We start from the raw sequence: 72089 nt of genomic DNA on the forward strand, positions 1-72089 counted from the left end.
AAATTTGTAAAAACAAAACTGTTTTTAGCTTGGATAAGCCATGAGAAAGTTAGTCCTATGTTGAAGTACCCTGTCAGCTGGCCCAAGATGGACCACTTCCTGTGTCATTGGGCTGTTCTTTAAAAAATGCTGATTGTTGCAAAATATTTCACTGCCTCAGCTATTCCTACAAGGTAATGGGTCACAGGATTAAACAGGGTAGCTGCCAAGTTCTGCTTTTGTACGTAATGTTTGTTTGCTTGGATGGTTAAGGCACCTGCTGGACACGTGTTTCAAAATCAAGTCATACCCAGACAACATATGAGTTAATTTGGTTCCCCCAAATTATAACTTTGTGGTTTTGCTTTTATAATCTGTGGGCTAACAATAGCCGGGGCCTTATCTAGAGAACTCTTTACAGTTTGGTCTTGGCCTGTCTCTTCCCAATAAAAAGCCTGTAATTTACTAAAACCAAAACTTGAGTCAGACAGGTGAAACTTTGAATGACACCCAGACCCAGAGTAGCACCACTATGTCTATTTTGTTATGTAGGTGCTAAGTATCCAAATTCAGGCAAGCACTTGACTGAGATATCTCCCAGTCACTTGCCCCTTCTTAGCTCGGGCCTGACCAGCAATTAAGAAAGAGATGACTAGATCATTCTAGAGCTTAGATTTTTCTGCTTATGGCTAGCTTTTGGAATGTACATGCACTAGAGGCAAGAAGCAATTCTTGAGTGGCCCTAGCAATTGGTTAGCAAATACTCAACTGCAGGGTCTTTATCTCATAGCTTATCTAACCTCAAGTATACTTATGGAGTCCTTGGTCTTGCTTCACTCTATGCCCAAGGTCACAATGATTTAAGGATGCCCCCTGAACTTCTAACTGCTGGCATTACATCTCTTAGGGCACTTCTCTGTTCTGGAAGGCAGATAATTTCAAAATGGTCGTAGTTGGCTACCTTCCACAGAATCTAGTTGTCCTGCAGAGAAATGTACCACTCTTGTTCCCAACAGCTGTCAGGAGGTGGCTCTGACTTCACCAAAGTATAGTGTAACACGAGGGCTTGCGCTTCTCAGAAGTCATTGATTGCTTTCAGGTCTCCCCAAGAACCCTGTTGCATCTACTCTGATGTCACAGGGCAATCCTGTGGGTATGTCAAGTCTAGCAAGCTTCAGTTGCTGAGTGAAATGCCCTTTTTAGGGCAATGTCATCTGTCTTTCCCAAGGATTTGTGGTTTGCTCCTTGAGTTGCATGAGGGAAAAGAAAATGTTCACACAAGGAAGAAATAAAAACCCCCCAGAATGCTCTAACTTCTTCTCATTTTGAGAAATCTTCTGTCTTCTCATTTTTTTCTAATAAGTCTTCCTGGGGTTTCTCTTAAACATGCTAGAGGTAGATGGTGGTCACCAAACCAGTTTGTCTGCCTCTCGCAAAATCTGCACCTGCATGACTAGACATTTGATGCCTGATGGCTTCATCTCTGGGAGCTTAACAGACCTTCCCAGACACTAGGGAAAGCCTCCTATGAATTAGTTGCAGAATAATCAACTGCTTAAATAATTGGGTTATATAAGTCACAAACTGTATGAAATGTTTTGTCTTATGCTGTTAGGTTCTCTGACATGGTATATGTCACAATTATTTGTCAGCTGTATGACTGAGGGCACATTTGGAAGTTAGAGGGCAGAATTTTCTGACCACATATTTTCAAATATAATTAAAACATGAAATTAGATAGACCTTTCCCCAATTAATTGCCTTTTACCAAGCTTCTCCCATCAGCATGTGTCTCCACTTTTCATATAATTTTATCTCCTTCTCACAAAGATTTTCTGTAATTGAGACACAACCTGTTAGTGAAACATGGCATATGAGGATTTCAACTAAGTTGATTGGGCAGCTTATACTTAACTAAAATAATATTTTAGTCATCATAAGCATTACAGAATATTCAGGATCAAAGGTGCTTATGGCAAAACTGTCTTAACTTTCTGTAGCTTTTATCATCATAGCAATAAGAGAAGGTTGTGACAAACTAAACTCAATATGACAATACTGTGAAGACAATAATATATTAGGTCATGTGTGTACATATAGATATTGAAATCCTTAATATTTGGTTTGAAAAATGTTCAGATTCTCAATTCTTTTGACTTGACATTTTTGTGAAATTCCTTTTAAAAAAGAGATTACACAGTCGAGAAGAGGATGCAAACAAAAAGCATTTTTATGACAATTTAAATTTGGGGCTATTTTAGATTGCTTCAGAAGAGTTGCAAAACTTACAGAGATTCTGTACAGATGCCTGTGACTCGTGTTAACTATGGAGGTGACAAATTCTGAATTGTGTTTGGAAAGAGCATGGATTGGAGTGGAGCAATACCAAGCAGGCAGCATTGGGAAGCTGCAGCAATACAGGTGAAACAAGTGAGTGGCAAGACATACTAATGGAATTAAGAAATGTTTTGACATCTAAAATGGCAGAACTGTATGAAGGTTTGTGTAATATGTGGCTTGTAAAGCTGGTTGTCTCAGCTCACACCAGTATTCCAGCAACTGGAAGGATGATGCAGGTGAACTGCTGCAAGTTGGAGGCCATCCTGGGCTGTATTGTGAGTTCTAGACTGCCTTTGCCACCAAGTGAGACCCTTGTTCAAAACAAAGCACAGGTTGCCCTTTAAGGAAGATAATGAATAATACAATATGCCTATAGAGTGTTTTCAAGTTGTAGATTTATATCATTTGCCCATTTAGCAGGATTATTTGCTTATTTTTATTTGTATATATTCTAAATACTGGCTCCTTGACAAAAGAACAGTTGGCAAATATTTTCTTTCATACTGTACGTTGTCTATTCACTCCTGAGTTTTTGTTTTGCTGGGCTGAAACTTCTTAGGTTAGATATAATCCCATCTCTCTAGAGTTGCCTGTGCTTCTAGAGTCATATTTAGAAAATACTTGCCTGTCTTAATATCTTTAATTGTTTCCCCTCCATGTTTTGCCCAGTGATATCACAGTGTTGTATGTCACATTTAGGTCCGTAATCCTTGAGCTGATTTTTGAATGTGATAAGAGGCAGGGACCTAGTTTCATAAATCTGCCTATATTTATCTGGTTTTCTTCAGTATCATTTATAGAAAAGACTTATTTCAAAGTATGTTATTGACATGTTTGCTGAAAATCAGTTAGATGTTATTCATGGATTAATTTCTGGATTTTTGTTGTGTCATATTGGTATATGAATGTAGTTTTATACCAGTATTATACCATTTTGATTACTATGGCTTTGTAGCATGCTTTGAGATCAACAATTACGATGCCACCAACTCTCTTCCATGGCATTTCTTTTTGGCTATTTTGAGAACTTTTATGGTCACATTTAAATATTGCATTTGTTTCTTTCTAGTTCTGGGTAGAATGTCATTGATACTTTGGGAAACATTGCATGAATTGATATATCACTTTGGGTAGAATGCAACTTTTAGAAATATTAATGCTAATTCAAGGGCATGATTATGTGTTTTCATTTTGTATCTTATAATTTTTTCATCAATGTCTTAAATTTTCATTATAAGTAATCTTTCACCTCCTTGGTTAATTTTATTCCTAGGCATTTGATTTTTGAGTGGCTATTGTGAATAGTATTCATTTTCAATTTCTTTTGCAACCAGTTTGTCATTGATATGTAAGAATGCTGTTGCCTTTTTATTTTTCTTTCATGTTCTAAGACTTTCCTAGATTTGACAGTCAGTTCAAAGTGTCAGTAGGGGTCCTTAGATTTTTTCTAAATATATAATATATAAAAATATAACTGCAAACAGGCTTCCTCTTTTCACAGCTGAGAAGTTTTTTTTCTTTTGTCTATTTCTTCTGGCTAAGAATTCTCGTAATATTATGTTGACTAATAGTGATAGAAGTGGACATATCTGTCCTGTTACAGACAATTTAACATGATGTCAACTATAGGTTTGTTATATATAGCCTTAATCGAAGTATATTCTTTCATTATCTAATTTTCAGGGTTTTTGTTTAACCTGAAGCCATGTTAAAATATATTGGATGACTTACTGCATCAGTTGCATCTTTTATTCATTTGATGTGTTGTAATGCATTACTGATTTGCATTTGTTAAACTATCTTTGGAATACATCCCACTTAGCATGGTGCATAATAATTTTGATATGTTGTGGTCCTTGGCTTATGCTAGTGTTTTGTGGAGAATTTTTGCAACTGTAAAGGTATGTAGTGATCTTAAGTTACCAATAAGTCAGAGAAATCCACAGGAACAGTTGGCCTGACCAAGGGAGAGCACATCGTCCCCAGATGCTGTCTGGGAGGCCAGTACAAGACTGATCCAGACCCCTGAACATGGATGTCAATAAGGAGGCCTTTGCACTCCAGGGAGCCTCTGGTAGTGGATTAGTATTTTTCCCTGGTGCAAGAAGAGACTTTGAGAGCCCATCCAGAGTGAAGGGATACACTCTGGCCCTGGACACATGGGGAAGGGCCCAGGCCCAGTACAGGAAGATTTAGAGGACACTGCAGAGCCCCCGTTGAGGGCCCTAACCTGCCTGGGGAGTGGTGGGTGGATGGGGTGGGGGGTAGGTTGGGAGTGGGGGTGAGGGGAGGGAGAGGGAGAAGGGACTTACATGTGAAACAAGCTTGTTCCCTAACTTGAACTAATCAATAAAAAAATAAGAGATATTACAACTAATATCAAATGAATACAACAATTCACTAAAGACTATTATGATCAACTATATACAAACATATACAAAATCATAGAAGAAATAGATAAGTATCTGGGTACATAATAACACCAAAAATAAACATGAGGAACAAAATCACAGGATCTAAAGAGACCAATAATGACCTATGATGTTGAATTGATAATAAAAGAAAAATCTCTATAACAAAAAGCCCAGACCCCAGTTTGGCTGCCCTGCTCAGAGACATCTGACACCAGGGATCTGCTCACCGGATCCAAACTCAGCAGCAGGATCCAACACACCAGAGCACTGCTGAGGCCCCAGTAACAATGCCACCTCCATCCATGAGAAGAGGACAGATATCAGAGTATTGGATCTGTTTGCATCCACCAGAAGGGAACCTTGGTCCCATACCCACCAGGAGAGGAAGAGACTCCTGCTACACCCACCAGAAGAAAGAATGTGAAGAGGACAATGTAAAAGCACATCCAACAACAGAAAACCCAATATGACACCACCGGAGATTAGGAACCATACACCAGCAAGCCCTGAACATAACAATGCAGAGGAACCAGAAGAGAATGACCTTAGAAACATCTTCATGAAATTGATAGATCTCAAAGAGGACATGAGAAAATCCCTTAAAGAAGTGGAAGAAAAAACAAACCAAAAATACAAGATATCAACAAATCTCTCAAGGAAACAGTTCAAGACCAAAAAACTGAAATAGAGACAATGAAGAAAGCACAATCTGAGGGAATGCTGGAAATATAAAAGCTGGGTAAACGATCAGGAACTACAGATGTAAGCATAACCAACAGAATACAAGAGATGAAAGAAAGAATCTCAGGAGTTGAAGACACACTAGCAGAAAAAGACTCATCAACAAAAGAAAATCTTAAGTCCAACAAATCCCTGACACAAAATATTCAGGAAATATGGGATACCACGAAAAGACCAAACCTAAGAATAATAGGTCTAGAAGAAGGTGAAGAAATCCAACTCAAAGGCACAGAAAACATATTCAACAAAATCATAGAAGAAAACTTTCCCAACCAAAAGAAAGATATGCCAATGAAAATACAAGAAGCCTACAGAACACCAAATAGACTGAACCAAAAAAAGGGTCTCAGCCCATCCCTTGTGAAGGGATGTGCTCTTGACCTGGACACATGGGGTAGGGCCTAGGCCTGGCCCAAGATGATGTAGTAGACTTTGGGGAGCCCCTTTTGAGGGCCTTACCCTGCCAGGGGAGTAGAGGGAGGATGGCTAGGGGCAGGTGGGATGTTGGGGGGGAGGGGAGGGAGAGGGAGAAGGGATTGACATCTGAAGCAAGCTTGTTCCTAATTTGAACTAATAAAATAATATAAGAAAAAAGAGTCTCCTTGCCACATAATAATCAAAACACCAAACAAACAGAATGCAGAGAAAATACTAAGAGCAGCAAAGGAAAAAGAACAAGTAACTTATAAAGGCAAACCTATCAGAATAAAACCTGACTTCATGGAAACTCTGAAAGCCAGAAGGTCCTGGATAGATATTCTACCTACACTAAGAGACTATGGATGCCAGCCCAGACTACTATACCCAGCAAACTTTCAATCAATATAGATGGAGAAAACAAGATATTCCATGATAAAACCAGATTCAAACAATACATATCCACCAATCCAGCCCTACAGAAATTTCTGGAAGGAAAACTGCAACCCAAGGAAGTTAACTACAACCAGAAAAATATAGGCAATAGATAATCCCACTTAACCAACAGCCAAAGGGAAAAGGGGATAGAATCCCACACATAATTTCGCCACCATTACCAAATCAAAAACAAACAAGAATGAACAATAATCAATGGTCATTAATATCCATCAACATTAATTGTCTTAACTCCCCTATAAAAAGACACAGATTAGCAGATTAGATAAGAAGACAGAATCCTTCCTTCTGCTGCATACAAGAAACACACCTCCACTTCAAAGACAGTTGGTACCTAAGAATTAAAGGTTGGGGAAAGATTTTCCAATCAAATGGGCCCAAGAAACAAGCGGGGGTAGCAATCCTAATATCCAACAAATTGGACTTTAAACTAAAATTGATCAAAAGAGATGAAGGAGGTCACTTCCTACTCATCACAGGAGAAATCCATCAGGTTGAAGTCTCAATTCTGAACACTTATGCCCCAAATACAAAGGCATCCACGTTTGTAAAAGAATAATTACTAAAACACAAATCATACATAAAACCACACACACGTATAGTGGGAGACTTCCCACTCTCAAAACTGGACAGGAACGCCAGACAGAAACTTAACAATGAAAGAAAGTAAGTAATTGAAATTATGGCGAAATTGGACTTAACAGATATCTATAGAACATTCCATCCAAACGCGAAACAATTTACCACCTTCTCAGCACCACATGGAACCTTCTCTAAAAGTGACCACATACTTGGTAACATAGAAAATCTCAACAGGTACAAAAAATTGAAATAACCCTCTGTATCTTATCAGACCATATTTGAAGTTAGAATTCAACAACAACACGAATTACAGAAAATTTACAAACTCATGGAAATTAAGTAACACCCAATTGCACAATTCATGGTCCAGGAAGAAATAAAAAAAAGAAATTAAAGATTTCCTAGCATTCAATGAGAATGCAGACATAGCATAACCATATGGGACACTTTGAAACAGTGCTAAGAGGAAAGTTCATAGCGCTAAATGCCCACATGAAGAAAGAGGAGAATAATCACACTAGAGAATTAACAGCACAACTGAAAGCTTTAGAAAACAAAGAAGCCAAAACACTTTGGAGGAGCAGACACCAGGAAATAATCAAATTGAGGGCTGAAATCAATAAAATGGAAACTAGGAGAACAATACAAAGAGTCAATATAACGAAGAGTTGGTTATTCAAGAAAATCAACAAGATAGACAAACCTTTATCCAAACTTACCAAACAACAAAGAGTAAACATGCAAATTAATGAAATCAGGAATGAAAAGGGAGACATAGCAACAGGCACCAAGGAAATCCAGAGATTCATTAGGTCATACTTCGAAAACCTATATTCTTCAAAATTCAAAAATCTAAAGGAAATGGACATTTTTCTCGACAGATTTAACTTACCAAAATTAAATCAAGAACAGATAAGCAATTTAAATAGACCTATAACCTCTAATGAAATAGAAGCAGTCAACAGAAGTCTCCCAACCAAAAAAAGCCCAGGGTCAGAGGGCTTCCATACAGAATTCCACCAGAAATTCAAGGTACAGCTAATATCAATTCTCCTCAAAGTATTCCACACAATAGAAGCAGAAGGGTCATTACCAAACTCTTTTTTATGAGGCCACAATAACCTTGATTCCCAAGCCACACAAAGACACAACCAAGAAAGAGAACTACAGACCAATATCCCTCATGAACATTGATGCAAAAATTTTCAATAAAATATCTGCAAATCGATTCCAAGAACACATCAGAGAAATCATCCACCATGATCAAGTAGGGTTCATCCCAGGGATACAAGGATGGTTCAACATATGAAACTCCATCAATATAATCCACCATATAAACAGACTGAGGGAAAAAAAACACATGATAATCTCACTAGATGCCAAAAAATCCTTTGACAAAATCCAACACCCCTTCATGATAAAGGTCCTGGAGAAATCAGGGATAACAAGAACATACCTCAACATAATAAAAGCAATATACAGCAAGCCGACAGCCAACATCAAATTAAATGGAGAGAAACTCAATGCAATTCCTCTAAAATCAGGAACAAGACAAGGCTGTCCACTCTCTCCATACCTCTTCAATATTGTCCTTGAAGCTCTAGCTAGAGCAGTAAGACAACAAAAGGAGACCAAGGGAATACAAATCAGAAAGGAAAAAGTCAAACTCTCACTATTTGCAGATGATATGATAGCATACATAAGTGACCCGAAAAACCCTACCAGGGAAATCCTACGGCTGATAAACACCTTCAGCAAAGTGACAGGATACAAGCTTAACTAAAAAAAAAAATCTATAGCCCTACTATATACTCATTGGTGGAGAAAGAAATCAGAGAAACATCACCCTTTACAATTGCCACAAACAACATAAAATACCTTGAAGTAACACTAACCAAAAAAATGAAAGACATGTACAGTAAGAATTTTGCTTCTCTAAAGAAAGAAATTTAAAAAGATACTAGAAAATGGAAAGATCTCCCATGTTCTTGGATAGGTAGGATCAACATAGTAAAAGTGGCAATCTTGCCAAAAGCAATCTTCAGATTCAATGCAATCCTCATCAAAATCCCAACACAATTCTTCACAGACCTTGAAAGAACAATTCTCTACTTTATATGGAGAATCAAAATACACAGGATAGCCAAAACAACCCTGTATAATAAACTTCTGGCGGCATCACCATCCCTGACTTGAAGCTCTATTACAGAGCTATAGTCCTAAAAACAGCTTGTTATTGGCACAAAAATAGACATGTAGACCAATGGAATAGAGTTTAAAACCCTGATATTAACCCACACACCTATGAACAACTGATTATTGACAAACAATCCTAATTTATATGATGGAACAAAGAGAACATCTTCAACAAATGGTGCTGGCATAAATGGATGAGGACATGTAGAAGATTACAGATAGACCCAAGCCTATCGCCATGCACAAAACTTAAGTCAAAATGCATCAAAGACCTCAACCTAAACCCAGCCACACTAACCCTATTAGAAAACAAAGTGGGAAATACCCTTGAATTAATTGGTACAGGAGACTGCTTCCAGAACATTACACCAGTGGCACAGACACTGAGGTCAACAATTGATAAATGGGACCTCCTGAAACTGAGAAGCTTCTGTAAACAAAGGACACAGTCAGCAAGACAAAATGGCAGCCCACAGACTGGGAAAAGATATTCACCAACCCCACATCTGACAAAGGGTTGATCTCCAAAATCAACTCAAGGAACTCAAGAAGCTAGTCTCCAAAACACCAAACAATCCAATAAATGAGAACTAAATAGACAATTCTCAATAGAGGAATCTAAAATGGCTGAAAGACACATAAGAAAGTGTTCAACATCCTTAGCCATCAGGGAAATGCAAATCAAAACAACTCTGATATCCCATCTAACTCCTGTCAGAATGGCTAAAATCAAAAAAGCCAATGACAGTTTATGCTGGAGAGGATGTGGAGAAAGGGGAACACTCCTCCACTGCTTGTGGGAGTGCCAACTTGTGCAACCACTTTGAAAATCAGTATGGTGACTACACAAGAAAATGGGAATCAGTCTACCACAAGATCCAGCCATTACACTCTTAGGCATATACCCAAAAGAAGCACATTCATACAAGGACATCTGTTCAGCGATGTTCATAGAAGCACTATTTGTAATAGCCAGAAACTGGAAGCAGCCTAGATGGCCCTCAACCAAAGAATGGATAGAGAAAATGTGGTACATTTACACCCAGTGGAAAAAACAATGGCATCTTGAAATTTGCAGGAAAATGGATGGAACTAGAAGAAACCATTCTGAGCGAGGTAACCCAATCACAAAAAGACAAACATGATATGTACTCACTCATATGTGGATTTTAGACATAGAGTAAAGGATTACCAGCCTACAATCCACACTGCCAGAGAAGCTAGTAAACAAGGAGGACCCTAAGAGAGACCTACATGGTCCCCTGGAGAAGGGGAAGGGGTCAAGATCCCTTGAGCAAATTGAGAGCATGGGAAGTAGGGGGAGGGAGCTAAGAGAATGAGAAGGGAAGAAGAGGAGAGATGCAGAGGACATGAGGGAGCAGAAAGTTTGAGTCAGGGGAGGAATAGAAGATAACAAGAATGGAGAAATCTTAATAGACAGAGATATTTTAGGTTTACAGAGAAATCAGGCACTAGGAAAATGTATGGAGAGCTACAAAGATGACACCAGCTAACAATCTAAACGGCAGTGGAGAGTCTACATTAAATGCCCTCCCCTGATAATGAGATTGATTACTGACTTCTATGCCACCCGATAGTCCTCATCTAGTAGCTGGTGGAAGTAGAAGCTGACACCCACAACTTATCACTGAACTGAACTAGAATCCAGATATAGAGAAGGACGAGTGAAGAGCAAAGGGTTCCAGACCAGGCTGGTGAAACCCACAGAAACAACTGACCTGAACATTCTTGTTCCTCAGAGTGATAGCTAGGATACCAGCATGGGACTGATCCAGACCCCAGGAACATGAATTTCATTGAGGAAACCTCCAAAATCTACAGGACCTCCTGTAGTAGTTCAGTACTTATCCCTGGCATAGGTGTGGTCTTTGGGAGCCCATTACACATAAAGGAATACTCCTTGAGCCAAGACACACGGGGATGGACCTAGGCCCTATCCCAAAGATATGATAGACTCTGATAACACCCTATGGAAGGCCTCACCATCCAGGGGTGCAGAAAGGATATGTGATAGGGTAGGTTTTTAATTGCTGGGGGTGGTAGGGGAGGATGGGGGGGAGAAGGGATCTGGGATTGTCATGTAAAACAATCTTGTTTCTAATTCAAATAAAAAAATCTGGAAAAAAACAAAAACAAAAAGTTCAGATGAAGCTGTATCTTAATGTGTTAAGTTGGTAGGCTCTATTGATTTTGTTTCCAACTGGGTACCATATATACTATAGCTTTCTCAGTTATAATTGATGAGTTTTTTCTGAGTGCATGTGACAGAGGCATAGGACAGTCCATCTATCTCTGAGAGCAATTTGAACGTGAGACCGTTTTAGTGGTGAGGCAGGTATAATAGTTAATTTAGACCTACCCAGACACCTTACAAGAGTGAACACCAGTGTTGGCAGCAGCTTTTGGCAATGGAAGTGGTGTCCCAAAGTGGTGGGCCAGATGAAATTTTTCCTTGTTTTCATGGGACTACTGGAAAGTAGCTAATATATCTAATATGCATTTTATTTCTGCAAGAGAATGGTGTTTTACAGTAGTTGTACAATTTGCATTGTTCTTATATCCTTTAATTTTATCATTTTCCATGGAAGGCTCAAATCTTAATGTTTATACTACTCAAATTTTTTTGAATAATATTTTTAAAGAATTTGCTTGATTATATAGTTTGTAAAATCTTATCCTAAGTTTTGTCCTACCCTAGTTTTTGTTTTTCCTTTTACTAATACCAGTGATTAAACCAAGAGCTTCAGGCCTCAGTCATGATAAACAAATACTTTACATCTAAGCCATTACCCCAGTCTTCATCTCATGTATTGTAATGTGGTTCTTTGTATCTGGAGCCTCTGAGTTTTCTTTTACAAAGCCTACAGAAACATTTGAATCTATTTTAGTGGAGCTTCCCTTTCCAAGTGCTTATGTCTGACATGCTCTGGTTCCCTCTTGCTGTTCCCTCTCTTTATATTCCTAGAGCACCTAGTGTGAGATGCTGTGCATGCTGCCTTAAAACTTTGTGCCATTCTGACTTCTTACATGAAAAATTTCCCCTCTCTTCTCAAAATTTAAGTCAGTTGAGGCAAGGACATTTTTATTTCTTTGACACATCTATCAGATCTACTGTTTTTCTTTGAGCAACACACAGACTCAGTAAGGGCCAGTTGATAATAAGACAGTGAGGAAAAATGCTAAACAGTTGGAATATACTCCTCTTACATTGATAACTGTTAAATTTGTCAGTCCTAATACATTCAGATTACATATTTATATCTGGGAAGATGAACAGTAGTAGAAAAATGGCATCTAAGTCAGCAAATGAAGGCATTTATTTTCGTTGTGCCTGACCTTGGGTAAGTGGATTTCCCCTTTCCTTAACTGACTTTCTTCATCCAGAAAACAGACTAGATAATCCCTAAGGTACATTACAAATCACATGTTTTAGAAGTCTACAATGTAAATCTTGCTTGAATCCCTTATAATACCACCCCATTCTTTAAAAAAAATTAGAACACACTGAACAGAAATTAACATTTAAAAATGTCACAGTCATTATTAGGAATGTCAATTATTTGCTGACACTATAATGCAACTAAGGGAGGCTATTGTGACATGGATAGCTGCTTCCTCTTCAAAGCATGTGGCTTTTATTTCTAATTAAAGCTTGCCTTTTAATTTCCTCTTTTAATGTCAGACTGTTACTTGTCACTGTCACTTCTTACGACTGATACCAGTTTTGTCCATATCAATACATTCCTCCTGCCAAGCTCATCGGATTCGGGACATCTAACCTAAGGTATATGGAGCAATGGAAAAATGATAAATCTGATTTACATCAAAAATCAATCATTTAATTACTAGTCAAGAATCATTAATTGGTTGCCTTTGGTGTTTTACCATACACAGGATGGTGTAACGAATGGAAAAACAATAGTTTGAAACAGTTTTAATTCTTTTGGAGAGCTTTGCCCTGACCACTGTGTTTGAACTTAAGTGCAGTAATTTTGCAGTTCTTGACTTTTCAGTTTTTAGCCAAGTCTGTTCTGACTGCTTTTTTCAGACAAATCACCTATGGACAATAAATGAATTAATAATGATAATAATGATGGCTAAGCACTTGCAAAGTATATGCAAAGAGATAGTAAAACAGAACAGACATTCCACAGGTTAACTCCCATATGTGTAGGAACTGCAGTTACTAATAGCAGTAGTTTTTAAAAACAAAGAGAAAAAAAAAAAAAACTAGTGTCTCATTTGATTCTTCCAACAAGACCAGAACAATAGAAATGTCAACAGCCCTGCTTACATGGGGGGTAGAGGGAATTACAGCCACACCTCAAGACAAAGAACTACAGTTAACCAATGACCAAAAGGAAGAGGATAATTTGACTCTCGCAGTGATCAGTGAACAGTTTCCCCACACAGCAGGGACTTCCTCTGGGCCCTGAATTAAGCACAAAGCACACCCAAACACCTGTTTTCACGGATCCTCTATTAAGCGGGAAAGAAAAGTTAAAGTGACTACTTTGTAGAAGAACATTCTTTTAAGGTGTGTGACTTTTGTTTCTGCTGCATTTGTTTAACTTTGTGAAGCTGTGAATCTTTGTCTGCCTAAAATACCTGATGGTCTAATAAAGAGCTGAATGGCCAATTGTGAGGCAGGAGCAAGGATAGGCGAAACTGGCAGTCAGAAAGTATAAGTGGAAGGAGAAAGAAGGAAGATGAGGAGCAACAAGAGAACAAGGAGAGGAGGATGTCACAGGCCAGACACCCAGACACCCAGACACACATACACCCAGACACTGAGCCAGCCATAGAGAAAAAGGAAAGTAAGATATACAGAAGTAAGAAAGATAAAAGATAAAAGTGTTTATCATGGGTAGAGGTGCTTCTAACATATCTTAATAATACACCAAACAGGCTTTGTGAATGTTCTATTCAAATTGTCAGTAATACTGACATTAAAAAGTCCTATGTAGCTGAAAATAAAAAACTCTAGGCTCTTCAACTGGTAATACAGGTGAGGTTATTATAAATAATATATTTAACGGGTTTTTTTGAAGCTTTTATTACATTTATACATTTATCTCATTATTCTCTCTCTCTCTCTCTCTCTCTCTCTCTCTCTCTCTCTCTCTCTCTCTGTGTGTGTGTGTGTGTGTGTGTGTGTGTGTGTGTGTGTGTATACACCATGGTGAGTATGTGTACAGGTCATAGGACAACCCAGTAGTTGAACTCAGGTCATTATGCTTGGCAGTAAGTGGCTTTACCTCCTGAGCCATACCACCAGCTCTTGAAGGATGTTACTTCATTCATTTTTTCCTTATTTAGACCAGACTAAAGGTGGGTGATAACTTTTGACGTCTGAAAATACTTAGAAATATTTCTCATTCCAACCACTAAAATGAGTCAACGGTCTGAGTAGATTTGCACTATCAGTGTGGTTATGCAACATTCAATTAACAGAGTGGAGTGGACCTGGATGGAAAAGAACAAACAGAAAATAGGGCTCTCTCTTACTTCTGGAGAAGGTTTCAATTCTTCTGCTGTTATTCCTGGACATCAGACTATAGATTTTGAGACTGACACTAGGGGCCCTCTCAGGGTTCGAAGTCCTTGGTTCACACTTTAGGGAATTTACTGTCTGTCTCTAGTTCTGAGGCATCAGGCTTCTTAGATAAGTCAATACTGCCAAATTCTGTCACATTTGCTATAGATGTCTGTAGTTCTCCAATTTTCAGATGGCCCCTCATGGGACCTTCCAGCCTTTGTGATCTTGTGAGGTAGTCCCCTAATATTCTGTTGTTTTTCCCTTGAGAATCTTGACCATTATTCTCAGTCTTAAAAAGCAATTTTGAAATGTACACTATGCAAAGGTGCCAGGAACACACTATAGGGAAAGTACTATTTATTAAAAAGAAAATGGGTTCAGGAAACTGGATACAGCCAGGCAGAAAAATGAAATTTGACCCTTGTCTCACTCCATGTAGAAACATCCACTGACAATGAATCTTATCCAGTATACATGGCATTCTGAAGTCAGATATATTCATTTACTCTCAATATGTGTTGCATATGGTTGAATTTAAAAGCTAGTTTCTGGGGCTAGAGAGAGATGACACAGCAGTTACAGAGTGCTTGCTGCTCTTGAAGAAGACCTGAATTAAGATCCCAGCAGCCACATTAAACAACTTACAACCTCTGTAAATCCAGCTCACATGGATCCCACATCCTTTTCTAGCCTGTGTGGGCACCTACACTCACATATGCATGCACAAAAACACACACATACGTATAAATAAATAACAATAAATAAAAGCTAGCTTTTGATTTGGGAAGTCTATATTTTTAATGCTTTAATTAGCATATAATGATTGTACCCATTTGGTTTTATTATGATATTTTCATACATTTGTAAAATAAAATTTGATCATACCCACTCCCCCATTCATACATACCTTGTGTCCTTGCTACCCCATCACATTGGTCCCCTTCTTTTTCTCAAATAGTCCTCTTCTGTTTTCATATCTTTTAAATCTATATTCCACATATGGACAAGAACCTGGCATTTCTTTTATTATTTTTTTTAGTATGACATTTCACTAAACATGAAGATCTTCAGTTTTTTCTATTCTTCTTGCAAACAATATGGCTTTGTTCTTGATCACACACACACACACACACACAGACACACAGACACACAGACACACAGACACACACACACACACACACACACACACACACAAACATTCCTCTTCTCTTCATGCATAGACTGATTTCATAAGTTGGCTATTGTAAATAATACTATGATAGACATTGAGATGCAGGTATCTCCATTGCATATTAACTTTGATTTTTTTGATATATACTTACTGCCTTAGTTATTTTCCTATTGCTGTGAACAAATGCCATAACCAAGACAACTTATAAAAGAAAACATTTAATCTGGGGGCTCATGTTTCAGAAAGGTTAGAGTAAATGACTATCATGGTGGCAAGCATGGCAGCAGGCAGGCAAGTATGTGTTGTATGACAGGACTTTTACTGGGGTGATTCAACAAACACATCTACTCATTCCACATAGTGAGCCCACGACAGACAAATGTATGGATACCCAATGAGTTTTATTAGGGTTACTTACAGGAATATGAGCGAAGGGAACCAGAAATGACTTAAAGACAGCTATGTCACCAAAGCCTACCCCAGCATGGGTGACAGTTCAAAAATCTGGACCCTGGAGCACACTGCACAGCTTGAAGGCAGATCGACAGGTTGGACAGTGTCCTTTCCACATGACTCTGTTTGTCTAAAACTCTACCAGGCTGCTCTGCTGGCTTCTGTTTCTTTCCAAGCTAGTCTCAGCTTTAGTTTTGCAGCGTGGCTTGTCTGAGAGTGATTCATAGTAGCATTGATTGTTTACTCTTCTGGTGTGTGTGTGTGTTTGTGTAAGGGGACTTGGTGAATCTGGTTTGTTTCAGGAATTGCCTGAAGCTGTTTTGCGTTGTTCACTTTCTGTCTTAAGCAGCTTCCTAGGTGGTTGAATGTTTCAGTTTCAGAAGAAATTGCTGTATGGCAGCATGGTGCTGGGGCAGTAACTGAGATCCATCTGATCAACCAGGACAAGGCAGAGCCAACCAGGAATGGGTGGGCCTTTGAAAACTCAGTACCTAACCTAGTCATATACTGACTCCAACAAGGCCACACCTCCTCCAACAAGGCCACATCTCCTAATCCTTCCCCTCCTAATCCTTCTACCAACTGGGGATCATTCAAAAAGTTGAACCTATATAGGCCACTTTCAATCAAACCACCACACCCAGGAAAGGTATAGCTGGATCATATGTCCAGTGTAAGTATAGATTGTGAGGAAATTCCCACGGTATTTGTACTAATTTACATTTTCATTGACATTAACTAATAATCTTTTCCATATCCATAATCTTGCCAACATTTGTTATTGTTTGTTGGTGATAATCATTCTAACTAGTGTGATGGAATCTCCATGTGGTTTTGATTTAAATTTCTGTAGTCTCCAAACATATTGTACATATTTTATTGACCAGTTACACTTCTTTTGATAATTATCTATTCAGTTCATCTGCCAATTTACTGAATTGATTATGTGTTCTCTTAGTGTTTAGCATTTTAGTCTTCTTTATGTATTTTGTATATTAATAACCTGTTAAGAGAATAGTTAGGGCAGTTCTTCTGATTTCTAAATTGTCTCATACTCTAGTAATTGTTTCATTTGCTGTGCAAATGTTTATTTTTATAATTTTATACAATCTCATTCGTCCATTTGTCAGTAATAACTTCCTTAGCCATATGAATCTTTTTAAAAGTTACTTCCTCTGCCTATGTCTTGAAATATTTTCTTTAATAATTTCTAAATCTCAGCTCTCAGGCAAGGTATTTGATTCCATTTGAATTGGAATTTTTGTAGATTGTAAGAAATAGGGATCTACAAATTGATTGATTGCTCAATGAACAAAACTTAAACTCCTTAATCTCATATAAATTATACAGTTGATCATATTTGTTGTAAGATACCATCATTCTTAACTGAAATTACACTTGGCTTTTTTATGTCCATTTTAACAACTTAAGTGGAATTTTAATTTAATTTTATTCTTTGTCTGATTTGCAATGAAAATTTCCCTAATCTTATGAAATAAGAACATTTTCAATTTTTCTAATGTAACAGTTTGAACAAAATAAATATTCTTGAAGGTCGCCCCCCCCAAAAAAAAGAAATCTAGTTTCATTCTTCTACTTATGGACATCTGATTCTTACAGAGCCATTTGTTGGAGAGTCTGTTTTCCCCTACTGTCCATTTTTAAAAACACTGTCAAGGATCATATGCCTGTGACAGCAGGGATTTATTTCATGGACCTCTATTCTATTCCATTGATCCCATATGCCTGTTTCCTGCCAATATCACGCTGGTTTTGTTGTTGCTGTGTAGTATAATTTAAAATTAGATATTGTGATACTTGCACCATTACTCTTTTTGTTCAGGATTGCTAAGAGTCTTCCAGCTATTTTCAGTTTCCAGGTATGTGGTAGTGCAATACGATGAAAATATCTATTACATTCTAGGAGACTGGAACTTTTGAACCTCACAACCAAACTTAATACACCCTGAGGTCATTTGTCTTAGGATGGTTAGCTTACTATGTTCTCAGCCTTTTTGTTTAACTTGCCTTTAAGAAAACTAATGTAACAACAAGCCTTACTTGCCTTGGATTTCCCATGTAATCAACTTTTACAAGCTAAGCTAATGCATAGCTACAGTCTGCAGTTATGTATTCTTCCATGCCCCTGATCCAGATAATGCATATGTATCATTTGCTGAAAGCAGCAAATACAGAAGTTGAAAACAACTTCCTAAAATTTACCATAAAGGTTAAAGGCATCCACTTATGGGTATTAGATGATGATAAACAATGATGTTTGTTGTCTGGCTTAGTTGGGATCAGTTGGAGACAGTGATGTAAGCCCTTGTAAAATTAAAAATTTCTGTGAAGTATCCCATCTTTTCCTTGTGTGATGTTTTCTATGATGTTCAATAAACACAGAGTGAATTTCTTTGTTAGGGACACAGACAGATACCACTCACACAGCAGTCACACACAAGATAGCCTTCAGGCAGGCACAGATTTAGATTCATACAACAGATAGAAGATGAAGACACAGGGAGCATAAAGTAGAGAATTCAAATCTGGACTCACTCTTCATTAACTGATTCCAAGCAGAAGTGCTTTTATTATTTCTTCCCTCAAGTGCTTTTATTTCATTATTGTGACACTGATGCATTATTGGTGACTTGGGGTTGCTCACTAATATGTATATTCCTTGAATATGTGAATTCTGAGATTTTTTTTAGATTTTTAAATGTAGTATACACAATGTAATTTTTTCAGCCTTAACAAAAAATGATGTCATGACATTTCTCTGAAAATTAATAGAACTGCAAATTCTAATGTTAAGTGTAAAAGGTAAGTGTTACTTGTTTTCTTTCATAGGCAGACCCAAGATTTTAATTTTTATATATGCATGTGTGGGCTATTTTATTGTATAGGTTAAAAAACTAGAGAAGGACCATGAGGCAAGGAAAAGAAGTCTTCAGGAAAAGGAGTAGGAGAAAAGAGGGTAGCAGAATTCTTATAATATAAAGCTAGAATTAGGGGTTACTTTAGCTAAGAAGTGGGGAGGAATTAGGTGAAGAGAATACAGTGAAGTCAGTCAATAAAAATTGGCTATGTATGATAATGTTATAATTTATCTACTTGTATGCAAATTTAAAAATAGTAAAAGAATTTCACTAGAATTGTGATGGAGATTGTGTTAACACTGTAGTTGACTGTAATATAACACTTTCCAAAATATTATTATTGCTATCACTGAATATTGGAAGGCATTTCCATATTTTACTTTTTCAATTCTTTTCCTTACCATGTTTGTTATTAGTACATATACAACTACTTATTTTGTTGTTGTTTTTTGTTTTTGTTTTGGATTGTTTTGAGGCAGGTTCTCACCACACTAGGCTGACCTTGACCTTTCAGAGATCTGCCTGTCCTGCTCCAGTGCTGGAATTAAAGGTGTGCACTACCACACCCACACTCATAACTACTATTTTTTTGTTGCTTTTGTATTCTGGCACTTTGTTGAAAGTTTTCTGGTGAAGTCTTTTGTCTTTAAACATAGAATCATGCTATCCACAAACAGAAAATGAGAATTTTCCTGTTCTATTTGGATTCCTTTTATTTCATTCTCTTGCCTTGTTACTGTGGCTGATAACTCATTCGTTGTATTGAATAAGAGAGACGAGATCAAACACCCTTGTCTCATGCCTGATTTTAGAAGAAGTACTTTTTATTTTTGGTCATTTTGTGTAATGTTGGATATAGGTTTGTCATATAAAGCTTTTATTGTATTTGTATGTGATGCTTCTATTCTTTGTGGCTTTAGGGATTTTATTATGAAGGAACATAAAATAAATCAAAGGCTTTTCTTGCATGTTTTAAAACTTTATGTAATTTTTTGTCTTTGATTTTATAAATGTGCTATAGTACATTTATATACACATGTGTGTACATATAAATAATGTGTATGTATGTACACATGCACACATACATGTAAATTTTTGCATCCATGTTCATCAAGGATGAACCAATGTCTTCAGCTGTCTCTTTGTTGTATATTTATTAATTCATTAACATTGGCTCTTTAGAATGAGTTTATATAGGTTTTATAACTTAGTAGTCAGAATTTCTAGTAGTGAGCTTTTCTTTGTTGAGCAAATCATTATTGCTTAAATTACATAGCTCATTATAGATATAAACTTAGTGTTTATATTCTTTTGATTCAGTTTTATTAAATGACATTTGTCTACAAATGTATTCAGTTTTTCAGATTTTCCAACTTTGAATATAGTTTTTCAAAATACTATTTGATTATTTGGATTTCAGCAGTGTCTGTTATAATACTCTTTAACCCATACCTAGTTCTATCAATTTGGGACTTTTACTTATTTATTTTTGGTTAATTTGGAAATTGAAATGCTACATTATGCTGCTTACTTGAGATCTTCATTATTTTTTCGTGTAAGTACTAATACCTACAATATCCTTCTCAGATCTACTTTGCTATATACCAAAGGGCCTGATAAGTTGTATTTTTATTCCCATTTGATTCTAGTAATTAAAAAATTCCAACCTGATTTTTAGATAACCTGCTGGTCATTCAAAAGCATATTGTTTAATCTTCCTAAATTTTAAATGTAGTTCCTCTTGTTGGAACTCTGAACTATTTTTTAATTTTCTTTGTAGCACTTCCATTACTCAATGCTTTCCATCTGCCTTCTAATATCCATATTCCTGATTCTCTTCTATTTCTTTAGTCAAAATATCACTTCTCTCTGTTGCTCTGCCTCTCCTTATTTACATATTTGCTAGGAACATATACTGATATGGATAAATAAGGATGCTGAAGTGACATGCAAAACTGTGTCTACTTAGAGAACAGTGGCACTAACCTGTTCTCCAAGGTCTGCTGGAGACTTTATATGAGTAAGAAGTATAATCTTGCATTATATTACTGACAATATTGAATTTATTACTGTGCAGTTTAAATTATCTTGATGAATATATCAAAGTTCATTAGCAATTACTCTACAATCCGTGACCTGCCTCAAATTTCTAGGATGTTGCTTTTGCTTTGGAAATCAGCATGTATTATTTTATATACATATTATTTCATACTGCTCTCTCAATTTCTAATTAACCTAAAGGTCCTAGAGAGATAATAGTCTCCATTAAATCCTTTTGTCCTTGCAAGTAAGTACTAAATTTATATACATCTGTGTGCCTACTTTGTGCCTCAAATGATTTCTTTTGGAATAGAAATTTGTTCTGAGCTGTGACATCTCAAACTTGAGGAATTTTGTCTATTATATAAATCCTATTATGCAAAATATAATGGAAATTTGATTTAGCTTCTTGGATTTCTAGATTAGAAATTGGAAAAATTCTAGGACAATTATAATCAATTCTGTCTTCACTTCTACATACTTCTCTTATTCACTTTGAATCAAAATTATATAATTATTCCTCTGACCCATTGGAAACACAATATTTTTGTAAATTAAGGACCCATGGAATAAAGAACATTGCTTCCTTTTGAAATTATCATGAGGGATCTTATATAGTTGTTTCATATCTCTAATGTACTATAATTTATTATCCTTTTCATAGAAGTATAGTTACTTTATTTCTATTTTACATAGTTATTATAGTCATCTATTCAGAAGTAGCTAGTTCCAAGACAGGCTCCAAAGCTACACAGGGAAACCCTGTCTTAAAAAAACAAAACAAAATTTTATTTAAGACAAGAATAGGGGAACATACTTGTAGTTGCAGGACTCATAGGCTGAAACAGAATTGCTACTAGTTCAAGTCTAACCTGGGCTACATATTGAATATCAGATATCTAGAGCTATGTAGCAAGATCCTGCCTCAAAAACTCTATACTCCCCACAATGTTTTTACTCAAGTCTCAGAAACATTTAGGTTCAGAAATACCAGCATTTATACCTCATTTTTAAAAGAATTTCTTATATTTGCTGCATATTGGCATTTTTCTCCTTGCAAAATAGGTTTGAAAGATACATGGTAGAAATTACTGCCTCATACTATCAAGCAAAAAGGTGGATTGACCAAGGCTTGTATAATTCCTGCATTGTTTGTACCTTGGCTTCAGAGACAGAAGAGTTGAAAAACCAATTGTCTAGCATTCTAATTTACCTGAATTTCCTATATCCATATTAATTCAGTTTTTCACAAACCATACTTACCTTTTCTCCATATTTGTATCAATTCCCTACCAAGACACTTCATCAAATAGTCTAGATATCATCCAACATTTCTGCTTCTTTTCCAATTTCCGTGTGATCTTGACTGTATCTCTTAAAATTTGTTTCTATTGCTTCCTTTAACTTTCCATCATTTTAATTAGGTCCTCCCTGTGCCTCCTCTTCAAACCATGTATTGACCATGTAGCTGACTTGATTGTGCTTGAAAAATGACAGTTTTGAGCTGAAAATTTGGTTACTTTAAGACCTTCTCAGTGGTTACTCAAGACTGCAAGGTGATGTCTAAACTCTTTTGTGGGGTTGGGAACCAATTTTAGGGTCTTCCAAATGTTATGCAAACGCTTTGCCATTGGACTATATTATCCATCTGAATTGTTAGTGTAACCTTTAAGGCTTTCCCCCTATGATCTGGCCTTTTCTGTCCTTCCATTCTACTCTGTCCACTGATGTTTCAGCGATATCACATGATAGCATGCTATCCTATAACATACAAAATTCCATATAAAATGAACTTGCTGTTCCTTTCATGTAGCCTGCCTAGACCCTTCCTTTTGTCTGGAATGACTTTCATCCCCCTTGTTAGACTAGCAATCTCTTAGTTATATTTTAAGAACATTTTATCTTTGATAGTAGCCTACATTATTTTGCTAACTCCAATCTCACCAAAGCACTTACACCATTACCTTGAAAGATAATTTTAAAAATCTTTGTTATCAGACTAGGAGCCCGTGAAGTGAAATACTTGATCTAATAACTTCTAACTCTAGCATCTAAAGTTAACTATAAGGAAGGGAGAAAACTGTGTGGTTCCAGTCCCAAGCTCTCAAGGAATTCATTAGGTTATTCGAAGAGCTAAACCCACAGAGCTCTTATTATTATTGTACATTTTATTTTTTCTTTGTGTTTTCTGCAGATTGAAGTCTTTGAAATCCATGTTTCTCAGAGGGATTGATTCTGTTTGCCTGGGACGTTTAAAAGTAGAAGGTGGCTTGGCCACATTTACTGTTCAACAGGCCATTGCCTATTTTTAAACTGAAGATGTTTTTAAATCATGATAATGCCCTAGAGAGCTATATTGTTCAGAATTTTTATAACATAACACCCAAAAGGATATGCGACACACAGGTGTCATCACACAATGTGTGTGTGTGTGTGTGTGTGTGTGTGTGTGTGTGTGTGTATGTGTGTGTGTGTGTCTGTGTCTGTGTGTGTGTGTGTGTGTGTGTACATGCATGCTAAAGTTAGGCCTTATTTGCAGAGACCCAACAAGCAACAACTATTTGTGGAGGGGAACGATGGGAATCACTAGGATCAATATCAAGCTAATGAATGTCATTCCCTGTATTTTAAAAGCTAAAAGAAGTCTGCAGTTCAATCCAATTCTGACTTTTCTAAGAGCTGAAAGAATCAATAGAGCATGAAGTCAGAAAGTAGACTCTCATTCCATCCCAGCTACTTAGATCACTGAGATTTGGAGGCCTATGTTATACCTCCATCATTTGTGACTTCCAAGCAGTGACACTGGTCGACAGTCTCATCAAGGTAGTGTTTCTGATTTACTGTGTATATCAAAATGACTGACAATTAGTGGCTCAGTGCATAAACAGAGCCCATCCAGAATTTAAATCCCTTACTAATGAACAGTGGAGCTTGCCAAAATAATGTTTGCTTTATTTAATTGGATTTAGCATGAAAAAATTCTGTCTGAGACTTCACAATCGTACGAAAGGAGAAGTAAAGACCTCAGAGATCAGAGAAGGTGAAAATAGGAAAAAATGATAAATATTGGAATTTTCAAGTGTATCCAAAGCCAGTTTTTAAAAACTTAATTATTAGTTAAATTGTTTAATTAATTTAGTGCAATCAGAGAGTTTATCATGGCTAACTAGGCTGGTGTAGAATATTTGTGTAAGTGCAACACAAGAGGAAATTTCAGCTGGTGTATATTTTTGATACTGTATTACTTTCTGGACTGACATGACAGTACTACAACCTGAATGCCTTAAAAACTAGAAATGTGACAATGATCTGTGCGCCGGATCCTAGCTCGCCAGCAGGATCCAACATGCCGAGGCCCAGGGGCATTTTGCATCTGTCCACTGGCCCAGGTAGGCCAGGGGCTGTTTCCGGTTCCATTCTTCATCACTGCTTAGAGTCATCTGACACCAGTGATCTGTGCACTGGATCCGAGTTCAGCAGCGGGCTCCAACACGAGGAAGACCAGTAGCAGTTCTGTGTCCATCCACAGCCCATCCCAGAGGGATCCAACACACCCGAGCACTGCCGGGGCCCTGGTAACAGTAACACCTCCACCTAAGAGAAGAGGACAGATATCAGAGTATTGGATCCGTTTGCATCTACCAGAAGAGAACCTTGATCCCATACCCACCAGGAGAGCAAGAAACTCCTGCTACATCCACCAGAAGAAAGGATGAGAAGAGGGCAAGGTAAAAGCACATTCAACAACAGAAAATTTATTATGACACCACCGGAGACAGGAACCATACAACAGCAAGACCTGAACTTCACAATGCTGATGAACCAGAAGAGAATGACCTTAAAAACATCTTCATGAAAATGATAGAAGACTGATGGGGAATGTACTGTGTATATTTATCTTATTGATTGTTAAATAAAATACGGTTTTGCCAATGAGACAGCAAGTAGACAGGACTAGGAGTCAAAGAGGATTCTAGGAAATGTAGTAGAGAAGTGCTGATCCAGGCAGGAAGTGACATAACAAGGAGACTCATATTTACGCATAGGAGAAACAGGAAGGGCCCTCTTTTCCCCTCTATTCCTGCTCCAGCGGCACAATGTGATCCACCAGCAAGGAGGGATGCCAATAAGGCGTCCGATAAGATAAGTCTTATAAAATATATAGATTTATGATAATTAAGACTGAGCTAGCAGATGAGAATCCTAGTCATTGGCCAAGCAGTATTATACCTAATACAAGTTTTTGTGTACTCATTTGGGTCTAACTCGGGTGGGTGGCTGGTGTAAAGCTCCCACGTGGCGGTAGGGCTCGGTGGCTTTTGGCAGAAAGATTTATCGTAACAGAGGACCTCAAAAAGGACATGAGAAAATCCCTTAGATGCCGAAAAAGCCTTTGACAAAATCCAACACCCCTTCATGATAAAGGTCCTGGAGAAATCAGGGATAACAAGAACATACCTCAACATAATAAAAGCAATATACAGCAAGCCGACAGCCAACATCAAATTAAATGGAGAGAAACTCAATGCAATTCCTCTAAAATCAGGAACAAGACAAGGCTGTCCATTCTCTCCATACCTCTTCAATATTGTCCTTCAAGTTCTAGGTAGACTAATAAGACAACAAAAGGAGATCAAGGAAATACAAATCAGAAAGGAAGAAGACAAACTCTCACTATTTGCAGATGATATGATAGTGTACATAAGTGACCCGAAAAACTCTACCAGGGAACTCCTACAGCTTATAAACACCTTCAGCAAAGTGGTAGGATACAAAATTAACTCAAAAAAATCTGTAGCCCTACTATATATGGATGACACCTTGGTGGAGAAAGAAATCAAAGAAACATCACCCTTTACAATTGCTACAAACAACATAAAATACCTTGGAGTAACACTAAACAAAAAATGAAAGACATGTACAGTAAGAATTTTGCATCTCTAAAGAAAGAAATAAAAGAAGATACCAGAAAATGGAAAGATCTCCCATGCTCTTGAGTAGGCAGGATCAACATATAAAAATGGCAATCTTGCCAAAAGCAATCTACAGATTCAATGCAATCCCCACCAAAATCCTAACACAATTCTTCACTGACCATGAAAGAACAGTCCTCAACTTTATATGGAGAAACAAAAGACCCAGGATAGCCAAAATGACCCTGTACAATAGAGGAACTTCTGGAGGCATCACCATCCCTGACTTCAACTCTATTACAGAGCAATAGTCCTGAAAACAGCTTGGTATTGGCACAAAAATAGACAGGTAGACTAATGGAATAGAGTTGAAAACTCTGATATTACCCCACACACCTAAGAACACCTGATTTTTGACAAACAATCCAAATTTATATGATGGAACAAAGAGAACATCTTCAACAAATGGTGCTGGCATAACTGGTTGAAGACATGTAGAAGACTGCAGTTAGACCCAAGCCTATCACCTTGCACAAAACTTAAGTCAAAATGGATCAAAGACCTCAATATAAACCCAGACACACTGAACCTATTACAAGATAAAGTGGGAAATACCCTTGAATTAATTGGTACAGGAGACCGCTTCCTGAACATAACACCAATAGCTCAGACACTGAGATCAACAATTAATAAATGGGACTTCCTGAAACTGAGAAGCTTCTGTAAGGCAAAGGACACAGTCATCAAGACAAAATGGCAGCCCACAGACTGGGAAAAGATATTCACCAACCCCACATCTGACAGAGGGCTGATCTCCAAAATATACAAAGAACTCAAGAAGCTAGTCTCCAAAACACCAAACAATCCTATTAAAAATTGGGGTACAGAACTAAATAGTCAATTCTCAATAGAGGAATCTAAAATGGCTGAAAGACACATAAGAAAGTATTCAACATCCTTAGTCATCAGGGAAATGCAAATCAAAACAACTCTGAAATACCATCTTACTCCTGTCAGAATGGCTAAAATCAAAAACACCAATGACATTTTATGCTGGAGAGGTTGTGGAGAAAGGGGAACACTCCTCCACTGCTGGTGGGAGTCCCAACTTGTACAACCACTTTGGAACTCGGTATGGCGACTCCTCAAGAAAATGGGAATGAGTCTACCACAAGATCCAGCAATTCCACGCCTAGGCATATACCCAAAAGAAGCACATTCATTTAACAAGGACATATGTTCAACCATGTTCATAGCAGCACTATTTGTAATAGCCAGAAACTGGAAGCAGCCTAGATGCTCCTCAACTGAAGAATGGATGGAGAAAATGTGGTACATTTACACAATGGAATATTACTCAGCAGAAAAAAAAAAAACAATGGAATCTTGAAATTTGCAAGAAAATGGATGGAACTTGAAGAAACCATTCTGAGTGAGGTAACCCAATCACAAAAACACAAACATAATATGTACTTACTCATATGTGGATTTTAAACCTAGAGTAAGGGATTCCCAGCCTATAATACACACTGCCAGAGAAACTACTAAACAAGGAGGATCCTAAAAGGGCCAAACTTTGTCCCCTGGAAAAGGGGAAAGGGACACAATCCCCTGAGCAAATTGAGATCATGGGAAGAGGGCAGACGGAGCTGCGAGAATGAGAAGGGAAGAAGAGGAATGATGCAGAGGTCATGAGGGAGTAGAAAGTTTGAGTCAGGTATAGATTAGAAGAAAGAATATTTGATAGGCAGGGTTTTAGTTGGGGGGTTGTAGGAGAGGAGGGGAGGGAGAAGGGAGCTGGGATTGTCATGTAATTCAATTGTGTTTGTAACTCAAACAAAAAAAAGGAAAAAAAGAAAAATAAATGAAAAAAAAAACTAGAAATGTATTCTCCTATGTTTGATATCTGGATGTCTGAAATCAAAGTACTGACCAGGCCATGGTACTTGTGAAATCTTAAGGTTAGGATTTCTTTCTTCCTGACATTGGGTAGTATGGACAAGCTTTCACTTTGTTCATCTTGTAAATATGTCAGTCTGCCTCCACGTGGGATTCATTCTCTCTGTGAGTCTTTCTAGAGAACGTTTCAATTTTCCTTTCAGGCCAAGTTGACTGTGTCTCTTCGAGTATGAGATTCTCAAAAGTGTACACATTTCCATGAAATCCATGAACATTCCGGTCTGCTGCTGAGATGGCTCACTAAACCCGTGTTACATTTTCAGTCTCTTTACCAGTCACATAGTTACACAACTGCTATTTGTTTCGTGCTTTCTCCTTTTCCTGCATTTAAGTAGGTGGAGAAGTTCCCAAGACATTGATTGCTATCTCATTTTAGAAAACAATTCTTTATTCAGTTTACTTCTGTCCTCTTGCATGTTACTGTAAGTAGTGAAGAAAAATCAGTTCATAGTGTCTCACATTTTGCGTGGAAATCACCTGAGATCAAAGTTGATTAAAGTTCTTCCCACAAAATACTAGTACACAATTCAGCCAAGTTCTCTGCCACTCTATAACCAATATGGCCTTTCCTCTTGTGTCCAGAGACTTTCCTAGAAGCACCTTTACCTTTCATAGTTCTGCTAGTATTCTGTTCTAGTAGTTCCTTCTGAGATGTTAGAAAATTTATCTGCTGTGTACACCATTTCTGTCTGCACTCTCACCAAAGTTTCCTTTAATATCCATGTGAAGAGTAGAATCAGCCACATCTTAAGACAGTCTGGGCTTTCTCCTTGAGCCAATGACATTAATGAAATACAAATTACTCTTTGAGTATTTACCCAAATGTTTGTAATCCATTTTGTTGAAAAATGGAAAGGAAGATTAAGGTTGGAGTCTTCATTTGTGATATACCAGCAGAAGAAAACAAATGTATTAGAACTAAAATAGAGACATGTCAGGATTATAATCTGCTAATAATTTGAGCATGAAATGCCTGCTTAAGAACCACTTAAAGCATCATATTGAAATTGAGAAGCTAGAGATTCAAGAGACCTTTCCCCTATTTGCTAGTCAAATATCACTTTGTAAAGCCAGAAAGGCACATTCATTCATAGAGCTTAATAAAATCTTCCATTGGGAGCCAAGTAACAACATCAGGTAACAAGATCATTGCCCTCAAGTGGCTCCTACCCCTCTAAATTGCATCCTTTATTATGTTCTCCTTTCAGAATGTGAACTACAAATAAACTACACTGCATTTCTCTACCATCTCCTTCTACAGCTGTGGTTCTCAATCTGTGTATCTTGACCCACTTTGCATATCAGATACCCTGCATATTGGATATTTACATTACTATTCATAACAGGAGCAAATTTACAGTTATGAAATAGCAATGAAAATAATCTTATGGATGGGGGTTACTACAACATTAGAAACTATATTTAAAGGTTTGCAGCATTAGGGATGTTGAGAACCACTGCTCTACAAGCATTTCCTGGATAAGCTCATCCACAACCATGATGGGATGATTTAGTGAGTAAGAAACAGAAAAATGCATAGGCTTAGCTTTTAGTGAGAAGTAACTGAATCTTGGCTCTGTTTCTTACTAGCTCTGTGGCTTTCCAGAAATACTTGATCTTCTAGTGTCCTCATCAATGTAAATATGTACAGCCATGGACATTAGGTAAGAACTTAGGAAAATGAATTTTATGGTGGCAGTTTCCTTGCCTTCAATATTCACAAGTGACTGCCAAACACACACACACACACACACACACACACACACACACACACACACACACACACACACACACACACACACACTTTCCTGCTTAGAATCAAACCTATCCGAATCATCTGATTTTCAGATACAATTCCACTGTCTTTCCCTTACATCTTTTCTCCTATGGTGCTCACTAGACTTGATTTTACCTATCACTCCAAGGCATCCAATAATCTACTTTCTATTTCTGAACATATTCCTGTCCTCTGCATTTTTGTAAATAGAGTCATATAATATCTACCTTTTTGACTGGCTTTTTTGCTTAGTGTCTTATTTTCAAGTTTCACTCATGTTTAGCAAGAATAAATTCTTTGCTTCTTTTTAATATTGCAACATGTTTTGGACTTTTAATCCAACATCTTAGGGCCTTCTTAAAAAATCTATGAGACACTGTATACACACACACACACACACACACACACACACACACACACACACACACTGAGAGCCAGTGAAATGGATCGTTAGGCAAAGGCACTTGCCATAAGCCTGACAACCTGAGTTCAGTCCCAAGGATGGACATGGTGGAAGGAGAGTACTAATGGATATACATTGTCTTCTGAGGTCTATGGCCATACCTACACACATATATGCACAATACACAAATAATCTAATTTTAAAAGCATGTATGGATTACTCATTTTGAGGATTCAATTACCTAGCATATTAAAACACAAAGTGTTTTACATAATATTAACTGATTCAGTCATATTTCACTGTAACATGATTAGGATTTATAATTGAGTAGTTCAATGGGAAGTGTACATTTAGCTACAAATGTCGATAATTTTCTTTTATGTGTTGCTAATTTGACATGAAGCATTTTAAAAAGTACAAATTCAAAACATGATAAGAACAACATCTCTCCCATTAAATAAAATTCATGTCTTCAATTGCTCTTTTTGCTTTGGAAATGCTATAGGGAGGAAGAAAAAAAGTCTTACAATGTATTTTAGATTATATTTAGTAATGACAGTTATGTGTTGGAAAAAAGATAACACTTTTCATTCCTTATTCAACAACATAAAACCCAAATGCCACATTTTCTTCTTAAATTCACAGCATTATACGTGGAAATACTATTTATGACAAAATTGCAAGGTTACTTCCAACATGTGCTTTGTATTTTTATGTCTTGAAAAATTACCGCTCCTTTAAAATGAAACAATGTATTGAATTCTTGAATTCAACATACCAGATTTTTAAAAATGCAGCATTGATTTTGAAACCTGGCCCCTGCTTTCAGTTCATCAGCAGGGTTCAAAGTCTTTATTCATTCCAGAAAATTGCTTCACTTTGGGGAGGGGCAAGTCAGGGAGGTGTGGAAAAGAGGGTCAGCTTCTTAATCAAAGGAGGCCACGAGAAAGTCTTGCATGTAGAAACTTGCTCTTTCTTCCTATCATACTTATTCAGGATCTTGAAACATAAAATCTGCTCACTAATTTGTGAATGTGCTTCTTTTGAGATTGATGTGCTTGGAGGGAAAGTACAAATTGACAGTGTCTGGGAGCTGTGCTTTTAGCAAGATATTCCTGACCCAGTCAGAGAATTTTAAATTTCAGGCAAAAAAAAAAAAATCCCAGGTTCCCCATTTCCCTGGAAGTTCTAGGATACATTTTTAGTGAGTTCCTTATACCTTTTTAAAGGTTTTACAATATAAAAGATTATGAACATAAATGGAGGACTTTATATTTAAAACAGTTATTATACTTCTTTTTGTTTCTGTAATTTTCACCACACGAAGAAATCAGGCTGTTAAAATGTCCTTGATTTCAAATGTGCTAGCAAATGTAATTGGTTCATATAAAAGAGGAAATGGAATCTTGATGCTTCTCTAGAATTAAATAGTATATTCACAATAGATGAGAATAGGGTGCTTTAACATTGCTCCAAATAAAATGAACAAGCCCTGTGATGGTTCAGGTTATAATTCTAGCTCTTTCTGGTCATACCTGTCCTGTCTTTTTGAGGGACTGCTGAGAAACATTTGGCTGATGGCTCAGCCTAAGTATTTCTACCATCCTTGACCTTTGTGGTAGATGATTTTCAGTGCCCATGTCACCTCCTTTGCAACTTGGAAATTTAGTCACAGCTGTGTTGCATAGTTCCTCCCATGCTCAGATTCCCCACAGCCATGTCTCTATTTTGCCAAGGCTTTTGCAACAAAATTCCACAAACCAAGTGACTCACTCAGCAAAGAAGTATTTTGACTTAAGGTTCTAGAAACTAGAAATATGACATCAAGTTGCTGTACATCTTTGATCCTTCAGGAGATACTGGGAAAAGGTCTATTCCAGGGCTCTTGCATGACTTCTGCTAGCCCCTTAGTGTGAGGTGGTAGCTTCAATCATTAAGTGATATGTTTCCTCTCTTATTTTATAAGATGGGGTCTTGCTATATAGGCTGGGCTGGCTTGAAACTTGCTGTCATCTAGCTCCTACCTCCTGAATGCTGGAACTGTATGAGAGTATCACCCTGTCTGAGCTTCTCTGCTTTTTATAAGGATACCAGTCATAGTTGATTAGGTCTCAGTTTAACTTGATTACTCCCATAAAGACTCCATTCTCAAATAAAGGTACATTATACAGTACTGGGGTTAGCATTTCAACATATGAAATCCAATGGGACACAATTCAAGCCATGAATTCACATCTTACTTTTGCTTTATGGCCTTATCCGAGATGACTGTAGGAAGCCAATGGGTAAAGAGAATAGAATTGTTGCTATCTGTGGAATAATCTCTGATCAGCAATGGAACCCTAATGGGAAAGTGTGCTGGCTTCCTTGCTCTTGGTGGGTGATTCTGAGAGGTATTCTAGTGTGGAGAAGTCCAGGTGTTACTGGGTTCTGTAGCAATAACTGTTACTGTTGCTATAACACCAACTGTTACTGCTGTAAGTGTCACTGGTTGCTATAACAGTAACCCAGTGACTACCAACTGTTAGCTTTCTCCATCTCACTAAGCTTTTATTTCAGTACACCTTTAAGGGTTCTTTGTCAAAGAAATAGCCAACATTCTGTTGATCTTAGTTGCCATTTAAAAAACAATACAGTTTATTTTTGTTATTTTCAAAAGAAAAATTATGTTGACTCCCTAGTAGCCTCCATCTCGAGTTACAATGATAGTACTTTTGGTTATGATAGTAATAGAAAATATTCTCTGTCTTCATAAACTTAGCCTATCTTGTCAGTATGATCACAATTAGCTAATAACATACTACTTTATTGCTGAGAAGCCCCTTGAGATCCTCCTTCTATTTTACAGGTTAAGAAAGCAAATTCAGAGAGTGTAGTTGATAATGCAAGAGGTGAAGTCCAAATAGTGCTACTCTCTCAATTCTCTGGAATTGAAGTTAGGATTTTCCCCTATACATTTTATTTTTATTATTATGAATGCTTCATTTGTTGGTAAATATGGCTCCTTTCAGAGGGCATTTGAAAGTTTTTAAGGTAAAGAGATATCCATATTTTAAGGATAGGAATGATTTCTTCTCTGAAAAATGGGTAGCTGGGCAGTGGTGGCACATGCCTTTAATCCCAGCAATTTGGAGGCAGAGGCAGGCAGATCTCTGTGAGTTTGAGGCCAGCCTGGTCTATAGAGTGAGTTGCAGGACAACCTTCAAGGCAACACAGAGAAACCTTCTGTTGAAAAACCAAAAAAAGAAAAAGAAAAAAAAAGAAAAATGGTGTGATGTCTTTGATATAATGGATGCCGTTAGCTCTGTAATGTCATGGCGTTTTGTCTGGTGTTTTCACTGATATATTCACAAGAATATACTAGAGTGTCTGGTATCTAGTATACACCCAATTAACATTTGCCAAGTGTACAAATTAGTTTATCAGATAAGAAATGATAATTGTTTCTGTACTGGAAAAATCCACATGATAAAAAAGGTTTTAGCTTGTTTATATGTATTCATAACCTCATTTAATCTTCAAAATATCCTTTAAGGGTAAGGAAACTGAAGCTTAAATGATTTAGTAACTAAGACAATTTCAGAGCTAATGACTGGCCTTGCAATGTCTCCATCATGTTGCTTCTGATTAGCATAGCAGAGATAACGTCAGGGTCAGTATTAGAGAGAACAAGAGCACAAGGCACTCCTCTCACTACTGCTGTAATAAGCAAGCATCTTGTAAACATCACAGACTGACAGGTGAAGGATTCATTCCGAGCTATTTCTAAACCCTGAGTGTGATGGGGGGTGGTGACTCATCATCAAGCCAGAAAAACAAGCTTTATTCTTCCCCGAGGTCTGTTGTGAATGTATTTTATGAAATGAAATTACTTTTACTGTCATAATACCTTATGTGATTATGTTCCATTATTAACTTTTGGATTCCTGGGTCCAGTTTATTCTTTCTTAACACTTAATATCCTGCTGAACAATTGCAAGCAAAGAAAATCTTCATGTCAAAGTGTGAGCTCCCTTTGATAGCCTGTGACACTTCCAGAGTTTTAGTCAACAGCTCTGGAATCAGCTGTGTAGCTCTGACAAGTTGTTTTTAGTTGCTTATAGGTCTTTTCTTTATTACAATTTGACAGCTAAATTACAAATTCCAGAAGCATATAGACATGTTCAGGGTCAGACATGCTAAGGGTCTCAGCTCTGAGGAATAGTCTCCGTTTCTCAGTGTGCCGTTTGTTTATTTGCTTGAGTCCAAACATGCATTTTTAATTATTTTTTTCATGTAATATATTTTGAACATGTTTTCCCATCTCTCAGTTCCTCTTAGATCCCCACCTCCCTAGCCTCCATTCTTTGCATTCTTCCTTCATAATTCTTAAAAAATCCACAAAAACTAAAATAAAAACAAACTAGTAAGAGAAAAAAAGCCAAAAGGAAAAAAATCCCCCCCCACAAAAATATATGGAGTTAGTTTTGTATTGGCCAACTACTTCTGGGCATGGGATGTACCCTGTACTATGCTTAATATACCCGGTGTCACTCCACTGGAGCAATCCGATTTTCAGTTTTCTACCAGGTATCAATTGCAAATAGTTTCTTGATTAGGAGTGGGACTTTGTGTCCACTTTCCCTATTCCTTTCTGGGAATCCATCTGGTTTGGACCTGTGCAGATCTTATGTTTGCTGACACAGTCTCCAGGAGTTTGTGTAGTCATTAGTTCTGATGTGTTCCTGAAAGCACTGTTTTCTTTGACAAGTTTTTTTGTTTGTTTTTGTTCTTATCAGATGTAAAAATTCAGCTTCTAGGATCTATAAAATGACTTGGAGGGTAAAGGCATTTGCCACCATGCCTGATGACCTGAGTTCAATCCCAGGGACAACATGGGAGAAGGAGAAAACTGACTCAAACAAGTTATTTTCTGATTTCCAGACCCATGTATACCCCCTACCCACACACAATAAATAAAAATTTAAGACTAAGGTAATTTAAATCTAGGTTCTGTGCATGAAATATGTAATCTAAAAGTATTTGACTATACTGTAATATTAAATGAGTAACATGAAATGTTCTGAAAAGAGCTGATTCTAAATGTAATTACTCCAAATATCACCATGACTGCCATCATCTGGAAGACAAGTTTTTTGCTAATGACATGGTTTTGCTATTTGTTTGAAGAATGGTCACCTTTGCTGGACTAGAGCTAGTTTCTACAGTATAAAAGATGAAACTTGTCCAAGATTTATCTGTATCCCTTCCTATGTGATTTGGATCACACTGTCCCCTACACTTGGAAATCCAGATGTGGCTAGTGTAGATGGAGGACTAAACTTTTCTTTTATGATTTTCATGTGTTTCAATCTGAAACTTAAATAGTCATGTATTGGAAAGAAGGCATTCAATAGGAGATAGAGAGAGACAGGAGAGTAATGGGTGAATCTTATTAGAATAATTCATATGTTTTGTCAAAAGCCACCATGCACACATGGATGAAGTTGCCAAAAATAAGAAGACAAGAATGGATAGTGTTTTTTGGTCATGCTAAGGCAGGCACATTGTTAGCCTTTGTCAGTAGATGGCTCTGCCAGTAGGGGATACTAGAGGGAGATGTCAATTGGAAGGAAAAGTGGGTTCTTTTTCTGCCCACTTCTGTTCCTTCACTCAGTCCACAACGGCAGTTGGTTTAGGATTGTCATATTTCCAGAACTTGCTTCATTTAACTTCTTAGAAATTCTTAGACAAGCTGGGCAGTGCCACATCCCCCGAGGCTGGGCTTAATTATCTTGGGGTTCCTGCTACAAATATTTGCGTTCTAATGATCAACCTCTTTTATCTAGTTTCTTTTGTCTTGTCATTCCTCGAGTAACGGATAGTTCACCCAATTCTCTTGATTACATCTTTTCTGTAATACTGGTAATCTCAGTACATATGGACCATATACCCAGTGCTGTCATAAAATACAGTTCCAGCTCAGTGACTTCATCCAAGCCTTCCCTTGGATACACTGTGCTCATATGGCAACTTTTCTTTCTAACAATTATTGACTGCATACATTGTTATTTCATTTTAATCAAACCTCTTTGCAATTCTGTTTCTGTTGTTTTCTCACTAGATATCAGTTTTCTAAACTTTGTTAATTTTCTAGTTTTCTTTACATAGAATTTTTATTATTATTGTTTTTGTCTTGTCATGTGTTTATTTTGTGTCCTCTTAGATGTGGGGGTGTAGAGATCAAATGCAGAATTTGGGGCATACTTAGTACTTTATTTAGAGCTAAACTCCCACTTCCTGGTTTTTCATGAAAAGTCTCATCTGTTTCATTCATCTTTACCTTTCTGTTATTTATACTGAGTTCATCAATGAAAAGACATGAAAGCTGGATGGAAATTAGTTGGAAAGAAGGAGGTCAGCAGGAGACAGAGGGAGATGAGAGAGAATAATAGGTGACTCTAATCAAAATATATTATATGAAAGTGTCAAAATTGATATTGAATACCTTCATAAATTGCCCAAAATAAGAAAACCATTTCCATTTAGAAAACTGTCATTCATTAAAACTTTGATTTATAATATATATTTAGAGCAGTGGTTCTCAACCTTCCTAATTCTGTGACCCTTTAATACAGATCCTCGTGTTGTAGTAAACTCCAACCATAAAATTATTTCCATTGCTGCTTTATAACTGTAATTTTCCTACTGTTATGTAAATATCTGATATGCAGGATATCTGATATATGACTCTCAAGGGGGTTGAGAATTGCTGATTCAGATTATTTTTATATATGGAAAATTAATATATATATTAATATATATATATATATATTAATATATATATGGGTATAATATGTTTTACGTGGACATCCTAGAAATACAAGAGTAAGCTAATTGGTATACTATTATTTATTTGTGGTGGAAATATTTAAAGTCTACTCTTTGGCAGCTTCAAAATATTCAGTATGTTAACTATTGTCACCATGTGATACAATAGATCAGTACATTTTATTCTTCTTGACTAACTGAAACATTGTACTATTTGGTCATTGTGTTATTTTTCTCCCGGCCTGTCATCATACCCCTCTTGTTGGTAATCACTTTCCTCTCTGAGTCTGACTTGTTTAGGGTCTGTACAACTTCATCAATGTGACATTTGCCTTTCTTTGCTTGGCTTATTTCACTTATTATTTGTGTCTTCTTCAATACATTTTAAATGTCTTTTCATAGGTATGGCAAGCATACAAAGAGGCTTCAAATCACTATTGAAAAAGATTTTAAATTCTGAGGAAAGTGGAGGAAAACACTTATTACTTTTATTTATCTGTGTTCTCTAAAGAAATGAACAAAACTCGACTTTCCTCAAAGTGTGTGTGTATATACATATGCATAAACACACACACACACATTCTCTCTTTTTACCCTACATGTCACTTACATATATATTATGACTTCTAGTTTAATGGGTTTTATGGTGTCATGAGTGATTCTTTATGTTTATCTATGTTTCGTGTGCCTTTTCTTGGACTCTTTTCCTTTTGTTTGCTTTGTCCCATCTTGAGATATTAGTTTGCTTTCTAGTGAGAGAAAGAGGGTGGATCTCGATGGGGGTGGAGGTGGAGTGAGAAGAACAGAAGAACGTGGGAAGAGTAGAGAGAGAGAGAGAGGAAACCATAATCAGGATATATAATGTGAGGAAAGAAGCAATTTTGAATAAAAGGAAAAAATAGTTTATTTCCTTTTCAGAAGATTTTTCTCCCATTTGTCACATTCTATTATTGATCATAGATGATGAGAAGAAGGGCCAGGCCTCACCACCTTTCAGTAAGGAGATCAGGAAAAGAATACACATCCAAAGTGCTGGAGCAAGGTACTTCTTCATGATATTTCCATCATGTTGGTTGTAAATGCTGCCATGCATCATAAAGATTTCTCTTTCAGACTTAAATACCAGTCTCTTCATCAACTTTGTGCAAGTAGCTGGAAGCTCTCAGCAGGTTTTTGTTTTGTTTTATTTTGTTTTTGTTTTGAAACTGCCCTTGGCTGACACAGTAGATCACATCCCTATGTCAGTTACAATTACATCACCTAAGTTGTATATGAAGGCCCAGTCTCTTTAACTCATTGTAAGACAACTTGAAGTGCAATGTGAGTTTCAGAGCTCTCTACCTAGGCTCAGCTGAGGCCGTTACTATAAGAATATTACAGTGAATTTCTCTGTGTTTCCAGAGATGGATTCCTTACACATTTCTATAAGAGTACTCCTCCTACTAAGAGACATCATGCCAGGAGTGCCGTGAAAATACAGTCTAAAATGGGATAATCTACCACATCTGTAACTTTTCTCATTGTTGTGACCAAATAATGGACAAGTGACAACTTAAGGGAGGAAGGAGTTATGTCAGGGCCTAGGAGGTATGGTAGAAAGAGCAGCTCTCTGTAGCACGAGATGTTATAATCTTAACAATAAAAACCCGGAATGAGATATCGGGTAAATGCTGAAAGGTCAGAGAAGTAAAGGAGCCAGCTACTAGAGAGACAGACCTCTTACCTCTACTGAATCCTCAGACCAAAATGTGGATCTTGTCCCTACAAATCCTCAAACTGAATGACATGAGTTCCTGTCTCATCTCTCCCTCTTTTCACTCAGCCATATCACTCCTGCCTCCACCTCTCGAGTGCTGGGATTAAAGAAGTGTGCCACCACTGCCTGGTGTCTTTGGCTAACTAGTGTGGCTAGCTCAGCACTCTGATCTTCAGGCAAGCTTTATTTATTAGATCACAAACAAAATATCACCACAGCCTCTGCTGTAGAGGAAGCAGCAGGTGGGTACTTGCAAAGATTTGTGTAGAATAGGAAGCAGAATTAGGACAAGAAGTTGGGCTGGACTATAAGCTTCAATACCTACTCATAGTGACCTCCAGTAAGACTCCACTTTCTGAAGGTTCCACAACCTCCTAAAACAATATCATCAGACAGAGGCCATGGATTCACTTGATATTGTGGGGCACATTATACATAAAAGGGCCACACCCACTATCTTGTTGCTAGTTAGGACCTCATCACTAGGAAAAGGTCACATAGTCTATGACATGTTGTAGCCATATGATTGTTCAAATTGTGATGGTGTAAGAGATAAAACCTTCCAGGAAACAGTGGGAAAAACAAGGGAAAAAGAGGATATGTCCCAAAGAGAATCATACCTCAAACCTGCTGCCATATCTAGCCAAGAAATGCTATTAGAATCAAGAAGAGGTCTAATGCTTTTGGATTTTTAAGGTACTGGATAGACCAAGGGGGCAAACCCAAAATATTGCATCAAGAGGAATATATTAATTTAAGGGTATTTTGGTATGATGAAAGCTTGTTTGATGAAACCCTTGGCAAAGATCTAAGAAGAACATGTCAATACAGGTTTACAAAAGAAATTTATGACATGCCCCATGTCTAGGAAAATGGCAGAATTCCCATAGCAGATGTTATAAGAGGGGGATAAAAGTTTCAGAGAAAAGAGTAATATAGTCTTGATATACTGTGTAAGGTCAGAAACCTCAACAGTTAATTATAATCCTAATCTCTAGAATCTGTGATTATGATATTGCTTTACAAGGCAAAAGGGACTTTGGCGTTGTGATTAAATTAAGGATTGTGAGATTACCTTGGATTATTTGTTAGGACTCGAAGTCATCACAAGGATCTTAAGAAGGAGGTGGGAGAGTCAGAGATGTGAGGACAGAAAAAATCCTGGAGTGATATAAATGCTGGTTTTGAAGATGGGGGAGGGATAGGAACTGAGCAATGGTTGGTCACTGAAAGCTGGAAAAAGCAAGGAAATGTATTCCCAGCAGTCACTCAAATGCATCACAGTCCTGTCTATGCCCCATTTCAGGTTAGTAAAACCTATTGCAGACTTCTGGCTTTCAGTAATGCTAGAGCCTAGAGTCACATTGTTTTAGGGAGCTATGGAGTTTTCGTAACTTGCTACAGTAACAGTGGAAAACTCATGCTAACACAGACATGTTTGTTAACTCAGCATGCTTGTATCACTTGCCATTATAGCTGTTGAATTCACTGTAATACTGACAAGTGAGACAGCACTCCAGGATATATTTTCCTATAGTTATGCTCAAGCATTCTCAGAATATGTGTTATTTTTTGAATTTTTTTCTCATCTGCTTTTATATAGTCTTCCTTTTGAATTAGCATGTTCACTATCTTTCCCCCAAAGTATCCACTTCATATTTGACCACATAATTTAACAAATTCTGGCAGTTCTTCTTTTGCATGAGCCTTCAGTTCCCTAGTTTTATTTCTTGCTCAGTCTCTTCCCATGGTAAACTAGACTCCGATTATGGCGGTTAGCTTAGTGATAATAATGGTAGGATGAGAATCACTAACTTTGTTCTGCAACAAAACACAATTCAGCCAGGAAATAAGTGTTTCTTAATGCAAAGAAAGGACATGTACTTTGCAGTCAATTCCACAGCCCTTCCTAGGGGATACCTTCACAGTGATCTGGTAATTTATAGGACCCTCATGAGTGCTTCAAATATTGTGATTGCACTCTGTCCAGTCACCTGCCTTCCCTCATGTCAAACACCTGGAAGCTGCCATGAATTCAGCTGATAGTGTAATTCAGCAAGCAAATTCACATTTGATCAGACTCAAAGCCCGAATTAAGTTCTTGATACTCCATTCATGCTGCTGTAAGAGAGAAATGATTTTTTTAAAAAAGCATGATTACAGAAAATCTTTGATTTTAATCTGTGCCTTGAGATGAACATTTAAGCCTACGAGGTTTTTGTTTGCCATACTTAAGTTTTTCACTGCCACCAGAAGCAGATATACAACGCACTGTTTCAGCTCTGCACTGTTTCAACCACAGGGGGCTTGGATCAGCTAAGGATCATGAGGTTTACTGCATTTTCTTTCTTTTCTTCATATGCTAAGTGTGGTCTCTAAATCAGCAGTAAGGATAATCCCCAGGAGCCTGCTAGAAATGCAGCTAGAGCTTCACTCTCACTGCTTCATGTAGTGGCCTCTTAGTACTTCCTGCCTTCTTGAGGCCATTATTCTAGGACTCCCCTGGCACACACTGCCTGGCTTCAGTGGCTTTCTGAAACAGTGAAGGAAAAATCCATGGCCCCTTCATTCTCCTAACTTCCATGCCTCGAAAGCCAACAACACTACGTGAATGACACTGCCGGATTCAACTACCAGATTGGAATGGATCCTGCCCTACCTTGAATCATATGAGCAGCAGCTTTTTTACTGAGTTGTTTTGTAGGGACAAATAGCTCTTTAGGTTCTCTTTCCACAAGCTGTGTTTGTCTGTGTGAGGTCTTGTCCTGAGAGTACCCTTCCCCTTTTTCGCCAGTGCGCAGCAGGAGGCCTCCACTCCTTGCCTGTGTTAATCTCCTTAAGCCCTGCAGCCTCCCTTGAAGCACAGAACTTGGCTGCATCACTCCTAGTGTTCCTTTTTTCTCCAGACCATACATTTTAGGTTTCTCTGCTTCTTGTGGACTTGCATAAACAATAATAATCCCATCACAGGTTCAATGTTATGCTGACTTGAAATTTCCTTCACCAAAGAAGCTAGCTTTTAATTTAACCTCAGTTGAGTTCTTGGGACATGAATGAGAAGTAGCCATTTTTTTTTTTTGCTAAAATGTCCCAGGAGTGGCCTATAGCCCAGTTACTAATATGGTTTTCCTCAGAAACTGCTACTTTCCACATTTCTGTCAGCACTATCATCTTCCAGGTTCCTACGATAGTAGCTCTTCATGTTATGTTTACAGGATTCAACTGTATTTTTCTTTAAAAATTATTTCTCATTGTATATACCAACCCCAGTTCCCCCTGCTTCCCCTTCTCCACCCCCCACCACTTTCTCACCCCCATCCACTCCTCAGAGGGGTTAAGGCCTTCATTGGTAAGTCACCAAAGTCTGGCATACTAAGTTGAGGTAGGACCAAGCCTCTCCTGCTTCTATTAGGGTATCCCACCATAGGGAATGGGCTACAAAAAGACAGTTAGTGTACACGGGATAGGTCCTGGTGCCACTGCAAGGCACCCCCAATGAATCAAGCCACATGACTGTCATCCCTATTCAGAGGGTCTAGCTCGGTCACATTCAGTTTCCCCAGCTGTCAATCCAGAATATGTGAGCTCCCACCAGCTTGGGCCAGCTGTGTCTGTGGTTTTCTCCTTCATGATCTTGACCCCCTTGTACTATGATTCTTCCTCCCACTTTTCAGCTGAGCTCCAGCAGCTCAGCTTAGTGCTTGGCTGTGGGTCACTGCATCTGCTTCCATCAGTTACTGGATGTAGGTTCTATGATGACAATTAAGGTAGTTACTAGTCTTATTAAAGAGGAAGCCCCATTCAGATACCCTCTCCACTATTGCTAGGAGTCTTAGCTGGGGTCATCCTTGTGGATTCCTGAGAATTTTTCTAGCACTAGGTTTATCCCTAATCCCCAAATGGCTCCCTCTATCAAGATATCTCTGCCATTGCTCTCCCTCTCTGTCCCCCCTGCAACTCAATCTTCTTGATCCTTCATGTTCCCAACCCTCAACCCCTCCCTTATACCCCCTCCTAGTTTATCCAGGAGATCTTGACTATTTTCCCTTTCTGGAGCCCTCCATGTGTGTCCCTCGTAGGGTCCCCATTTTTACCTGGCTTCTCTGGGTTTGTAGATAGTAACCTTGTTATCCATTGTTTTACGTCTAATATCCACTTATGAGTAAATACATGCCATGTTTGCCATTCTGGTCTGATTTACCTCACTCAGGATGTTTTTTTCTAGTTACGCTCATTTTCCTACAAATTTCAAGATGTCATTGTGTGTGTGTGTGTGTGTGTGTGTGTGTGTGTGTGTGTGTGTGTGTGTGTGTGTGTGTTTATGTGTGTGTGTGTGTGTGTGTGTGTGTGTGTGTGTGTGTGTGTGTGCGTGTGTTACTGCTGAGTAATACTCCACATTTTCTTTAGCCATCCTGAGGTTGGGGGACATCTTGGTTGTTTCCAGGTTCTAGCTATTAGAAATAATGCTGCTATGAACATAGTTAAGCAAATATCCTTGTGATATGATTGCATACCCTTTGGGTATATGCCCAAGAGTGGTATTGCTGGGTCTTGAGGTAGATTGATGGCCAGTTTTCAGGAAAAATAGCCATACTGATTTCCAAAGTGGCTGTATAAATTTGTACTCCCAGCAGCAATGGAGGAGTGATTCCCTTACTCCACATATTTTCCAGCATAAGCTGTCATAAGTGTTTTTGATACTAGCCATTCTGATAGGTATAAGATGGTATCTCAAAGTCATTTTTATTTGCTTGTTCCTGATGTCTAAGGATACAGAGAAGTACCTTAACTGCTTTTCAGCCATTTGAGTTTCTTCTGTTGAGAATTCAGTGTTTAGATCTGTACCCCATTTTTAAATCGGATTATTTGGTATTTTGGTGTTCAGTTTCTTGAGTTCTTTATAAATTTTGGAGATCAGTCCTTCCTTAGATGTATGATTGGCGAAGAGTTTTTCACATTCTGTAGGATGCCACTTTGTCTTACTGACAGCATCCTTTGCCTCATAGAAGCTCTTCAGTTTCAGGAGGTCCCATTTATTGATTAATACTTTCAGTGACTGTGCTACTGGTGGTATATTTAGGAAGTGGCCTCCTGTGCCAATACATTTAAGGTTATGTAACAATAAGTCTTTCTGCCGCAGCTACTGGAGACTGCTGCCATGTGGACGCTTTCAACCAGGCTGCCCAAGTTCCTCCCACCGCCACATTAAGGTTGCAAGTAACATACAGAGACTTATATTAGGTACAAATGCTGCTTGGCCAATGACTAGGATTTCTCATCTGTTAGCTCAGTCTTAATTATCATAAATCTATATATTTTATAAGACTTATCTTATAGAGGACGCATTCCACTGGTGCCCTAACTTGCTGGCGGATCACATGGCAACTCAAGAGCAGAGACCAGGAGGAAGAGAGAAAGGACGACTTCCTTCTTGCCCTTGCTTATATATGAGTCTCTCTGCTATGTCACTTCCTGCCTGGATCACCACTTCTTTACTATATTTCCCAGAATCCTCCTTGACTCCTAGTCCTGTCTAACTTGCTGCCTCATTGGCCAAACAGTACTTTATTTATCATCCAATAAGACAAACACATACACAGAAGCACTTCCCCCATCAAAGTTACTTCCCACTTTCTCTTCTATCAGGTTCAGTGTTAAAGATGAATTTGTTAAAGATCTTTTCTTTTTTCCATTGTACAATTTTGGTTTCCTTGTCAAAAATCAGGTGTTCATTAGTATGTGAGTTAGTATCAGGGTCTTTGATTTGATTCCATTGATCCATGTGTCTGTTTTTATGTAAAACCAAGTTGTTTTTATTACCATAGCTCTATAGTAGAGCTAGAAGTATAAGATTGTGATACCATTTTTACTATGTTGATCCTACCTGCTCAAGAGCATGGAAGATCTTTCCATTTTCTGATATCTTATTAATTCCTTTCTTCAAAGATTTAAAGTTCTTGTCATACAGGTCTTTCACTTGTTTGGTTAGGTACCCCAAGATATTTTATGTTATTTGTGGCTATTGTTTCTATGATTTCTTTCTCAGCCCATTTATTATTTTATATAGGAAAGCTACTGACTTTTTGAGTTAATCTTGTGTCTTGCTACATTACTGAAGGTGTTTATCAGCTGTAGCAGCTCCCTGGTAGAATTTTTGGGGTCATTTTTGTATACTCTTGTATCATCTACAAATAGTGCATGTTTGACTATTTCCTTCCAATTTGTATCCCCTTGATCTCCTTTTGTTGTTTTATTGCTCTAGCTAGAACTTCAAGTACAATATTGAGTACTTTATCTATCTGTGCTGGTTAAGTGCTGCTTTGTGGAAAGTTCCCAGGCTGTCCAGAAGCATTCCATCTTGATTTTTTGTATTTCTTTCTTCACTAGTGTTCTGATGCTGTGAAGAAGAAACACCAAGACCATGGCAACTCTTAAAAAAAGAAAGCATTTAATTGGGGCTTGCTTACAGTTCAAAGGTTTGGTCCATTATTGTCATGGTGGGGAGCCTGGTGACACACAGGCAAACATGGTGATGGAGAAGTTGAGAGTTCTATATTAGGATGTAGAGGAAGCAGGCAGCAGGAATAGAGAGGCACTGGGCCTGTCTTGGGCTTTTTAAACCCCAAAGTCTACCCTCAGTGATACACTTCCATTAACAAGGCCATACTTTCTAATCCCTGTCAAGTAGTTTAATGACCAAGCATTGAAATATATGAGCCTATGTGGGTCATTCCTATTCAAACAATGGCAGTCACCTTTCACTTTTATGCTTTAATGTTTTCTCAATATACATGGAATTTTGATTATTTGTAGGTAGGTGTAATGGCTGTTCTTTTCTGTCAACTTGACTACATTTGGAGTTAACTAAAACCCAAACAGCTGGGTACATCTGTGAGGGATTTTCCTTGATGGAATCATTCAAAGTGGGAAGACTCATGTTAAGTTCAGATCTATTTAGGTGGGAAGATCCACCTTTAATCTGGGCTATACCTTCTGATGGCAGCCTATGTAATGGACATGAAAGAAGGAAGGTATTTGCTCTTTGCCTGCTTTCCCTCACCATGGTTGGAAGCTTAATTTCTTCACTGGTATAACAGACCACTTCTTCAGGATTCCAACATACATTGAAGACAAGCTGAAACACCCATCCCTATGGACTGAACAACTTACTGGATTCTTTCACTTTACATTAGGATATAGCCATTGTTGGACTACAGACTGTGATCTGTAAGCAACTCCAGGGCAACCTGAAGGAAGGGGTTTATAGTTGATAGCTAGTGACACTAGTCTCCAATCCTTCAGAATCTCATCTCAGAGACACATGCTCCTAGTTTCTCTTAATCATGTAACATACTACTTACTGTCTTTTCCCTATTCTCTCTCTTTTTCTCTCACTCTACCTCATCCTTTATCTCTTCCACTCTATACACCATGCTTTCCTCTATCTGAGGTTCCTTTACTTACGATTCTTTCCATGAGTCACTTCTCAAATTATGTGCACCAATAGACTATGGCTCAGCCCATTTAGACACAAGATTCTCAAGCCATATGCTTCTTGCTATCTGTTTTATATGCTATATGTGTGGACTAAGAATTGTTTTTACTCTTTCAAACAATTTTAAAAATAAAAATAATTTTGTGTTTTATAATAATAAAATGGAAGTCAGACATTAGTGTCTATAAAGTTTTACTCAGACATAGCCGTACCCATTAGTTTATATACTACCTATGATTGCCTTTGTATGGCAACTCAATATATCGATGAATAATTACGATGAATCGCCTGGTCTGAAATGCATAATTATAGAGCTCTTTAAAATAAAAGTTTATTGAAAAAAGATGCTAAATTAAAGTTGAATTAAAATAATATCTATTGAGTATAGATGAAACCTTCCATGTCATTCACTTTAAGATAAGTGACTATAGTTAATAAGTTGCTTTTTAGGCCTCAAACTAGGATTTAACTTGTAGGAAATGCCTTTATAATTACATATACATACAGTGGAGTTAAAACCATAAAACTGTTTTAATGTTTATGCTGATTACTTTTTAATATCGCCTAGGAAGAGGTTTCAATATGGGATTGCTTAGATCAGGTTGGCCTGTGTACATGTCTGTGGGGGATTATTTTGATTATCTTAGTTGATGTGGGAGGTAACAGCCCATTGTGGGATATACCATTCTTTAGGCTGGAGATCCTGGTCTATTTGTGAAAGTATAGACAGGGTGCTGAGAATAAGGAGCCCTGCATATGTTTATTTTGACTCTTCTGTGACTAGTTCCTAGTAACTTAACTTGTCTGTAAGTTGTGAGCTAAAATAAGCCCCCTTTGTCCCTCTAAGTTGCTTTTGTCAGGGTATTTTATCACAGCAACTAAAGAAGTAACTTACGATAATATTTAAGTTTATCTTTTAAAAAATTTATTTAATGGTGCTAATGGGAGGTGTGGCCTTGTTGGAGTAGGTAATGGGTTTGTGGGGGAAGCATGTCACTGTGGGGATAGGCTTTGAGGTCTGCTTTGCTCAAGCTTTGCTCTGTGTAATACTAAGTTCACTTCCTGTTGCCTGCAAGATGTAGAACCTTCAGCTACCTCTCCAGCGTAATGTCTACCTGCATGCTGCCGTGTCCCACCATAATGATAATGGACTAAACATCTAAATTGTAAGTGAGCCCCAACTAAATGTTTTCTTTATAAGAGTTGCCATAGTCATGGTGTCTCTTCACAGCAGTAGAAACCCTAACTAAGACACATGATAAGAAGCAGTAGGAAATATTTAATAATAAAACAAAAAGATTTTTCCTGACATATCAAGTAGTTTTGTTTTATACTAAAAAATTAGCTTGTTACAGAAATAAACATTTCTTTTTATAAAATAAGTGGCCCAGCCATCAGGAAACCTAGACTCCTTTTTATGGTTGGCTGTAATCATGATTCATAGTCATTTGATCTATTCTTGTATTTCTAAAGCTCAAAACTTCTTTTGTATCCAGAAAGTAATCAACACCTAAGAATTTTGCATTTTCTTGTACTATACTGTGCTGTACTTGCAAGTTCCCCATTACTAAGTAATGGACTTGGAAAATGTCCAATAAATTATGTTTAGTATCAGGTAAGGTTTATTAATGTAATGTAGCTGATTCAACTTCATGAAGAATGTTCTCCTTTACTGAAAAAATCATTAATAATTCTTATTACTTGAAGATATATCCACATTCCTTAGTTAGATTTACCCTGAGTACACTCTATTTCTCTAACCTTACTTGCTAATGTCATTCATGCCCCTCTTCCTTCTAAATCGTTCCAAGTCTTCCCAATCAATTGACACATGACTAGGAAATGTATAAAGAACAGAAATATTTTTTTCACATGCCTGGAGGCTGAGAAATTCATGATCAAGGTACCAGGATTTGATTTCTAGTGGAGGTCTTCATATTTATTCCTCATGTAGTAGAAAGTTGAAGGACAAACTAGATGATATTGTGAGACACTATTATAAGACCCTTATTCCTATTAACAAGGGAAGAGACTCCAGGCCCACAGTTGGTCATGCTAATATATTACTGTAACCCCATCTTTCAAGGAGCTGAAGCAGTAGGACTTCACGTATATGGCCAGACTGGTGTGTGTGTGTGTGTGTGTGTGTGTGTGTGTGTGTGTGTGTGTGTGTGTATTTGCACAAAGAGATTCAGGGATGGGGAAATCAATGTGGTGGCTTGAGTGAGAGTGATCAATGTGGTGGTTTGAGTGAGAATGGACCCTTAGACTCATATGTTTGTATGTTTTGTCCCTAGTTGGTAGAACTGTTTGCAAAGGATTAGAGGATACAGCCTTGTAGAGGAGGAGGGGTGTCACTAAGGACATCGTTCCAGTCACCCCCTCTCTCTCCCTACCTCATGGTTGTTATCTGAATATAAAAGATCTCAGCTACTGCTCCACCACCATGCCTGCCTGCCTGCTTCTATGCTTCCTGATATAATAGTTATGCACTCAGCCTCTGAAACTGTTAACAAGACCCCTATAAACTCTTTCTTCTATAAGTTGCCTTAGTCATGATGCCTTCTAATAGCAATAAAAAGTAGCCAAGACAGAGATAGAGAAAGAGACAGACAGAGAGAGAGAGAGAGAGAGAGAGAGAGAGAGAGAGAGGTTCCAATCACTATCTTTAAGTCCAACTTCTTAGTTCTATCACTTTGTTTACATCCAAATTTTGAAGGAGATGTATTCATTCAGAAGCATCTTCCAAATTCCAATAAAATGTCCCTTTCCTCTGATAAACATCCTAAAATCTCGGTCCCCAAATATATTAATTATTTTTTCTCATTTGTATGACAAAATATCTGGCATCAGCAGCTTAAGGAAGGAAAGGCTTGCTTTGTCTTACAGTTTCAGGTCACACACAGGGAAGGTATGATGTCAGGGCTTTGAAGACACGGCTCACATTGCATCCATACACAGGAAACAGAGTGTAAGGGTAAGTCTTTCTGCCAAGCCACCAAAGCCCCGCCGCCACGTGGGCACCCAAAATAACACAGAGTCTTATATTAATTACAATGCTTCTTGCCAATGACTAGGATTTCTTACTTGCTAGCTCAGTCTTAATTATAAACCATAATTATTAATCTATACATTTTATAAGACATCTTATTGAGAATTCTGACAGAATGTGTCCTGTCTTCCTGGCAAACACATGGCGACTGTGTCCCTTTCCTACATTTCCCAGAATCCTCCTTCTCTTCTAGTCCTGCCTAAATTGCTCCCCTATTGGCCAATGGTGCTTTATTTATCAACCAATAAGACAAACATATACTCAGAAGGACCTCCCTCATCATCTCCTCTTTTCTGTCTAAATAAAAAGAAGTGTTTTACCATTAACATAGTAAAATATATAACAAAACAGTTATCAAGTAAGAACTATAGTTACAATATGTAGTTCATTAACATTTAGCAAGCTTTAAAGAAAATATTCTATCATCTATCTTTGTGAGTCTAAGGTCTTATATCTTTTATAATAACTAATGAAAACTATAACAATAACTATCTGTCTTCAACTCCATCAAAGACCACAGAAGGATAATATATAAACTCTTGAACTGACAGAGATATCTCAATGCCTGGACAGTCACCCGAAGTTGCTCTGTAATGTTCAGGCATCCATCTTCAGCCCATAGGCCACAGTGTGTCTGACAGACTTCTCAGTAAAGCAGGAAATTTTAAACTGTCCACCTGTGTTGGCAATTTGTCAGCCAATTTCCTCTGTGTCCTGAAGAATGTCTGGCAGACTCTTCAAAGAAGCAGGAACCCTTCAGGACTTTCCATCTTATTTTGTAAGTTCAGCAGTCACTTTCCTGTGGGTCCTGAATGTCCAGTTTATACAGCAGAAAACAGTCCAGGCAAGAGCAGTTTCTTGCCCAAATGGCCAATCTTGCCATGTTGAAAGCAAACTCCATAATGAGTTTCTTCAATGCCCATCTTCTTCTCAGACGTAATTGGTGTGCCAGGAGCAGTTGTGTCTCACTGCCATGAAAAACCCTAAACCATTTAAATGTCATATATTCTGTAGGTCTTTGAAAGTTTGAAGAATATCTATCCATCTCAAATACATCTCTGTATATCTAGAAAACCTAACTAACCTAATAAGTTCTGACTATTATACCTGACTATATACAATCTGACAATCATAGGTAACTATATAATCTATATTTAATTATGCATTACATTTAAAAGATCTGTATAAACACAATATCTAAACAAGAGGAGAAATATACATATCACAAAATTGATCTTAAATTTGTATCAATAAATGAAGATCCATACCAATAAATGTATTCATTTCTATATCCTATTTCCATTTTTCCTTTAAAAAGAGATTGACTGTAATCATTACCATTTAAATGAAAACAAACATTTATAAACAATATTTGGGCAGCAGAGAGTGATAAATGCTGATACTTGGCTCACTTTTTCCTCCATACATTTCTCTCCAAGGTGATTCTAGACCCTCTCAAATTGGCAATTAGTATAAAAAATCAAACTAAGCCATAACTTATTTATTCAATCAGAATGCCTTGAAGCTGACCCAGAAAGGATTTGTGTATGTGTGACTTTTTAAGGAAGTGTGGTCAAAGGAAGATGGTGAGGGACTCTGGGAAGTAGGACAAGGCAGAGTGTCATTTCAAGTGATGCTTCAGAGATTACTTAAAAATGACCCTAAAGAAGAACTGTGGAATAAATTATTTGTCAACTACTTGGGCCTTTGTCAGTAGTTGGACCTTCATACTTTTGAAGTCTGTAGTTGTTGGCTGATGATGTTTGATGGAGGATCCTGCACAATATCTGCTTTCCTTCCATGAAGTCTAAGTGGCATTAGATGCCTTAGGGGCATCTTCTGAACAAAGGCAATATACAAACTATTATATACAAAAGCACACCAAAAGCAGGTATGGTAGTTTATACCTATAAACTCAATACTTGGAAGTTGAGGCAGTAGGATTATAAAATGGAGGTTGACTTTTCAATATAGCAAGTTCCAGACCAGCTTCGCTTACCTAATGAGACCCCGTCTAAAGCAAGCAAGCAAGCAAGCAAGCAAACATTTTTGCCAAGGGAGAGAACACAAAATTCATAAGTGGAATCTAATTCCAGGTCTGTCTTTTACTTTTGTGTGTGATTGCCATGAGTCATATACCAACTTAAGTTTTTCAACTGTCATTGGATGGAAAGAGTTCTGGGAATGAATACTGGCATGTTATTTCTCATCTGGAGAAAAATGGTCATACGGTAAACTTCACTTGGTCTCAGGTTATGCTTCTTTAAATGAGTATAGTTTGAACAGACTATTGTTACTCAAATTAAAGAGGTTTCATAGGAAGTTAGTACATAACAGCTCTTCCTTTAAGGTTAAATCTAAAATTGCCCTGCTTTGGCAGCCTCGGCTAACCTTTTGATCTTCTCCCATGCTGTAGATTCAACTATGTAACACAGAGAAATGAATTATGAGCTTCTATATTTAGTATGGTTAAATATTATTGGTAAATGACATATCAAGAATGAACTATGTTAGGCAGGACGTCTTAATTTCAACACTAATAGCATTTTGGACTGGATTATTCTTTGTCATTGTGGCCATAATGTACACTGTACCATGCTTGGCAGTATCCTTAGCCTCTATCTACTTACTACATCTTAATAGCAGTGCCATGCTGTAAAAACAAAAAAAAATGATTCCAAAGATTGTTAAGTGTGTCCCTTTAGGAACAAAATCACTCTTGATTAAGAATAATTGGATTCTAGAAATGCACAGAATCTTGTCAGAGTTTATTGCAACCCCGGAAGCCATGTGGGTTTACAAACAGAGATATTCTATTAATGCTGAAAATATATCCTCCTTTTCTTCTTTAAATAATTGTGAGGCTTTTTACTTTAATTTTTGTTGAGGGGTGGTTTTTTAAATTTTGTTTTGGACATTGTAAAAATTGGGGGGAGGAACTTCACATATTTCAAATGAAACAATTTGAGAAACAGCATGCTATGAGTAAGATGTGGGTCTCAGAGACCTAGAGAATGCACATGTTTCTTGCCTGAATCTTAAAAGAAGCCAGGATTTGAATTAGGATTGCTTTATTTAATCTATCATCTTGGAAGCAGCTGTTGAAACTCTATTATATTGGATATTGATCGATTGTTTTCTACATAGCATTTTGTTAGAAATTGGAAGAACACAATGAATGTTATTGACTGAGACAAGATGTACCAACCTCCTTTCTATAAGGAAAGATTGGCAGCACTTTGTGGCTGTGATTCTAATGAGGCATATTAGGGACTGAATATTTCTATCTAAAATGCTGTCCAATAATCTTACCTCTACATGACCTATCAGTTCCAGTTTCAATTTGTTTCAGTCATCCTTGTCAAAGAGAAAGTCAAAGTAATTGAAACCATTAAATTATTATAATTGCAACTTAATACTAATCCAGTAATTATCCTCAGAATTCAGTTTTTAGCACTGAGTATTTATGTCTCTATTAGAAGCAGACAGAATTGAAAAATAAAGTTGAACAAAGTAAACGGTATCTCAGGAAATTGACTGATAAATTGTTGTTATTCTCTCATTCTAGAAAAATATATTGCCAATTTTCAAATTCTCCTTACATTATGATAGCTAACTGCCAACTGGGAGATAGCTTTGTACAGGGCCCTTAGAATGCAGACCACTATGTAAAGTGAGTTTGTTATGTGACCAATGGACTTTCATTTAAGAGAAGCCTTTGACTCTTTGGGAGTTGAATTTATAAAGCTTTAAGTATTTCAGCATTATAATGATAGATTTTATATTTGTTAATCTGCTTTCAGACCTAGGAGTAAGTGTTTGGATTACAGAAATAGCCCATTCTTCCATGGAGTGGAGAAAGCAGATGGGTTGGTGCTGTGTCAATTATGTACCTCGTTCTTGTCTTCATTCCACCTCAGACATCTAGTAGTCTTTTTCTGTTGATTCCTTTTGCTACCTCCTCTGCCACCTAATCTCCCTAGCTTCACCCCCTGTTGCTCAAACAGCTCAAAATGACATGGCCATGTGACAACTCTTTACTTCTTTCATGAGTTACCCTTTGCCCAGATTCTCACACAGTTCAGGGTGGAACAGCTAACAGATCAGCATCCCCCTGTCTTGCTTGACATGGTGTAGCTGGCACAGCTTCACTGTAGTGTTCTTACGTTAATTCATAGTTTAATTAAGTGATTGCCCAACATTATTTTGCTGCTAAAAGTATTCTTCAAAGAAAACCAGTGAAGTAGCTCCCATAAATAGAGCAGAGAAGACTTGTTGCTCTGGGAGAGGTGGGAGTTGGAGTCCCAGGGCCATGGGACCCTTCTTGGCTCAAGCACTCCATACTTCTAACCAGGGTCTAAAATTACTAAATGGAAAATCTCAGAAACAGTTTATATTTTATATCCCATACTATTCTGAGTAATGTGAAGAAAGTCTAGCATTTTTCCCATGAAGGACATGTGTCATTCCTTTGCCCAGCATATCCATGCTCTATAATCTGCTTGCCCATGAATCATGGCCATTATATCAACTGTTGTTGAATAACACTGTCTATGTTCAGGTAACATTTATTTTATGTAATTGTATCCTGGAAGCACAAGTGTAGTGATAATAACAATCCTAATATGTCAAAGAGAATTTATAAAGACCTTCATTTAAATGAAAGGATAAGGAAGTTCCTGATTTTATAAGGAAATGGAAAAAAACATGTGTTGTCATTACTGAGATGTAGAGTATAATATATATGAAGAGCCTGCTCCACACCACCTAGCTTGCTTCTCCTAAATCCATCATTCTGATAGGACTCACTGACAGCATGTCTGATAAACTGCCCAACAAAGTAGAGATCATTTTGGTTGTCTGGGAGCAAAAGGTCCTTGACATGGCCAAGAATGACATAACAGATTAGATGTGTATAAGGGAGACATGCTGAACCTCCAAGCCACTGCTGCATTATTAGTGGTCTGCAGGTGACAGTGGAAATTGTTGTCCTCACTGAGACTCTGGTGGCCCTGAGTTCTGAGTTGTGGTAGAGATGCAACATCTTCTCTACTCAGGATCATTGTAGTCAAGCCTGACACTTCAGTGTATGACTGGAAGGGTGGAACAGGTAAAGATAGCCTGTGGTGCATTGAGAAGATACTACATTTTAAAGGACAGACTCTGCAACATGATTCTGGATGATGGCAATGACTTTATGAACCTCAGTCACATCAAGTACCCACAGCTTCTATGAGGCATCCAAGGCATCTCAGAAAAGACAAGGGTCAGTATCACAGCCTCTACAAGATGATGACCAAAAGTGTCTGCCATCAGTGTTAATAATTTCATTACCAATAGCAAGTTTTCCAACCTCTATAGATGCCTGGAGTCACTCATAGATGGCATCAGGCAGGGCAAAGATGTATTGATTAGAAGCAAGATGGTGGTGGTATCAGGCTATGCTGACGTGGGCAAAGGCTGTGTACCGGGCCTGAAAGGCTTTGAAGCTCAAGTCATCATTAATGAGATTGACTCTATCAATGCACTACAGGAGGGTTTCCATTGAGGGCTATGATGTGACCATCACGAATGAAGCCTGATCTCACTAGGCTATATTGATACCATCCTAGACCAGCACTTTGTTTCTGTTTTTGGGTTTGAGTTTGTTTTTGCTTTTGAGGCAGGGCCTCATCCTGTAGCCCTAGCTGCTCTGGAACTCACTGTGTAGACTGGGCTTTGGAAAGATGAAGGATGATGTCATTGTGTGAAACACTGGACACTTGTATTTGGAAATTGATATGAAGTAGCTCCACAAGGATACCATGGAGAAGATGAACATCAAGCCACAGATGGTCCACTACTGCCTGAAGAATAGATACTAGACCATCCACCTGACTGAGGGCTGGAGGGTCAGCATGGCTTGTGCCATGGGCCACACTATATTATGGCACAGATTGAGAGCTGTGGACTCATTCAGACAAATAACTTGTTGGGGCTCACTTCCTGCCCAAGAAGCTCAATGAGGCAGTGGTTAAAGCCCACCTGGGTAGGATGAACATGAAGCTACTCAAGTGGACTGAGAAGCAAGCCCAATACTTTAGCATGTCTGTAATGGCCTCTTCAAGCCTGATCACTACTGCTACTGAAAGACAGGATTACCCTTCACCTTCCAGATCCCATTCATATATCAGGCTTTACTTCACTTCTCCAAGAGTAAATAGCACCAACTTTGCAATTGCTTTGTCAATAAACCTCCCTGAGACTGGTCACTCAGTCATTGGCTTCTGTTATAGCCCTCATAATGTTCCAAGTGTGGCAAGGGAACTCAAAGTACCCAGTCAAAGTAGAGGTACAAGGGAGTCATCCACAGTGAATCTGAGCTTAGGGGTCTTGGAGAGCTATAGGGTAGAAGTGGTTAATGATGTTCACAAGCCTCTGGACTATTTTATTCAGACCATTACTTGATCATTAGGCTCAAGTGTTAATTTATAGATTCAATTGTTTCTCGAATATGACCCTAGAAAGAGCTCTGACAAAGGGAAAAGAGCTATAGGAGTTTGAATGTTCCAGAGAGCTTTGCTTACTTTGTGCTGGGCCTTCTCTTAATTCTTCAGAATGCTGAGGCTGGTACTTTTAGTCGCTATTACACAGAGGTTAGAACAACCAAGAAAGTGCAAGAGAAGTGACAGCCAGAGGTTGGGAGAGGTGAGTTAAATATAAATAGGCAAATATCTGCTACTATTTTGTAATCTGACAGTTCCTATCACCTCTAGGTCATAAACAGAATATTTTGCTTTATTTATTTATTTATTTATTTATTTATTTTAGTTTACAATGTTTACAATGTTAAATGAGTACAGGAAGGTAAATAAGTAAAATGTGTGCTTCCAAAACCAGGTACTTTTAAGAAAGAAATCACATTCAAATAAATTTTATTAAGGTTTATTGTTATACTTGTTCCATTTGTTATTAATTTTCTTATTAACTTTTTACTATGTCTAATTTACATTTTACACTCTATCATACATATGTATGTATGATAAAAAACAGTATAGGCAGGACTTTTGTATTACCTGCAGTTCCAAACACCCATTAGGAATCTTAGAAGGGAGATAATTATATTTGAAAATTACTGACTTATTGCATTTTTCTTGTTTCACAAATGAGGAAGAGAGGTGCAGTAAGTTCAGACACAGGTTTGCAGTCTCATTGTTCATTTCTGGCAGGGCCAAGGTTTCAGTTGGCCCAGTGCTTTTTCCCCAACAGCCATCCTAACTATCCTGGCCAGGTTTTTAGCAGGCATTTTTGACAACCTGAATCAAGTAGGCATTTTCCCTATGATCAGTGACCCAAATCAGTCGGAATTACTTGTTTTATTGTTCTGGATGAACCAAAGAGCACTCTGAAAAAAAAATACTACATTCCACTTGAAGTATAGCTTCTTAGTTGAGGCTTCTTTATTTCTACCATTTCTCAAATTCCAGGGCTCTCTTTGCTCCCTCAAATCCCGTATCAGTGATTTTGAAGACCAATCAAGGCATATATGATGTGCCAATAGAGAATTTTTTTCTATTATTTTCTTTCCTTTTTTGATATTAGATCTTGCTCACTCTATGCACTACAGTGGTCTGGTATTTACAATGTCACCTGGGCCAGCCTTGAATTCTAGATCCTAAAATCTTGCAAGCAACATGGATTACAGGCATACACAGCCACACCAGGCTCAAATACCCAGCTTCATTCATATTCTGATGCTCCTCATTAGTCCTGCTGGGTTCAGACTCTGACTTCTCTCAGGGAGTTTGTGGGTGTTGAAGACATATCCACTAGACTTTTTATTCTTATTTGAAGACATGGTATAAAGTGAAGAATCTCTCTTTTGTTTGTCATTTTCTTCATAACATCTGATTATGCTCTAATTTCTAATGCCCTGTGGAGTTTCGATGATTATGACCAGAAATTTTTCATAGGCTTTGTCTAGTAGTGGCCACTGGACAGGACTGGCATCCTATGGTTGTCAAAATAATCCAACTCTCCATTGTTTTAACTGGGGGACTAGATCAAGCTCAGATTACAGAATTTTGTTTTGTTTCGTTTTGCTATGTCTCAATAGATTTTGTAACCATAGAAACAAATAAAAGAGAATTTTGACAGAGCCTATCACCAGGGCCCAAGAGCTGACTAGACAGGTTTTCCTCCTTGACCCAGAGTAAGCTCAAAGTGAGACTCTACTCTGCTATTAAAAGCAATATTCCAAGCTTAAGGTTTGAGTACAGCTTGGAGTCTTTTCTGTCCTATCAAGCAGTCTCCTTTCTTTGCTACTTCCCAGTAAGCCAAAAGTTCCAGCTATCTTTGTGACACTGTCCTTTCATTCATATAGTTATTCTGAGTTGTGTTAGCCCACAAGATCTGATCAAGCATTGATTGATTCAAAAGATATAGTAAGGAGGGCAGAGTAAAGACTGACAATAGGAAAATCCACAAGTAAGGTACCTCACATAACTCCCAGTGGAGACTTAAATTGTGTACAGTACTGAAGTGCTATACACACTATATTTTTCCTACACACATCTAGCACAGATGTAATGTCTTCTCTGTCTTTACTAGAGGAACTTATAATGCACTGTTGCTTTAACATTTGGAGTTCAAGGTGTTACAGTAAAACTCATATTTCCCTTCCTCTTTCCCATAATCTCATGGATTAAAGATTCATTCTTATCATAACTCTTACCAACCTTAGCATGTATTGTTTTTTCTTGCTCTATTTATTTAGGAACAATTTTAAAGCCTCCTTACTTAATGGAAGGACTTTTTTTATTAGGTAAAGTATTCATTTATTTTATATTCTGACCTCAGTTTCCTGTCATTCCTCTCCTCCTGTTCCCTTCCTCTACCTCCCCTCTCCTCCCTGGAATCCATTCCTCTGTTTCTGTTCAGAAAGGGGAAGGCTTCTCATGGGTATCAACAAAACATGGCATATCAAGCTGAGGTAGGACTGAGCTCCTCCACTTGTATTAAGGATTGGTAATGCAACCCAGTATAAGGAGTAGATTCCCAAAAGCCTGCCAAATTATCAGAGACAGGCCATGCTCGCACTGCTAGGAGTTCCACAAGTTGGAGTAAGACTAAGCATTTCTCCTATGTTAAGGCTGGGCAAGGCAACCCAGTACAAGGAATAGGATCCCAAGAGCCAGCCAAAGCATTAAGGACAACCACTGCTCCCATTGTTAGGAGTCCCACAAGTAGACCAAGTTATACAACTGTCACACATATATAGAGGACCTAGATTGGTCCCATGCAGGCGCCTTAGCTGTTGGTGCAGTGTCTGTTAGTACCTATGATCCCAGGTTAAGTGTTTCTGTGGGTTCCTTTGTGATGACCTTGGCCCCTCTGGCTTGTACAATCCTCTTCCTCCTCTTCAGCAGGATTCCTGGAGCCCCACCCAGTGCTTAGCTGTGGATCTCTGTGTCTGCTTCCATTAGTTACTGGATGAAGGCTCTTTGATGACAATTAGGGTAGTCACAAATCTGATTATAGTAGATGGCCAGTTATGGCTGCCTATCCAGTGTTGCTAAGTGTCTTAGCTAGGGTCATCCTTGTAGATTCATGGGAGTTTCCCTTGCACCAGGTTTCTACCTCACCCCAAAATGTTCCCCCATCAAGAAATCTCAATGGTGCCAAGTACCACAAGAGCAACAGAACTGTGCTGTTTTCTGGGATTTTGTTTTTTACTTTTTTGTTGTTGTTGTTGTTTGTTATTTTTTTAATGGAGTGTACTGGATGTCTCTATAATTTTGTTCAAATGACTGCAGAACCTGGAAAACCTGTTGCTGCTATTGATGCATAACATATTGCCATTATTGCTCTTTTCATCCTTACCAAATAAGAACGGGAGAGAGAACTTTTGTTGGAATGTAAAATGAATTAAAAAATCAATTATCAAATAAAAGCTGATGCAGCAAAAAAAAAATGAAATCTCTTTCATCACCCTCTATCTGATTTGCCCCCAACACAATCCCTCATGTTCCCATGCTCACCTGCCCCCAGTTTACCCAGGAGGTCTCTTATATTTCCCCTTCTCAGGAAAATCCATGTGTCCCTCTCCTACAGCTAGTAAACACCTTCAGCAATGCAACTGGATGCAAAAATAACTAAAAAAAATCACTAACTCTTCTATATACAAAAGATAAATGGACTGAGAATGAAATCAGAGAAACAACACCCTTCATAAATAATATAAAATATCTTGGGGTACCTCTAACCAAGCATGTGAAAGCCGTGTATGACAAGAGCTTCAAGTCTTTGAAGAAAGAAATTAGAGAAGATATAAGAAGAGGGAAAGATCTCATTGATCAGTAGGATAACATACTAAAAATGCCATCTTACCTAAATCAATCTACAGATTCAATGCAATCTCTATCAAATGTCCAACACAATTCTTTACAGACCTTGAAAAAATAATACTAAACTTCATATGAAAAAAAAATCCAGGATAGCTTAAGAAAAAAATTGACAAACTATAGAGCTATAGTAACAAAAAATAGTATGGTACTGGCATAAAAACAGACAGCTGGATCAATGGAATTGAATCAAAGACCCTGACATAAATTCACACACCTATGATCAGCTAATTTTTGACAAGGAAATCAAAATTATACAGTGGAAAAAAAGAAAGTCTCTTCATCAAATGGTGCTGGTATAACTGAATGTCAGCATTCAGGAGAACACAAATATATAAATATCTCTTGCTCTTCACAAAACTCAAATCCAAGTGGATCAAAGACCTCAACATAAATCCAGTAACAGAAGCAGAGGAAGACATCCACACTAAACACTGAACTGAACTTTGGAACCCGGTTGCAGAGAGGGAGGAGTGGTTAGCAAAGAGGATAAGACCAGGCTGGAGAGACCCACAGATACAGCTGACCTGAACAAGGGGGAGTGTAAGGACCCCAGACTGATGGCTGGGAGGCCAGCATGGGACTGATCTAGACCCTTAAATGTGGATGTCAGTGAAGAGGCCTCAGCATTCTATGGGGCCTCTAGCAGTAGATCAGTATTTATCCCTGGTGTACAAAAGGACTTTGGGAGCCCATCCCACATGGGGGTATACTCTCTCATCCTGGACACATGGTGGAGGATATAGGCCCTGCCCAGCATGATATGACAGACTTTGTGGATCCCTCATGGAAGGTCTTACCCTCCCTGGGGAGCAGAGGGGTGACAGGGTGCGATGCAGGGGAGGAGAAGATGGAGAAGGAGCAGAGATTGACATGTGAAGCAGGCTTGTTTCTAATTTGAACTAATAAATAAATAAAAAGTGTGGTACAGAACTAAACAGAGAATTCTCAATAGAGAAGTCTAAAATGGCTGGAAGACACTTAAGAAATTGCTCAACATCTTTAGCCATCAGGGAAATACAACTCAAAACAACTCTGAGATACCATCTTACACTGGCCAGAATGGCTAAAATCAAAAACACCAATGACAGTTTATACTGGAGAGGATGTGGAGAAAGAGTAATGCTTCTCCATTGCTGGTGATGAGTGCAAACTTGTATAGCCTCTTTGAAAATCAATATGGCATTTTCTCGGTAAAATAGGAACCAGTCTACCTCAAGATCCAGCAATTCCACTCTTAGGCATATACCCAAAATATGCACATTCATACAGCAAGGACTTCTGTTCAACTATGTTCATAGCAGCATTATTTGTAATAACCAGAACCTGGAAGCAAGCCAGATGCCCCTCAACTGAAGAATGGATACAGAAAATGTGGTACATTTGCACAATGGAGTACGACTCAGCAGAAAAAACAATGGAATTTTGAAATTTGCAGGCAAATGGAAGAAACTAGAAGAAACCGTCCTAAGTGAGGTAACCCAGTCACAGAAAGGCAAACATGGTATGTACTCACTCATAAATGGATATTAGACATTGAGAAAAGGATTACCAGCCTACAATCCACACCTCCAGAGAAGCTAGGAAACAAGGAGGACCATTAGAAGACATACACGGTCCCCCAGTGAAGTGGAAAGAAACAAGTGCCCCTGAACAAATTGAGAGCATGGGTGTGGAGGGAGGGAGGTGGAAAAAAGAGGAGGGGCAAAGAGGAGGGGGGAGGAGAACATGAGGGATCAAGAAGATTGAGTTGGGAGAGGAATAGAGGAGAGCAAGAAAAGAGACACATCAATAGAGGAAGTAACTATAGGTTTAAAGAGAAATCTGGCACTAGGGAATTATACAGCGATCGACAAGGATGACCCCAACTAGGAACCTAAGCAATAATGGAGTGGGTACCTTAAAGCCCTTCCCCTATAATGAGATTGATGACTACCTTAAATGCCATCCTACAGCCTTCATCTAGTAGCTGAAGGAAGGAGAAGCAAAGATCCACAGCTAAGCACTGAGCCAAACTCCTTGAATCCATTTTCAGAGAGGGAGAAGTGACAAACAAAGGGTTGAAGCCACACTGAGAAAACCTGCAGAAACAGCTGACCTGAGCAAGTAGGAACTAATGGACCCCAGTCTGACAGCTGGGGAACCAACATAGGACCAAGCTAGGCCCCCTGAACGTGGGTGTCAGCTAGGAGCACTGGGTAGTAGTCTACAGGTCCTCTGGCAGTGGAACCAGGATGTATTTTTAGTACACAAACAGGCTTCAGGAGCCTATTTCCCATGGAAGGATACTCTTTTAGCCTAGATACACAGGGGAGGGCCTCAAGTGACTTGAGAGATTTTGATGATCTCTCATAGAAGGCCTCACTCTCCCTGGGAGTGGATGGGGGGTTGGTGGAGGGCATGGGAGGATGGGAAGGAGAGGGAACTGGGATTGATATGTAAAATAAGGTTGTTAAAATTTAAATAAAATTTATTAAAAAAACAAAAAGCCAAAATATATAAAGATCTCAACAAGCTAGACATCAAAATACCAAACAATCCAATTAAAAAATGAGGTGACAAAGATGTAAGTGGCTATTATCAGAAATGTTGAATTTGGAAAAATATATTTGGTTTATTGTTAAACTGAGGTACTTGGGTATCATATTTTTTTTTCAAGTTAGACAGACTTTTTTATAAGGATTGCTACTAGTTGGACGAAAAATAAAAATGGTATTTTTATTGCCTGTAATTAAAAAAGAATGAGGTACAGATCTAAACAGAATTCTCACCAGAAGAAACTCAAATTGCCAAAATACATTTAGGGAATTACTCAACATCATTAGCTATCAGGGAAATGCAAATCAAAATGACTCTGAGATACAATCTTACTGCTATCAGAGTGGCTAAAATCAAAACTGTCAATGACAACTTATGCTTGTCAATAAGAGAGGACATGGAGCAAGGAGAGCAATCTTCCATTGATGTTTACAGTGCAAAATTATACAGCCACTTTGCAAATCAGTATGGCAGTTTATCAGAAAATTGGGAATCAATTTACCCCAAGACCAAGCAATACCACTCTTGGGCATATATCCAAAAGATGCACACTCATATCACAAGGACATTTGCAAAACTGTGTTCATAGTAGCATTATTCATAATAGCCAAATTCTGGAAACAACCTAGATGTCCCTCAACTGAAGAACAGATAAGGAAAATGTGGTACACAGTAGAGTACTACTCAGCTGTTAAAATGATACCATGAGCCCTCCCCCTGCCGCCTGCCACCTGAGGTGAGTCTGGGTGCTCCTCTGTCCCCAGGTTCCCCCATCATCCCCTCTCCTTCTTGCTGAGCCTGACCCTTGACAGGAGTGGACCTGCCCAGACAGGAAGGCCCACCCTGAGTCTGGACACCCTCCACTCTTGGTCCCCCCTTTGCCCTCCACCCTTTGCTTGAGGAGACTAAAAGAGAGGGAGAGACACCACCTGCACCCACTGGAAGAATGATGGGAAGAGAACAGAATAAGAACACACTCAGCAACAGAAATACCAATAAAATAAGACACCACCAGAATATAGGGAATCCACACCAACAAGAATTGAAAAGCTCAACACAGAGGATGAAGAAAAGATGGAGCTTAGAAATTATCTTATGAAGATGATAGACACCATTAAAGAGGAAACAAGAAAATCCATTAAAGAATAGAAGAAAACAAAGCAAAAAAATTACATGAAATGGAGGAAAAGACAAACCAAAAACTTCAAGAAGTATACAAATCTCTTAAAGAATCTAAAGAAAGCCAAGGAAAAACAATCAAACAAGTAAAGGAAACAATTCAAACAGTTCACGGTTTGAAATCAGATTAGAAACAATAAAGAAAACACAGAATGAAGAGATGCTGGAAATAGAAAAGCTGGGTAAACAATCAGGAACCACCGATGTAAGTATAGCCAATAGAATCCAAAAGATAGAAGATAGAATTTCAGCTGTTGAAGATTCACCAAAGAAAATCTCAAGTCCAACAAGTCCCTAACAGAAAATATCCAGGAAATATGGGACACCGTGAATTGACCAAACCTAAGAATAATAGGAATAGAAGAAGGTGAAGAAATTCAGCTTAAAGGTAGAGAAAACATATTCAACAAAATCATAGAAGAAAACTTCCCCAACCTAAAGAAGGATATGCTATGAAAGTACAAGAAGCTTACAGAACTCCAAATAGATAGGGCCACAAAAAGAAGTCCCCTTGTCACATAATAATCAAAACACCAAACTTACAGAATAAAGAAAAAAATATTAAGAGCAGCAAAAGAAAGAGGCCAAGTAACATTTAAAGGCAAACCTATTCGAATTACACCTGACTTCTCAATGGAAACTTTTGAGAGTCATAAGATCCTGGATAGAAGTTCTATAAATGCTAAGGGAACATGGAAGCCAGTCCTGACTATTGTATCTAGCAAAGCTTTCAATCACTATAAATGGAGAAAACAAGATATTCCATAACAAAACCAGATTCAAGCAATACATATCCACAAATTTAGACCTACAGAAATTACTAGAAGGAAAACTCCAACCCAACAAAAATAACTATGCTCAAAAAGCCACAGGCAATAGATAATCCCACTTGACTAAACACCAAAATAAAAAAGGGGGGGAATCCAAACATAACAACCATGGAACCTTGAAATTTGCAGGCAAATGGATGGAACTAGAGGAAACCATCCTGAGTGAGATAATACAATCACAAAAAGATAAACATGGTATGTACTCACTCATATATGATTTTTAGACATAGAGCAAAGGATTACCAGTGTACAATCCACACTTCCAGAAGAGCTAGGTAACAAGGAGGACCCCAAGAGAAGATTGAATAGTCCCTCAAACAAGGGGATGGGAACAAGAACCCATGTTAAAAGTGGGCCCCCGGGGGTAGAGAGGAAGGAGCTGGGGGGGGGGGAAGAAGGGGAGAGGGAGGAGAAAAAGAGGACTGAGACAGGGGAGGAATAGAGAAGGGCAAGAAAGGAGATGCCTTGATAGAGGAGACAGTACAGGTATGGAGAGAGGTCTAGCACAGGGAACATGTTAGGGGACCCACAGGGATGACCCCAACTAAGAAACCAGGCAGTGGTGGAGAGGATGCCATTATGCCCTCCTGTATAATGAGATTGGTACCTGCCTTGGTTACCATTCCTAGAGCCTTCATCCAGTAGCTGTTTGAAGCAGAAACAGGCACCGACAGCTAAGCACTGCACCACACTCCTGGAATCCAGTTGTGGAGACAGAGGAGGGATGGGCAAATGAGCCAAGACGGTGCTGGAGAAACTCACAGAAAGAATTTACCTGACCTACTGATAGCATAAAAATATAAAATGACATGAAATTTGCAGGCAAATGGATGGAACTATAAAAAAATCATCCTGAGTGAGGTAACCTAGACCCAGAAAGATAAACATGGTATGTACTCACTTATAAGTGGATATTAGCTGTAAAGTAAAGGATAATCATGCTATAATCCACAGTCCAGAGAGGCTAGGTAACGAGGAGGACCCCCAAAAGGAAGGAATTGATGCCCTTCCTGTATAATGGCTTCTCTTTAGCTTCTGTACTGTTCTTTGGGACCAACAGTTATTTTCTGAGCCAAGGCTCCCCAGTGACTAATATGTAGGTAGCATATCACAATATGGGTATGCTGAAAAAGGGGTTGAGTAATTTGCATGCCAGAATGGAGTCAGACAGTGCTAGATGTCATCACAGTACTCAGAATGACATGCAACTTAAACATTATGAGTTGTTTAGTTTTGGACTTTTCCATTTAAATTTTTTGAGCCATGGTTGGCCATATATAGCTGACAGTGTAGTAAGAGAAAGCATATAGCAGTGGGAACTATCATTGACAAAAGAGGGAAACAGCTGAGAAGTAACATGTGTGACTCTCCCAAGTGAAAGAGAAAAATAATTGTGGTATTAAAATAAAGGGAATGGGCTAGGTGAGTGAAATAAGAGAATGGGAATAGAGAGAAGAGCAGAAAAACAGAAAGTTCTTATTTGCAAACAAAATGGTGAGATGATGAGAGATTTCTGAATGTGGCACTTAAAGAGTATGAAAAAATATGTCTTAGAACATTTGTGCTTCCCGTAAATCATGGGAAGGTTGTTTTCTCCTCCTATAGATTAAAGACATTATCCATTTTTCTCTGTATCTTATTTTTTTTACTTTTTCATTTTTATATTTTGAGAGAAGGTATTATACTGTAGTCCAGGCTGGCCTGGAACTCATGACTGTGGTTCAGGCTGACCTCAAATTTATGGAAATTCTCCTGCCTCAGCATCCCAAGTAATATACTTTAGGCCTGAGCTGTCTTCTATGACGTTTAAGAATTCCAAGTTATTTTTTTATTTTATGAGTATCAGTGTTTTGCCTGCATGTGTGTCTGTGTTTGATTACCTGGAAATGGAAGTTAGACAGTTGTGAGCTGCCATATGGGAACTGGGAATTGAACCAGGGTCCTCTGGAAGAGCAGTCACCACTCTTGATCTCTGAACCATCTTTCTAGCCCACAAGAATTCAATGTTTGAAATCACTGATCCATTTGGAGTTGACTTCAATGCACACTGTGAAGTACAGATTCAGTTTCACTTTTTCACCCAGTTTGTCTGTATGCTGTTTAAAACAGGCTCAGCTTCAGCCAGCAGGCTTCAGATGCTGGTGCTGTAATATGCTAAATCACCATGTGTGCTTTTATACCACATCTTGGGACTATTCAATTACATTCATACTTCTGGTTATGTACCAGTTCTATATTTCTAAATTATTGTGCCATTATAAATATGTTTCAATATAGTAGCACTTGTCATTCATGATTGCTCTTGTTATTTTTCAGACTTTGCTGAATTATTCTTATCTACTTTCTAATTTCACTCTACAGTTAGCTTGCCTAGTTCCAGACAAAACATATTGGCATTTATTGAGATCATATTAAATTTATAGAACATAATTTAAATGTTAATGGTTACTTATTATTATCATGTACCAGTATTCCCTAAGTTATCCAACATTATTCCATTTTGGACAGTTAGTTTATAGACACATTAATTTTTATGAAATTTTTATTTGTTATCCCCTTTTAAAGTAATTACTCCTTTCTCTATAATAGTATGAGTTAGAAGTTAGGAGGGGACATGAAAAGAAACCTTACAGTATCTTGGGAGTTGGTTCAGCAGAGAGCTCTAAATCAAGTCAGTCATCTTCCTTGCTTAGGACCTCTGAATTGGGAACACCACATTGAGTATGAAGTTTTGACATTGTGAGGGTAAAGTCATAAGAATGATTTTACTTTCTGGGATCACAGCAGAAAAAAAGAGAAAGCAGATATCTTCGGAGTACCCTAGAGACATGTTTTAAAGTACCTATACTAGAATCCCACTCTTGCTGGTTATGGCAATGAAGAAATCCATTTTGTCAAAATTTAGTTTAGTTGAAGGAATACTGAGCACTCTTCCTTTTCTTTCCCTCCTTCCTGGCCTTTGCCCACATGTAAAAATCACGTTGGGCAGTTAGAATGATCGAAGTATGATTGTGTCCCGTTTATTCTTTTCATAATATTTGTATTGATTATTGAATTTCACATCATGAAACCTGATTACCCTCACTTCCCAATCCTCCCAGGTCTACCCCCAACCCTTGTGACCACCCAATAATAATGATGATAATGATGATGATGGTGATGATGTCCAATTTGTGTTGCCCATATGCTCACTCGAACATGGTAAAATTCTTGGTTGCCAACCCCTTAAAGACAATTGAGTCTGGGCTGCTCTGGGCTCTGTGGAGGAAGTACGGTCCTGCCCAGTGCCATGGTGGACTGAGTGGGACAAGGAGACCCACATGTAGACCTTGTGCAATCTGCCCAGGTTCTGAGCAGAAAAAACAGGCCTGCACAGGCCTGCACAGGCCTGCTTGGCTCTTCAAGGGTAGCTGGGCACCATTATGGTGAGAAAATGTATGGTGTGGTTTCTGAGAGAGAAAGAGAGAGACGGAATGGTTCATTTCCTGTGGACTAAGGCATATCTGAGGAGAAGGCTGAGGTGGATGACTTAGTTACCACCCAAGGCCATGGTGATTGGGCCAGGGCTGCTGCTAGGGCCCACGTCTGGGTTCATGGCCCTGATTCAGCCCAGTTCTGTGTTGATGTCCATGGCTCCTGATACCTCCAAAGACTAAGAGGATAGGGCTGTCCAGAGTTATCCCCGTTTTTTCCTTGGCTATAACGCTAAGGAGAACTGGTCCTGTCCCTCACAGGCTAACCCTCAGGAAAGAGGGTCCTATACCTCACCTGGGCAGTGAAATAGAGCTACCCTATTTGCAGGATCATGGGCAAGCTGGCCCTGAGGGTGTGAGAATGGGAAAGCAGGTGGCACACCTCTCATCTGCCATGTGGTGGTGTGGGGGAGGGGACGATTCCCTCCTCCCCTGCCGCATACCACCTGTATCAGGTGGAGGACATGGGGATCTGACCTTACCCCTCACCAGCTGCAGCACTTGGGAGAACAGGCTCTGTCCCTCACCTGGGCAGCACATTAAAGTTGACTCTGTAGACAGGGATGTGGGTGAGCTAGCCCTGAGGGCATTAGAGGGGCATAGTTGGTACCACCTACCTCATCTGTGTTGTGGTGGGGGGCAAGAGAAAAATGCCCTCCCCTGTACCCTACTGACTGAAGCTGGAGAGGGAGTTGACCCTCCCCTTTACCAGTTGTAACACTTGGGAAAGCAGGCCTTACACCTCATTTGGGCAGCACAATGGAGTTGATCCCATTGATGGAGGCACATGTGAACTGGCTTTGAGAATGTGAGCATGAGCAATCTCGGTCTGCCTCACATCTGCCATATGGTGGCTTGGATGGGGGAAAGATGCCCCCCTCACCCTCAATGCCTGAGGTAGGTGAGAGAGCTGGTCCTGATGTTAGAAGTGTGTGAGAGCTGCTGTGGTGATACATTATTTATGATTTATTAAAGCTTGCCTAAGGATTCAAAAAGCAAAGTCAATCACAGGCTATAGAGATCAGGCAGTGGTGATACACACCTTTAATCTCAGGACTCAGGATTATGAGGAAGATGGATCTCTGTTAGTTCAAGGCCTCACTGACTACACGAAATTGATCCAGTCCAAAAGAGAAACAGCTCAGCACCTGGGATCACAGGCCTTTAATCGCAGTATTAGGGAGGTGGAGACAGGAGTGATATAGCTTGGCAGAGAAAGAAATAAAAGGAGGAGACAGGATTTCAGAGCCTCTGAGGATTTGTGGAGCAGGATTGCCATTTCAGCTGGGTAGAGTTAAGATTTACTGGCTTGGCTGCTTTGCTTCCCTGATCTTCAGCCTGAATTTTGAACCCTAATGTCTGTCTCTGGGTCTTTTATCTTTTGTGCTGCAAGCTGCCCCTGCCCCTTACCGCTTGCAGCACTCAGAAAAGCAGGCCCTGCTCCTTTCCTGGACAGCACAGTAGAGCTGATCCTGTTGGCAGAGGCTTGGGTGAACTGACCCTGAGGGTGTGAGAGTGGGATTGCTGGCCACAACCCCCTTGTCAGCCATGTGGTGGTAAGGGCAAGGGAAAGATGTCCTGCCTCTCCTTGGCACTGTCACCTGAGGTGGACAAGGGAGTTGACCCTCCTCATTATCAGTTTCAGCACTCCGGAATATGGGCCCTACACCTCACCTGCAGAGTACAGTAGAACTGATCCTATTGACTGGGGTGTGGGTGAACAAGCTTCAAGAACATGAGCATAGATCTGGCCCCCTCATCTGCCATATGGTGGTGTGGGTGGGAGAAAGATGTCTCTCCCCATCCATCACTGCCTTTGGCAAGTGGGAGAGCTCTCCTGAGGTTATGAGAGAAGGAAAGCAGCATGGACCACAGACATCAACATGGACTCAGGTGGCTGCATAGGCAACTTGCATCAACATAACCCCTGGTAGCAGCACAGTCCACAGTGTCCTTTTAGTTTTCCTTCCTTTTAAATTTTTGTTTGTCTTTTGTTACAGAGATGGAACCCAGAGGCATGCACATGCTAAGCAAGTGGCCTGTCGGTGGTCTACACCCTGAGCCCCCCAGTCATGGTTCTTTTCAATTGTCTCTACTCACTCTCCTCTCTCTCTCTCTCTTTCTCTCTCTCTCTCTCTCTCTCTCTCTCTCTCTCTCTCTCTCTCTCTCTTCTCTCTCTCCCTCCTTCCCTCCATCCCTCCACCCTCTCTTTCTTCCTTTGTTTTTCAAGATAGGTTTTCTCTGTATTGTTTTGGAGCCTGTCCTGGAACTCACTGTGTAGACCAGGCTGGCCTCGAACTCAGAGATTTGCCTGCCTCTGTCTTCCTAGTGCTGGAATTAAAGGAGTGTGCCACCAATGTCCCGGCTTCACTCTCTTCCCTCTCCATTTTCTTCTACCATCCCATACACCAGCCAAACTGCTGTTTTACTATACTGTTCCCTTTCTTGCCTTTGAAACCTCTTTTGAAATTGCCAGATCTACCCATCTGCTGATGCCAACAGCATTGGCACTCATAAGCGGCATGTTTAGAACTTTCACAGATCCTTGCCTTTACTATCTTGAAAGGTTTCTTTATTCTGTCTTCCAAGGTCCATTTGTGTGTGTGTGTGTGTGTGTGTGTGTGTGTGTGTGTGTGTGTGTAAGGCATTCATGCATCCTAAAACCAGTTCTGTACTTGTCATTATAGCTTTATCTATCACTCTATTGCTGTTTTTCACAAACACCTTTTTATTTTTTTCACAAATTACTATGTGTTGTACTAGAGGGAAGATCAATGAAGGCAAATCAATGAAAACACATGTTCATCTAGTTTTCCACATTGTCTAGCTTACAGTGTTGTGACCACTGTTATTTAAATGTTTGCTTTAAGAAGATTACCCATTGTTACAATTATACCGAGCTTTGCTTATTAAGCTTAAAATATTAAGAAGTTCATCCCCTCATATCAAGGCTTGACAAGGCAACCCAGTAGGAGGAAAGGGGTCCCAAAAGCAGACAAATAGTTCAAGACAGCCTCTGCTCCTAATGTTAGGAGTCCCATAAAAACACTGAGCTACACTGAGCATGTATGTCAAGGACCTAGGTCAGACCCATATGAGGGTATGTGCCTAGTCTTATTGGTACGTGTGGTACCATATCTTATTGCTGTCCCTGGGAGGCCAATTATTTTTCTGAAGGGAAATTGAGGAGGTGTGGGTGCAGCATTCACTAGATTCAGTATAGAATGAAGTGTAGTTTATTTGGGGACAAGGAACTTACACAGGAAACATGTGACCATCGCTCCAGCTACAAGGATGCAGACCCTGCCACCCTGATGCTCTCCAAGACCTGAAGGGGCTCCGAGCCCCAATCCTGTTCCTTAAAACAGGTCATATCCACACCTGTGACCATGCCCAAAAAGGCATGGTCAGTGCTACAGGTGTGTGTGTGTGTGTGTGTGTGTGTGTGTGTGTGTGTGTGTGTATGTGTATCCACAGAGTGGATCTAGGAGAGGAAGAATGGGACAGGGACTTGGGGGAGAGGAGGGAGGGGAAACTGCAGTCCAGATATAATATATTGGAGAAGAAATATTTTTTTAAATTAAGAGATTCAATTTATTTTCTCTCCCCTTTCTCTATGCATTTAGTATTAACTCAAATTTTATTTTTTTGAGGAAATAACACACATTTCACTCTTTTCTCATATCAGTTGCAGGTGCATACTAATTTCTTTAATAGCAGAATGAATTTCTTATACATGATAGTTTTTCCCAAAACACCTGTCACATTGAAGAGCTCACTACAATTTTATTGAATGATAAAATAATTGTAGGGATATATAAATGAATATACCAGTGCAGACTGGATCAATGAACTAAATGTTTTCCGAGTAGAAATAACCTGAATACCAGAGGATTATACCAATAAGATTTATCAATGTAACAGTATATACCTCTCTGGATCAGGGAGTCTCAACCTTGGCAGTGATGATTCTTTTTAATGGGGGCTTCCTTGCACATCAGAAGATATTTAGTATGAAAGACCCCCGAAGAGGCACTTTCGTAGAGGGAGACCCACACACCCAGGAATCAGCGAGGCCACGAACTGGATGCAAAAAACAAGAGGCTTTATTGGAGACGCGGGTACCCGGGGCGACTTAGCTTTTCTGAGGCCAAGCGCGCCGAGCCAAGGGAAAGGGGTCCTTATATAGGGAAAAAGGCGCAAGCTAGGAGCAGGGATTCTATTGGATAATTCTAATGAGGCATTGTACAGAGCTATTCCCATTGGTCAATGTATATGAGGCGCTATACAGGGT

Source organism: Cricetulus griseus, chromosome X (assembly GCF_003668045.3).
Source record: "Cricetulus griseus strain 17A/GY chromosome X, alternate assembly CriGri-PICRH-1.0, whole genome shotgun sequence".
In the NCBI taxonomy this organism is placed as follows: domain Eukaryota; kingdom Metazoa; phylum Chordata; class Mammalia; order Rodentia; family Cricetidae; genus Cricetulus; species Cricetulus griseus.